The sequence below is a fragment of the Scyliorhinus canicula genome, chromosome 19 (genome assembly GCF_902713615.1).
Source record: "Scyliorhinus canicula chromosome 19, sScyCan1.1, whole genome shotgun sequence".
NCBI lineage: Eukaryota > Metazoa > Chordata > Chondrichthyes > Carcharhiniformes > Scyliorhinidae > Scyliorhinus > Scyliorhinus canicula.
The window spans coordinates 87,037,235-87,109,323 of record NC_052164.1 but is presented as its reverse complement, the minus strand read 5'-3'; the positions used below and the strand labels follow the sequence as shown (position 1 = coordinate 87,109,323).

General features: G+C 43.7%; 1 protein-coding gene across 1 annotated transcript; it reads right to left on the bottom strand.

Annotated features, from left to right (window-relative positions):
* Positions 1-15,186: 15,186 nt before the first annotated feature.
* Positions 15,187-62,792, bottom strand: LOC119953979 (A disintegrin and metalloproteinase with thrombospondin motifs 15-like). The gene is made up of 9 exons (XM_038778755.1): positions 61,889-62,792; positions 54,645-55,033; positions 35,025-35,157; positions 33,941-34,108; positions 26,020-26,303; positions 22,810-22,987; positions 20,208-20,383; positions 18,911-19,086; positions 15,187-17,475 (listed from the first exon to the last, which is right to left on the bottom strand). The coding sequence occupies exons 1-9, from the start codon at positions 62,451-62,453 to the stop codon at positions 16,689-16,691; spliced, it is 2,856 nt and encodes a 951-aa protein (XP_038634683.1). The 5' UTR covers positions 62,454-62,792; the 3' UTR covers positions 15,187-16,688.
* Positions 62,793-72,089: the final 9,297 nt, after the last annotated feature.

Sequence of the window (72,089 nt, the reverse complement as noted above, 5' to 3'; positions counted from 1 at the left end):
CAAGGCCAATATCGCTAAGGCCGCGATGCACACGGTCAATGAGGCGCTCCCCTTCCAAGTCGAGATCGATGCATCAGATGTCACTCTGGCCGCCACCCTCAACCAGGCTGGCAGGCCAGTGGCATTCTTTTCATGCACCCTCCATACCTCTGAAATTCAGCACTCCGTCGAGAAGGAGGCCCAAGCCATCGTAGAAGCTGTGCAGCATTGGAGGCATTACCTGGCCGGCAGGAGATTCGCTCTCCTCACTGACCAATGGTCGGTTGCCTTCATGTTCAATAACACACAGCGGGGCAAGATCAAAAACGACAAGATCTTGAGGTGGAGGATCGAGCTCTCCACCTACAATTACGAGATTTTGTATCGCCCTGATAAGCTCAATCAGCCCCCCGATGCCCTATCCCGAGGTACATGGGCTAACGCACAAGTGGACCGACTCCGGACTCTACAAGGCGCTCTCTGACACCCAGGGGTCACCCGGTCCTTTCACTTCATAAAGGCCCGCAATCTGCCCTATTCCATTGAGGAGGTCAGGGCTATTACCAGAGACTGCCAGGCCTGCACGGAGTGTAAACCGCACTTCTACCGGCCAGACCATGCGCATCTAGTGAAGGCCTCCCGCCCCTTTAAACGCCTCAGCCTGGATTTCAAAGGGCCCCTTCCCTCCACCGACCGAAACACGTACTTCCTTAACGTAGTCAGCAAATACTCCAGATTCCCCTTCGCCGTCTCATGCCCCAATTTGACGTCTGCCACAATCATCAAAGCACTCAACACCATCTTCGCTCTGTTTGGTTTCCCCGCCTACAGTGACCGGGGATCCTCTTTTATGAGTGATGAGCTGCGTCAGTAACTGCTCAGCAAGGGCATCAACGACCAGGTGGATTGGCCATGCTAAATTGCCCCTTAATTGGAAAAAATGAATTGGGTACTCCAAATTTATTTTTTTGTAAAACGGACGGAAGCCAAAAATGCAGCCACTTCCAGTTCCACTCACTGTGAGTGCCCACATGTGTGAAATTCAGGCCAAAGCCCTTCCCCTCACCATAGATATAAGTGCATGCTACTTTCATTGATGCTGCATTGCAACATGTGGGATTATATCCATTACAAATGCATAATTGATTTCATTGGTACAGTGGTTATGTTTCTAGACGTGTTATCCTGAGGCTTGAGCTGATAATTTAACAGGGCCAGGATGGGAAAGTGGAATTCAGATAGAATAACAGCAGGCATCTTGGGAAGATAGGTGGTGCAGTGGTAATGTCACAAGTCTAGTAATCTAGAGGCCCAGGCTAATTCTCTAGGGATATGAGTTCAAATCCTGCCAAGGCAGCTGGTGAAATTTGAATTCCATTATTTAAAAAATTGATATATAAATCTAGGGCAAGATTCTCTGGCCTCCCTGCAACATGTTTCTCAATGGCGGGAGGTGGCCGACCATTGGCTGGAGGCGGGATAGAAACATAGAAAATAGGAAGAGGCCGTTTAGCCCTTTGAGCCTGCTCCACCATTCATTATGGTCATGGCTGATCATCCAACTCAATTGCCTGATCCCCCATACCCTTTGATCCCCTTCGCCCCAAAGTGCTGTGCTGGGGCAGCAGGGTAGCATGGTGGTTAGCATAAATGCTTCACAGCTCCAGGGTCCCAGGTTCGATTCCCGGCTGGGTCACTGTCTGTGTGGAGTCTGCACGTCCTCCCCGTGTGTGCGTGGGTTTCCTCCGGGTGCTCCGGTTTCCTCCCACAGTCCAAAGATGTGCGGGTTAGGTGGATTGGCCATGCTAAATTGCCCGTAGTGTCCTAATAAATGTAAGGTTAAGGGGGGGGTTGTTGGGTTACGGGTATAGGGTGGATACGTGGGTTTGAGTAGGGTGATCATGGCTCGGCACAACATTGAGGGCCGAAGGGCCTGTTCTGTGCTGTAATGTTCTATGTTCTATAACTCCTTGTTGAAAACATACAATTTCTGGCCTCAACTACTTTCTGTGGTAACAAATTCCACAGGCTCTCCACTCTCTGTGTGAAGAAATTTCTCCACATCTCTGTCCGAATACCCCGTATCCTCAGATGGTGAGCATCTTCTAGTCCCGCTGTTGTCAATGGGATTTTCCATTGAATCCACTCCACACCACCGGGAAACCTGTGGCGCGATACACTGCTGGCCGGACCGGAAGATAATCCCGGCGAGAACAGCCGGAAGATCTCGCCTGCTTGTCTCAGTAATGATCATCACAAGATGACCATCACATGTTGTAAAAACCCATCTGGTCCACTTACGTCAATGAAGGCAGAAAATCTGCCATACTTACCTGGTCTGGCCTACATTTGTGACTCCAGACTCACAGAAATGTGTTTGATACTCAACTGCTCTCCGAAATGCTCTTGCAAACCATTAAGGTCAAGGGAAATTATGGATGGGCAACAACTGAGGCTCACATGAAAGAACAAATGGGAAATAGAGTAGGCTCGTTAGGCCTACTTCTTCTCTGATTCCCTACATCATTTTAAATGATACTCTTTATTTTAACAACCAACAGCAATGCAACATTTATAAATTTGCATGACCTGTGCCTGAACAGAGTTCACGCTTATTTGCTCACGGCTTGAAACTGCCAGAGTCAGTGAAATACAGGCAGAAGGAACATACAGAAGTAGTGATGCATTGTACTTTTTCAATGTTATGCCTAATAATTCAGTCTGGTTCCGAGGCATCACAGTCAAAACATTAACTAATCTTGGTCATGTGAGAGTACCTTTAAGAAATAAGTGTTTAAGAAATGTACCTTTAAGAAATGGGTGTTTATCGGTGATTTCAGAGTGTGGGTGGGGCTGGGCTGTCTGTCAGCTTTTTACTTTTGTTTTAGGCTGTTCGCTGCAAGGTGTGTTTTAGTTTCATTTTCAGAGCTGGATAGCTGCTGTCACAGCCAGAAGGTGTTTGAGTCTCTCTCTCTGTAATCTAAAGACTGTAAATCAATCCTTTGGTGATTTAAAACTAATAACTGCTCTCAGTAGTGACTTTAAACTGATGTGCTTCCATTTAAAGGTATTTTCTAAGTCTTAGGGATGTTAAAAGAACAGCTTAAGGATTACTTAATATTGTATTCTTTGGGGGTTATATTTGAATTGATGGTTGCAAAGATGTTCACTGTATGTTTTAAAAAGGTTAACTTGGAGTTCATAGAATAAACATTCCTTTGCTTTAAAAAATAATTTTCCATTTCTGCTGTACCACACCTGTAGAGTGGGCCGTGTCCTCCCCAGACCACAATCTATTAAAAGTTGTGGGTCAGGTGATACACTTTGGGGTTCTCTAAACCCTGGCCCATAACATCTTTCTGCTGCAACTGACCTTCTGTGTGCACCATGCCTTTTTTCCCCCTTTTCTTTCGCCTCCAGTTTTTGACTTCTGTCATTTGTTTTTCTTTTTAGGGCTGGATCAAATCAAACATAAAAGTAGAATAATAAATACGTTGATATGAGCTGCAAAGGCAGTCCTCACTGTCAAAGGCAACTCTATGCAATGCCTGGCCATTGAGTTCAAATGAGACCCACTGTAAACGTGGAAGATGAAGCGTTATGGCAGATTCCAGACACGGGAATAAATTCTGCCGATGCTCTTGGATATTGGATTTCCAAGAAGAAAACTAATAGTTGGTGATCCTTGATAGCATGTGGTGATGTTTGTCTTATGGTTGGTGGTTATCTGTCTGTTTGCTTACTCAAGTCTACTTTTGGGACTGGCTTTCGTCCATTCCAAATCTCTCACTTCAGCTTTTTTAATACTTCCTCTACCAGTGTGAGTGGCTTTTTTGAGATGTTTCGTAGAACAAAGGCTCTTTATTATCTGGAGTGTTCTTTTACAAAAAATAAGTGATTGATATAGTTTCTTTAATAATAGATGTCCTTAAAACATTCATAAGCTATCTTTTAACAGTATGTGATAATGTTAACACACTTGAATGCTGCTGAAATCAGGCACTGATGGATTAAGTTCCTTCTTTGATCATCATCCATGACATATAAAGAAGCAACATGAAAATGCAGTGTGGATCGTCCTTGAGAATATGATTTACAAATTGAAGCAGCAGTAAACAAAGGCAGGCTGTATACTGAAAAGTTAATTTCTTTTCACCTAAAACCACTTTATTGGCAGGAAAAGTAACTTTAAATGATCGTTTTCCCTGTAAGTGGTTTGTTGTTGTTCCAGCTAAATTCAATAAGGCGTCCTGTTGGGCCTTCAAATCTCAATCAGGCCATTCCTGATGTATGTTTCCTCTATTTTCAGAATGTTTTCCCCTGTATATTTTCTGTGCACACAGATCTTTGCATACAGGGAGTTTGTTCTCTCTGCCGTGCACATCAGAAAAAGGGTGATTTCGGGCAGCACGGTAGCACAGTGGTTAGCATTGCTGCCTATGGTGCTCAGGACCTGGGTTCGAATCCCGGCCCTGGGTTACTGTCTGTGAGGAGTTTGCACATTCTCCCCGTGTCTGCGTGGGTTTCGCCCCCACAACCCAAAGATGTGCAGATTAGGTGGATTGGCCACGCTAAATTGCCCCTTAATTGGAAAAAATTATTGGGTACTCTAAATTTAAAAAAAAAAAGGGTGATTTAAAATTCAAACAACAAACTAAAGACCTTGGTTTTGCTGAGAAGGGCAAACTGTGGGGCATCTCGACAGTGTATGATCATCCCTGCCTGGACTTCCAGATATTCACAATTTATCTCTTACATAGAGTTACATATGTTACTAATCTGAATCACAGAATCCCTACAGTGCAGAAGGAGGCCATTCCGCCCATTGAGTCGGCACTGACCCTTCGAATGAGAACTCTACCGATGTCTGCTCCCCCCGTTCACCCACCCTATTCCCATAATCTAACCTGAACATCCCTGGACACTAAGGGACAATTTAATCTTGGCTAATATACCTAATCTGCACATTTTTGGACAATGGGAGGAAACCAGAGCACCCGGAGGAAACCCACGCAGACAAGGGGAAAATGTGCAGACTGCACACAGACAGTCACCCAAGGCCGGAATTCAACCTGGGTCGCTGGTGCTGTGAGGCAGCAGTGCTAACCACTGTGCCATTATGCCGCCCACATCAACTGCAGCTTACATTAAAACTATTGTCACATTAAAATCGTAATGCAACTCTACCCAAAAAATACTTCTGACACACACGGGCAACATGATACATGTTGATCTGTGGACACCTAGGAAAGGTTACAGGTTAGGCATATGTATGAGGTCCTGTAAATGTATCACTTCTTTGCAAGGTCAGATGATAGATAACACAAATTGTAGGAGGACTGAGAAATTACAAGGTGGTGAGTGCTCTTTCAGCACCTCACTCTAGGCATCTTTAAGAGCACTGAGCAAAAGACAAAACATTTTTCCTGAGATGATTGCTACTGCTATGTGATTGTTTTTTTGCTGTGTGATTTTCGCTCAGTGACAAATAACCATAGCAGTGATCACAATTGGGACATTGCAATGCAGCCTGTTTGAAGGTTCCTTTTGGATACAGCATTCTAACATATTATCGTCTTCTGTTACTCGAGTCGGTGTCGAAGAGCAACTTGTCAAAACTATCCGTGGACCATGGATAGTCCCTCATATTACCCTGTAGCAATCTCACCAATATTTCCAAACATCAGCACAGCCACACATACCTTGGGGGATGCAGAAAGCAAGCCTGAAGATGTAGCACTAAGAGAGACACAATACAGGCTCACAGAGATCAAGTAGAGGGAGCATTATGAAGAAGGCATACTGAATGCTTCCTGTCATTGGCCGGGGCATTGAGTATTAAAATTAGCAAGTCATGTTGCAGCTGTATAGAACCTTAGTTAGGCCACACTTGGAGTATAGTGTTCAATTCCGGTCGCCACACTACCAGAAGAATGTGGAGGCTTTAGAGAGGGTGCAGAAGAGATTTACCAGGATGTTGCCTGGTATGGAGGGCATTAGCTATGAGGAGAGGTTGAATAAACTTGCTTTGTTCTCACTGGAACGACGGAGGTTGAGGGGCGAACTGATCGAGGTCTACAAAATTATGAGGAGCATAGACAGGGTGGATAGTCAGAGACTTTTTCCCAGGGTAGAGGGGTCAATTACTAGGGGGCATAGGTTTAAGGTGTGAGGGGCAAGGTTTAGAGGAGATGTGTACAAGGCAAGTTTTTTACACAGAGGGTAGTGGGTGCCTGGAACTCGCTGCCGGAGGAGGTAGTGGAAGCAGGGACGATAGTGACATTTAAGGGGCATCTTGACAAATACATGAATAGGATGGGAATAGAGGGATAGGGACCCCGGAAGTATAGAAGATTTTAGTTTAGATGGGCAGCATGGTTGGCGCAGGCTTGGAGGGCCGAAGGGCCTGTTCCTGGGCTGTACTTTTCTTTGTTCTTTGTTCTTTGTTCATTGGTCCCAAAGGGGAAAGGTGGCTGTCAACAGTAACCTTCTGCAGTTTCCAATAATCCAATAGTACTGTGAAATTGGGAAACTGTGTCATGGTGCTGTTGCAAAAGGAGATAAAAGTGCTCAACAATGAACCAATTGTTTGTCTGAGGGCAGCACATTGGCTAATTCTGCAGATCACTTTCAGATGAGATTGAAAAGCAGAGAAGGCATAGAAGCTGGCTTTGACTCCCTATGGCAGAGATTGGCTGTGTGTTTCGATGTTGCAGTTGTTTTGTATCTGCCTGCTTTCAGAGAAGGATGCAGTCCCTTGGTTCTTTGTCATGTAACTTTCTATGATAGTATCTCTTGACCAATGGTAGCCATCTTTATCTGCCTAAATCCATTCTCTGGAATTACCTTCTTGTCATAATCCTTACGGGACTTACAGAATGGGAATGATTGTATTCGTCATGTTCCTTGTGGAGTATGAACTCCCTCGTTAAGGAGGCGGGGGAAACTCACTCAATCTATGTTGTATGTAAGGTTGACCAGTTCGGCACCGACCTGTTAAGACCTGGTTGGGATTTACCGCAAGCTGTGTATGATAGCCTTATAAATAAACCTAAGTTTCTTTGATACAACGCGGTGTGGATTCCGTGACATCATAAAACTTCTGAAGCCTTCCCACCTTGAATTTGTTCATGTCAAATGCCCCTGCCCTCATTAGTTACCCATCCTAAATATTTATCACCTGCTTTTCCTTGCTTTGTGGTAAAGTACCTTGGAACGTTTTCTGGGTTCAAGTTACAATATTGTTAGAAATGGATGGAAAATTCTGCCCTGTTCTGTGCTGTGACTGGGGACATGATCTCCCAACGTTTACCTTCATATCTTGCGTTGAAGCACATTGGAACAGCAGTTAGCTGGGGCAAGGGTTTTGCTAATCTACACTCAGTCAATTTATTCCACCTTTTCAATGTCAAACTGCTAACAGTGATACCAGTGAGTAATTGTTTAATCTGGCAACAGCTCCAACCAGCAATTAAGGAAAATGTTCAGTGACTGGGTTATTTCCTTGATTCTGTGGGGGAGATGCAGACCCGATTTTGAACAGTATGGTTGCTCTGAAATATAATGCTCTGTGCCATTAGAAAATGGCATATTCTGCAGTAAGCCAGTTATCTACGTTAAATAACACCAGGCTCCAACAGACAAAATAAAGGGTTCGAAATACATTTTGCTATATTGTTTTTAAATAATGCAAAAAACAAAAAAAAACCAACTCAGAAATGTGGTACTGTACTGATAATTCTTCAACTGGAAAAGTGGTTCAAGCACTGAGAACAATGCAAATCAATTTTTAAAGTAAGGTTTTTGACTAGGGAAATTGCAACAATACAATTACCTCTATTTTCTTTGTAATTATATATTTTTCTTAAACTTTTAAACTTGTGGAGATAGAAGTAGATAACTAACATGTTCCTGTGTCGAATTAGGTTTTAGGGCCTTATAGGAGGACAGGAAGTTGTAGAATTGCCCCAACTAGAATTCGAGAGGCTCAGACAGCAAATTTCATATTTTATGACAGTGGCAGCAAATGGCAGAGTTGCCAATGTTGAGGGAAGGATTAGGGGGTGGGGTGTTGGAGTGGTTGGGTGTGTGGGGGGTGGGGGGGGGGTGTTGGAGTGGGTGAATGGGGGCCCAGTTGAGGGAGTGGGATGCATAAAAATCCAGAGTTAGAGGAGGTGTAAGCTGGAGGTAGGCTGTAAGGCTGGAGGAAGTTACAGAGATAAGAACGACTTAAACGTGGGGATCCAGGCGTTTATATTCGAGGCGTGGTGGCACCATTGTGAGCACTGCAGCAGCACCAGGTTCGATTCCGACCTTGGATGATTGTCTGTGCAGAGTTTGCATATTCTCCTCGTGTCTGCGTGGGTTTCCTCCGTGTGCTCCAGTTTCCTCCCACAGTCCAAAGATGTGCATGTTAGTTGGATTGGCCGTGCTAAATTGCCCCTTAGTGTCCAAAGATGTGCAGGGATAAGTCGGGGGATTGGACCTAGGTAGGGTGCTCTTTCAGAGGGTTGGTGCAAACCTGATGGGCAGAATGGCCTCCTTCTGCACTATAGGGATTCCAAGGATTCTATAGACTAGTAGCCAATGTTGATCAGTAAGGACTGGAGTGAAAGTCCACCAACATATGGACAGCAGCATTTAAGATGAGTTGATGTTTACAGGATGCAGGATAGAAGTCTGGCCAGGGGAGTATTAGAACATAGAACATAGAACAGTACAGCACAGAACAGGCCCTTCGGCCCTCAATGTTGTGCCGAGCCATGATCACCCTACTCAAACCCACATATCCACCCTATACCCGTAACCCAACAACCCCCCCCCCCCTTAACCTTACTTTTATTAGGACTCTACGGGCAATTTAGCATGGCCAATCCACCTAACCCACACATCTTTGGACTGTGGGAGGAAACCGGAGCACCCGGAGGAAACCCACGCACACAGGGGGAGGACGTGCAGACTCCACACAGACAGTGACCCAGCCGGGAATCGAACCTGGGACCCTGGAGCTGTGAAGCATTTATGCTAACCACCATGCTACCCTGCTGCCCCAGACTGTCACAACTATTGTGATAGTTAAACTTGACTCAATATGAGAATGGGTTTCAATTGCAGATGAGGTGTGCAAGAGTCTAAGGTGGATGATGTTAATGAAGTGGAAATAGAAAAAGTGCATGCTGGGTTCAAAGCTTGGTGTCAAATATTCTGGTTCAGCCTGAAACATTGGCTGGAGAGGTGGGTGGAATTGGTGACAACTGTATGGTGGTTCCAGCAGGGACTAATGGTAATGACTTCTGTCTTGTATAGCTGAAGAAAGTTATGGTTCCTCCAAGACTAAATGCTCCTGTGAAGGGTCCTGGTCCATTTTCCTATGTTAAAGCTGCTTTATGAATTCAAGTTGTTGCTAGCTATGGAGAGGCAGAGCTGGGTATTATCAATGTACATGTGGAACCTGACATCAGGGGCTGAATTTTCAGCTACCACAGCTAAAAATAGCACCTTCAGCCCGCTTGCCAGTTTTGCTGGCTCAGTCCCAGCTCAAGACCATTTCCTAGAGGTAGGATGTGGGTAGCAGCGATACCCGCTGACAATTGGCACGTCGCTGATTAAACAAATCCAAGGCCAATTGAAGCCTATTAAAGGAGGCTGCCTGGGATTTTCCAGTCAGTCCCAGGACCCCCAGGGGTAGCAGAGGCCGGTTTAGCTGCATGAAGGTAGGTAGAATTTCAGGGAAGCTGAGCAGTCCTCCTTGCCCGACTGGGGGCAGCAGCAGCTGCAGGCTACCGTGACGAGAGGCTCCTTCCCTCACTCCTCCTCCTCCCCCTGCTTTGGTCTCCACAATATTCTGCAGATCATGGGAAACTTCCTGCAATGTGTTGCAGATATTGATGGTGGAGCCCTTCCACTTATCCACCATCTCAACCATTTGCATGAAAACTGTCATCACTGCCATCACATGGGAACAATGCTCCTAGATCATTTTCTCTACTGAAGCTCAGTTTCCAGAAACCTGGGACTCTAGGCTCTTCAGCTGATGTTTCATTTGTTTCACCCCATCCCTATGAAAATGGCACAACCTCTCTAATTGCACTCTGAGTCTTAATCCTGACTAGAGTTCAGTGAATCAACCAGTTATAACCTTCCAAATACCTTAACTAATTCCTAACGTTTGAGTCCCTCCTATGCAGATTCTAGGGCAAGTAAGAGGCTAGGATAGAGTAGATAACACCTGATTTGGAAGTGTCCAGTAGGTCATCAGCACAGCTGGCCTTGTCCTCCAAGACCCTTCCTATGAGCTGAAATGGTAGCCATGATGTGGAGATGCCAGCGTTGGACTGGGGTGAGCACAGTAAGAAGTCTTACAACACCAGGTTAAAGTCCAACAGGTTTGTTTCAAACACGAGCTTTCGGAGCACGGCTCCTTCTTCAGGTGAATCACCTGAAGAAGGAGCCGTGCTCCGAAAGCTCGTGTTTGAAACAAACCTGTTGGACTTTAACCTGGTGTTGTAAGACTTCTTACTATGAGCTGAAAGACAGAGCGCTTCTTTAGGTTAGACACAGTGACGCTTGCTCAGTGAGTAAATAGCAGCATACCTGAAATTACTTAAAAGGAGCTTGCCTGGCCCTTACTGTCTCTTGCCAGCTTATCTCCAGCTGATACAGCTTAGTCTACTTAACATCTCCTCTTCCTGTATACTCAGTAAGATGGTGGTCTTCCGTCTGTTGCCCTTCTGTGTATCGTTTATTCCTTTGAAGGGATAGTAGGTAATGTTATCGATATGTAATTGTATGGAGACCTTCCCCCTAAGAGAGGATGTATACTATAATATGAGAGGCAAAAGTGTCTTCTCTCTTCAAAGGAACTGTTTTTGAAAACTAACAGAAGCCCTTGTGTTGGACATAAGCTCTGACTGAAAACGGGCGTCTAGCTCGCCAACTGCACAGCTGAGATTTTTATCCAGATTAGCAGGCACTCTGAGAAAGAAAATGAGTGGGCAGGGGTGCCCCAATGTTGGCATGGGGAGAGTGCCCGATGTTGGCATTGGGCGATGCCCCAATGTTTGGCTTGTGGGTGGGTGCAGCATCAGTCGAATATCGGCAAGGCTGGCTCCACACAGATCCGGGCATCACCAGTAAAGGGCACCATGATCAGCAGAAAAAGTAAATAGCCCCCCCCAGAGTTCTCACCACACGGACACAGTGAAACCCCTTCACAGCATCGGGGACTCACCCCACCCACCACCACAGCACAAGCAATGGGGAATACCACCCCACCCCCAACAACATCAATATTGGGGCACACCCCCCCAATGCCAACATTAGGGCACCCCCACAAGACCAATATCAGGGCACCCCCCCCCCATGTCAACATTGGGCACTCTCCCCAATGCCAATATCAGGGTAACCCCCATGCTAACATCGCCACCCCCCCCCCCCCTCCCCCTCCCCCAGCACTGTTGTCTCGGGTGCAATCTCTCCTTGACTGGTTCACATTTTAAATATTGTTGTAAATCTTTTTTTTTTATAAATTTAGATTACCCAATTATTTTTTCCAATTAAGGGGCAATTTAGCGTGGCCAATCCACCTACTCTGCACATTTTTGGGTTGTGGGGGCAAAACCCACGCAGACACAGGGAGAATGTGCAATCTCCACACAGACAGTGACCCAGAGCCGGGATCGCACCTGGGACCTCAGCGTCGTGAGGCGGTTGTGCTAACCACTTGGCCACCATGCTGCCTGTTGTAAATCTCTTGACATGACACCGTGGGCCCGATTTAACAAAAAAAGAGTCCTATTTTGGGTAGGTCATTTAGGCCGCTTTTAGCTCTGGGAACTGCCCTGCTATCAAAGGGTCTCTGTTATATTTTTCTGGACTTACTGAGGCTGCATTTTCATTTCCTGCACTGAGGAACTCCGCTCACCATTTAAAATTGGCGCCCCAATCCCGACACAACCCCAGACACGACCAACGCCCCAACCCACCTGCTGGAGGGTCCTCCAGCCCCCTGCACCCCACCTCATACAGACTATGAACCCCTGGGCTCGATCCCCAGAATGGGCAAAATGCCACCTGGGCACCTTAACGCTGTCAGACTGGCACCCTGGCCATGTCCCTGCCAGGCTGGAAGTGCCACCTGAGCATCCTGGTGGCATTAAGTCGTAGACAATACCTATCAGCAGCAGAGCTTTGACCATCCATAGAGGTCAGTGAACATCTTTCAACATTTTACCCAGCTATTGGGGTGCCGGAAGTGCATTGTCTGCCACGCACCTTTTACTAATCTTCCAAGGGGCCTCCTGCCCTCGGTGCTGATCAGATAGGCCATACTCACCGTCACTTCTGCCAATAACATCTCAATGGGCTCATCAAGAAATCTGGGATCCCTTTCATGAGGCTGTTGCTGCTTCTGCTGTCCTGCTGAGAAGTAATGTTTCCCTTTAAATGGTTACAGTCTTTTTAAGGCCTCACCAGATCAATGTTCTGTCCCCTTCCAGCCAATCCAGTCACCTGGATTTAAAACTGCCCTGCATAGCGAATCAACATTCTGGCTACAAACTGTGATAGTCTCTTGTTGGCGGGTGTTGAGACCCATACCTGGGATGGTGGGATTATCTTGTGAGGAGAGATTGAGGGGACTGGGCTTGTAATTCTCTAGTGCTTAAGAGAATGAAAAGACTGGAAGCATACAAATTTCTTGCAGGGCTCAACAAGGTAGATGCAGGAAGATATTTCCCCCTAGCTGGGGGCATCTAGAATTAGACTTAGAATCAGAGGTAGGTCATTCAGGACTGGGATGAGGAGGCTTTACTCAGTTGGTAAATCTTTGCAATTCTCTACACCCGAGGGCTGTGGAAGCTCAGTTAGTGGTTATATTTAAGACCGAGGTAGATAGATTTCTGGATAGTAAAGACATCAAGAAATATGGGATAATGCAGGAAAATGGCATTGAGGTAGAATATCATCCATAATCTTATTGAATGATTGAGTAGGCTCGAGGAGTCAAAGGCCAACTCCTGCTGCCATTTCCTATGTTCCTACGACCTTCTCAACCACAAACTTGTCAACAAGGGAAGAACTTACTCTACCATTTTATCTGGGATAGCAGGAGCTACCATGTCAAAGGTCAAGCCATTGTGTTTGTGTCCTACTTCAAGAAGATTGTTCTTTTACTAAAATAAACTTCAGTCCTGCCTTGTATTCCTTTTTAAAGTTTGTCTGACTTGTGACACAAGGTCAACCATTGGGCAAGGCAAGAGATTGATGGGGGAAGACATGTCTCCTCAAATTAGCTTCTGTTTGATTTGTACCCCTCTTTCCCTGCCTCACTCTCAAGCCCAGGGCTACAGCCTCTTTACAGTTAGTTATATCTTTGGCTAGCTGCATATTTTCTTTGGAAATGATAACACAAAATTATCATAAGATGTTGTCAGAGAACATTGGTAATGATCAGCAATGTGGATGTGAAGTTTTTCTTTATGTGGGTTTTCATCATTTCTAATATTACCCCTGCATCATATCTTTCCATGTTTAAACCTTTTGGAGGCGTTTAGATTTTAATCGTTTTTGATTTGGAGGAACAATGTTCCACCTGATCATTCGTTCATTATAATTTGATAATGACCAGGACATAACCATCTGAAAAAGTGTTCATCACAAAGATAAACAAGTATTCAAAGGTTGGTATGGTGATGTACCAGAGCATTGTCAGGGCACCAGTAAATCAGTAAAGATCTTCCTTGATAGAGGCAAGGAGATATCATAGATCACAGAATCCTTGGTACTCTTGCTTCTGAATCACAAGGTTCTGGGTTCAAGTTCCACTCCAGAGTCTGAGCATGAAAGTCCAGGCAAACACTCCAGTGCAAGACCGAGGGCGTGCTGCACTGACAGAGTTGCTCTTTTTCTGATAAGATGATAAACCAGCTGCCAACATGTGGAGATGTAAAATATCCCATGGCACTATTTTGAAAAGGAGCAGAGAATTCATAGAATCATAAAATTTGCAGTGCAGAAGGAGGCCATTCAGCCCATCGAGTCTGCACCAGCCCTTGGAAAGGGCACCCTACTTAAGCCCACGCCTCCACCCTATCCCCGTAAACCAGTAACCCCAGCTAATCTTTTGGACACTAAAGGGGCAATTTAGCATGGCTAATCTACCTAACTTGCACATCTATGGACCGTGGGAGGAAACGGGAGCACCCGGAGGAAACCCATGCAGACACAGGGAGAATGTTCAAACTCCACACAGACAGTCACCCGAGGCTGGAATTGAAGCTAAGACTCTGGACCTGTGAGGCAGTAGTGCTAACAACTGTGCCACCTTGCAGCCCCAGTATCCTGACCAATATTCATCCCTCTATCAATTCAGTAAAACCTGATTATCTGGTCATTTATCACATTGCTAGTGAGAGTTTACCGTGTGCAAATTGGCTGCCACGTTTGCTACATCACAACAGTGACTACAAAAGTACTTCATTGGCTGTAAAGCACCTTGAGACATCTGGTGATTGTGGGAACTGCTGTATAAATGCAAGTATTTCTTTTTTATAATCTTTCTTTTTGTAATGTGCTCCGTAACCAATTCTAACTTTTAGGTACATCGGAACAGGAGGAGGCAATTTGACCCCTCGCCCCCATTCTGCCATTCAAAGAGGTCAGGGCTGATTTGCGATCATTACTCCATAAAACCACCTCTGCAAATATCCCTTAATATCTTTAGTTAATAAGTATCTGTCAGCCTCAGATCTAAAGTTTAAAATTGAGTTTGCATTATTTGCTGTTTGTAGAAGAAAGATCCAAATTTCCAGACTTCGTATGAAACATCTAGAAAATGCTACCAAACGTTTGGAAGTCATCAACATGTAGGTGCGATTTGATGACAGCAATCTCGGGGTTAAAGTGACGTGAACTTGTTTATAACTGTCATCTGATTCCTCAGTCAGCTTGTGGAATCACCAATTAAGCCTTTCCGATAAATTATGTGATTTTCAACAGTTTTTACTTATTTTGAAGGGGTTTTTTCTGATATTCATTTTCATAAGAGACGTTTTCAACCACTGCATTTGCCATTGAAGATACCCACAATCCATCGCGCCAGTCAAACATTTATAGCTACTAGCGAATATCGCAATTGATAATTACTTCTGTGCAACATCAACTGAACTGCTACCATAGGTATGTACCAATAAACAATAAGACTACTAATTCATAGATATTTACAATTTTATTTGTGCACAATTAAACAAATGTATACATAGTATACATAACAGCCAATAAACGGTATTTATGCCTTCTGCAATTAAAAAATGCAAAAGAGTAAAATAAATCCCACTAACATATGAACCATCTTTTAGATGGAAGAACAGTAACTGAAGTCCCTCCCAACCAGAACACAAGTGAAAGGGTTACAGAGTTTGGCATATATGATGTTTTGTTTTAAAAAGAAGCACTCCCACAATATGAAGGGGGGAAATGGAACAAACCATTTTTATGAGGTGGCCTTGCATTTTAACGTATCGTTCAGGATAGTTAAGGATTCAGGTTTTCTTCTGATAGTAACAGGAAGGATCGAACAATTCCACACTTTTTTTGTAGAAAGAAATTGAACATTTTCCAAAATTATCACAAATGTTTACAGGCAAGGTTATAAAATGTGCAAATGTGGACAAAACAAATAGCACCATAGTTACAATCTTACCACAAAAATAAAAGAATAATTAAGTTGTCAGTTTGGTTTTGCATTGATGCTCTTGGAACCCAGTATACGCAATAAATAATGTTACCAGCATACAGAAAATATGACTTATGCACCATGGAATATTGTCCCTCTCAGAATAAATTATTACATATTAAAAAATGGTAGTTTACTAAGAGATACTTGGAAAAGATCATTTTACAAACAGGCTCAGCTACCAACACTGTAACGCATGAGTTTCGGATAACATCCAAATGTGTGTATATTTATACAGAACTGTACCACAAACCTAATGTTCTACATTTTCTTTCATAAATACAGTTTTGTTGGAACATAACACTTTGTAACTGATGACACCAGTTAAACTTGACGAAACGTCACTCCACATGCCTTACTATAGTATTACTGGGTAAAATATTCTAATACATTTCACAAAGAACAGGTTAGCTATCTAATATATTTCATAAAGTAGCACATAAGATTGCCCGTTTACAAATAAACTAACTTCCACATCTCTGAAATGAAGGATGGTCATACCTGTTTTTCATTGAACCATCAATATATCATATTAGGTCATATATCCCTGCATAATATTGCAGCTGTACCTACACTGGTCCCTGTATTATTTTGTGGTCAATGGCAAATAAAACACCATCAAGCCATTAAAATATTTGACTGCTTCCAACTCGGTGACAATCTGCATTGTGTAAGTGCTCAATAGGCAGTCATCACTTCTAACATTAGTACATGGTCAATGAAGTCACCAGAACAGTTTAATACCAACTTACAAATTTCAGAGGTATACTTCAACATGTAAATTTCAGTTAATTTCACTCACAATTATGTGTCACAGGTCTCCATTTTATTCCCAATGTGGAGTCGTTCTTTTTCTCAATATTCCATTTGGTTTCAGGTGTAACAGGTATAACTGTCACTAAAGGTTGCTGGAAACCAATGTTCAACAGCCATTTCTAAAGGCTACTCTATCTGAAATAATGCCTACTGAAGACTCTCAGCAGGGTCTCATTGTACAAAAATCTAGTTCTTGTGGCTTCTTCCTTATACTACAGTGTTCTCTGGGCAAAGCATGCCCAGTATCAGCTTTACATTTGATGATACGTCTCTTGAAGCCTTTACCACAACTCTTTGAGCATGGTGACCATCCGCCAATCTCCCACACTGGGCAAGGATCTCCACACTGCCGTATGACTTCTGGTTTCTGGGTGGTATCACAATCAAATGCTATTTTACCGTGATTGTCTTCACACTCAACAGATCTATGTTGCAATCCATTTCCACAAGAAACAGAACACTGAGACCATGTTCTCACCACCCACTTATAACTTGTTCTTTTATAATCTGGTTGCCTTGTATCAATTTTATTTAATTTGCTCAAACTGTCATTGTTCAGCAAGGTTCCTTTTGTGTCTTTTTTATTGGGGTTATGTGAAGATTTATCTTCTTTGTTGTCCTTCGGTAGATAAAAGGAATAACGAACACGAGGAGGAGTCATTTTTCCAACTGATAGAACTTCAATGACCAGTGGTTCTTGGATGGGTCGAAAAGCTTGAAGGCTTTCAACAGATGTTGCTGTTCCACTATACCTCAACAAACTTCCCTTTATGATAATGTCCCGCTCCACTGCAGAAACAATGTAGTGGCCGTTCAGTATATATTTGCCGTGCTCATTTTTAACTGCCAAATAGTTGTCATCATTGGTCATGCCTCTGTATCCTCTTTGCTTGACGTCAATGCTGGAGGCTCCGACTGGTATTGTCGCAATGTAATTATACCCATGTCTGTAAAAAGAAAATAATATTTATTCTATATTAAGAATGTTAAAATGTTTAATGAGCATCTTTCCCCTAATTCACCTACTCTCCCTTCTAACTTTGGTGACCTACACATGCACATTCTCTAAATATCTTGCATTGCTACCTCCCTCCCCTCTTACAGAAAGAAGCCTGCTGAGCTCTTCTCCACTCCTAAAAAAGGTGTCCATTTCCATCTGTGTGAAGGACCTCTGGACCTTTTATTGTGAGGTCCTTATGTAAATATAAATAACTGAATTCTCATTGTCATTTTCAAAGAACGTGACATTTGCGGCGAGTGGGAAACATTCAGTTGGTGGAAAGTGGCGAGAGGTCCAGGAAGTTGTATCATTTCTGCAAGGGCCATTACCAACAGACTGCTTTGCCCATCCTGTTCAACATTAAATACGTTAGAAACTCAACTACAGGTAAAGGAAATTTCTATCTGGTGATAGAAATAAAATAAAGGCAAGTGTAGGCCTCATTTCATTCAAAGTTTGCTGCATTTATTGACCTAATTTTGTGATAGCAATGACAGCAAAATGTTAGAGTTCACCTCCATCACTCCTCTGAAACTGTCAACTTTTAGAGTCCGCACATTTGTAGTTAAATGTGGAAATGCAGAAGTTTCTGTTGGTGATTCTACCCCTCCAGAGTGTATGACCTTGAGGTTCCCAGCCCCATTCCCTGGCAGACTACAATCAATTGGAAATCATTGAACCGGCAAGAATTTTCACTCTTTGTCTCTCAGCAAATACTCTTAAAAAGGTTACTCCTTCCCACACCACAATAAATGGAGCTTTTCAGAAATTATGTCATGTTTTTTGAAAATTCTGCAACTTCATTTCCTTTCCAATTACCTTAACTCATGGGACACTTTACCACTTGCGGCCAGAACAAATAGACAAGTTGGTCACAGGTCTCATACATCTTACTTTGACAAGACAGGTAAAATGTGCAAAAGCAACTCAGGAATAATCTGCCCCCTCTTCTGATGTTGGGCACCTGGTTCCACTCTGTGTTTCCCCTAGAATGATGTAGCTACACATTGGGGCTGTAATATTTTATATCATGACAACATGTATTTTGAGGAAGTGTTTGAATCTCTACACACAATTGCAGAGAGTAGAACTAAAATCACAGCAGGAACATAATTCTCATTGTTCTATTTTATCTTCAAACACACATAACTTTCCGGGGATTTGCCAAAGGATTAATGGACATCCTGTCACTATGAAAATTAATTTGCAAAGACTACATTATTCTTCCTGTATTGGGATTCTGTACCTAATGATGGAAATTACTATCGATATTTTGAAATCTGACATCCTATGAAACCGTGAAACTCTAATATAAGTTAATGGCATTTTTGTGGAAAGATAAGATAGTTAAGTTGAAACGCAAAGAAAAAAGAAAAACATACATGGGCTTGGTGAATAGGCCAGAAACCTTCTTGCAGCTTTTGTGATCACCGCCACATACTCCGCATTTGTCAAACTTCTTGTTGGAGCCAAGCCTTCCATCGCAGCCGGCTTTGATACACTTTCCTTGCACACAAACTGCTGAAGTATCTGGCATGCATGGAGTTCCATCTACCACCTGGGTGTTGAGAAAAACATGCTGAATTACGAACAGTCAGTGACTAGTCCCTTTGTATCCCCGATTTGGCTTCAGTTTTTCTAAGTTTGGTGTTGCCATATAGTCATGCACTGCTTCTTCTTTTGATCTGTGTTTGAAATAATTTCCCCTTTGGCAATTGCCTATGATTGTCCAGGTTGGCGTGATGATGGATGAGTGACATGAAATGTATGTTAAAGAGACACTTGTACAGGGATTTTTCTATCGCCGTTGGTGCTGGCACAATGGAAGTAGAGTGTGTATCTTACTGGACTAGTACTTCAGAGGCCTGGACTAATGATCTGGAGAGACGAGTACAAATCCCACCACGCAACTGGGGAATTGAAATTGAATTAAGTAAAATAATTTTCTTTATATTTGTTCTTGCAATATTTGCTTTATTGCCCTTGAACTTTGTTTTTAATTCTTCCATGGGATCTGGGCAGAACTGACACAGCCAGCATTTATTGCCCATCGCTAATGCCCATGAACTGATTGACTTGCTCGCTATTTCACAGAGTAATTAAGAGTGAACCATATTATTGTGTCTGCATTTCCAAAGATCAATTCTGGTAAAAACAACAGATTTCCTCCACTGCAGGTCATCGGTGAATTCGGTGGGTTTCTGTGACAATACAGTATTTTCATGATTAAGACTATCTTATTCCAGCTGCCTTAGCTGAGGAGCCTAATGCTGGGACTCTAGATTACTAGCCCAGTAATTCTACTATTGGGGGTAGAATGTTAATATCAGTAATAGTGACCAGTGACCATGAAACTATCAGATTCATCTGTTTCCCTTATGTTCTTCACCCGGGCGTGGGTGTTTTGAAGGCGGAACGAAGAATCCCGCCAGCGGCGAATCCAGCTCCATATTTTGTCAAGTCTGCCCGTCCTGTGCGTAAGGAAGTTGAGGCGAGAGTGGTGCCAGTGGGAATGGTGAAGGTGAGAGAGTGTGATAGTATTGTTGAGGCCTGGGAATCGAAGGCTGAAGGGAAGGTGTTGCAAACCAATAGCTGCAGAAATGCTATGGCACACAGAGGGTCAAAGGCTGGAGAGTTGACACTTTGAATATGTAGCATTGAAGTATTTCACATGCTTACCTTGGGTGCAAGAACATAGAAGTATCCGGTACCATTCGCTCTGCAGACAAGTTTGCATTTGTCTTTGGGTGATACCCCTGAATATTTGGGGACCCACACAACAGATGGTGCAAGTCTGTTTGTATTGACATTGTATCCATTGAAAGATTCACATTGCTCTTCTCTGAAGCTTTTGCCTGTGATTCAAATACAGATCAAACGCAACCATAAATAAACAGTCAGAAAGGGTTAAATAGAGGTGAACACAATTGTAGTCATAATATTCTTCCTTCCCACGTTGCCATTTGTTCACCTGCACACACTAGTGTTCAAAGTGCTCTCACGTAAACACCAACATCCATAAGCTAATGTGATCAATAATCAAAGCTGCTGTGTCCACCAAACCTTTGCCAAAATGATACGTGTATGATGCCAATGCCTGTACCATACCAGGGGCATTCTTTTCTGCAGGTGAATTCAACCCCATCACCCTATAAGAATAGATACCTACTCTAAGCCAATGTTAATGTAATTTAAAAATGAGGGCAGCACGGTGGCGCAGTGGGTAGCACTGCTGCCTCACGGCACCGAGGTCCCAGGTTCGATTCTGGGTCACTGGCCGTGTGGAGTTTGCACATTCTCACCGTGTTTGCATGGGTTTCGCCCCCCCAATCCAAAAGATGTGCAGGGTAGGTGGATTGGCCATGCTAAATTGCCCCTTAATTGGAAAAAAATAATTGGGTACTCTAAATTTTTTTATAAAGAAAAAGAAAAATGAACAATCAGGGTAAAAATAAAATAGGGATGGTGCTGTTCTGGTGGGAAATATATTAACAAATGCATTATTGCTATTTTTGTTAGCAGCACAAATCTATCATTGTATGACTGAAAGCTGGGTCTGAGTCACTCATTGCGCATAAACCCTTCCATTCAAACTATATTCAGATTTATAACTGAGATTATTTGTGTTATTAATATGCTTTACTTACACATGAAGAGCATTTATTTCAATTAATTGTACTATTTGACATTATGAAGACATGTAAACATACCAGACACTGTTGTGGTTATTATTTAAATTGAATATAAAAATGATTGAGGTTATCACAAAACTTTTGAGAATGATGTAGTCCATCAATAGTATTTCCCCTTAACAGTAAAAAGGTTTATCTTCTATTTTCATTGTATTTCCATTTTACAGTCACAGTATCTAATAAACACTTCAATGACTCAATATTATTTTGTGTTTCTACCCAGAGGGCGTTCCAGGCATGTGGCTATTATGTGCAAAGGTAATATTTTTCAGGGCAGCACAGTGGCGCAGTGGGTTCGATCCCGGCTCTGGGTCACTGTCCATGTGGAGTTTGCACATTCTCCCCGTGTTTGCGTGGGTTTCGCCCCACAACCCAAAGATGGATTGGCCACGCTAAATTGCCCCTTAATTGGAAAAAATTAATTGGGTACTCTAAAAAAATTTTTTAAAGATAATATTTTTCTTTTGTCGTCAAATGTCTTGGCCTTGGCTTATCAAAATCTTTCCAACAATAAGCTTTTCTGGTGACGCAACAAGAACTTGTACAAACTCATCAGCTTTAAAGACATCTATTAACTGTGATAAAGTAAAGGTTGGTGCAACTAAAAGAAGTTACAGACAGCAATGGAAAAACTTTTGGAGTTAATTGCATCACTGTAATCTCTTTAATAAGCTACAGTCTTCAATCAGATTCCCAACCATTATTCACTGCTTAATGTGAATAGGGATATTAGGGCTATGCTGCCAGGCATCTTCGACATTCCAAAAGATTATCCTTTCCATATTTTTTCCACAACTGAAATATTAACTACTTCACATTAAAAACTGCATCAGCATCAAGCACATCTTCTTCATCAGTTACACATGAAAGCTCTCTAACTTGGCGCCAGCAATGCATCTTAACTTAAACTTCAGAAGAGTACCATATATTTAATTGATATAACTTTATCTGATCCTGGATATCCTCAGGGCCTCTCTGTGTGAAATTCCCATGTGATGTTGAATTATGGAATACAATACAAGTTCATATCAACTGAAAATTAGGCGTTGAAATTGTCTAAACTGATTGAACTTTAGACTTTCCAGCGAACAAAGAGTATGTTTAAACCGGATTGGCCATGTTAAATTGCCCTTAGTGTCCAAAAAGGTTAAGTGGGGGTTACGGGGATAGGGTAGATACATGGGCTTGAGTTGGGTGCTCTTTCCAAGGGCCGGTGATGACTCGATGGGCCGAATAGCCTCCTTCTGCACTGTAAATTCTATGATTCTATGATAACCCATATCGATATATGAGCTGAAGCCACAATGGAGAAAGAACAGTGTATTTTTCTAATCTATTAAACCATCCTACCACCTGAAAAATGTCCACTGTCAATTCTGAAAAGAGAGGGACATAGACTTTGATCCAAGGGAAGAATTAAACTGTAGAACAAACTGAACAAAATGTTTTTGCCCACACTCCCATAAACTTAGTACGGTAGAATGTATAGAACAGAATGGCCCTTGTCTGCTAACATTATATGAAAAATGTAAAAGATATTAAAAGTTTGATTAAATAACAGCGCAATATGTCTTCAATAAATGTCTTACCATTATCAGGGCATGGATCCAAATTGCAGGATCGGTACTTGACACGGATTCCCTCACAATATCTTCCGCCATTGGCAGGAGTTGGTTTGTTACATTCTCTCTTGGCAAGCTGTGCACCACCTCCACATGTACGTGAACATGATCCATAAGGACCCCACTTTCCCCACCTCCCATCGACCTGCAATAAAAAGTAGTCAACAGTATTCATCTCAACCTTCATCCTAGTCCCACAAATCTTATAACTGATGCCAATGCTGTAAAATAATACAGACTGACACAATTATTAATTTTAAATGAAACCCAGATGTAAGTGAAGGGTTTTTTAAAAATCCAGTTTAAATTGGAGTTGATTGGGCTTGCTATTGCCAAACACGAATGCCAAAAATCGTGTGATGCTGTGATCAATTACTGATTACTTTCATACATTTACGCCCTAGATTAATAGACATCTAATATTACTGAAATTAGATTCTCAGGGCTGACCATTCAGATTTACTTTGATAGGGAACCAATTCTGAGGAATAATGATCATTACATTCAGCCAACTGCAGCATGTCACAGTCAATATTTCCATACTTCCACGTTGATGAGCAATTTGGAAGCATGTCTTCCATGACAAATTATTGTTTAATATCAATTCATTAGGAACATTGACCCCAGGGTCTCAGAAGCACACCAGCAAGAATGGTTCTGTAGTGTACATTAAGTTTGCCAGCAGGAGGCACTGTCTTAAAATTCTCATTATTCTCTTCCAAGTGTTGTCGACTAAACATTCACCAAACTTCCAAAAAAAATAGACTTATCTCGTCTGAACAAATAAATAGCTCAACTATTTATCAAAAAACAAAATTCCTTATTATTTGTTGGAAGTCTGTTTTTTGTGTATGTCATTTAGCGGGCCTCATGTCCATTCTACAATTAAGAAGCAGTGTTGGCAAAATCTCACAATCCGGCCTTTGGGATTCTCTGTTCCCACTTGCAGCGCACTCCTGTCCACGGGTTTCCCAGCGGCGTGGGGTGGCTTCAATGGGAAATCACATTGACAAGCGTCGGGGCTAGAGAATCCCACCACCAGTCAATGGCACATCGCAGAGAAACAGGCGGCTGGGGGATGGGAGAAACCAGCCCATCACGTCATGAAAAAGTGTAAAGATTAATGTCCATCACGGACCTCTGTGGAGTGACTAGAGGACTGATAGTTTGCTGAAACTATCAGATGCTATGCAAGATTTACAATTTATTACATTTCATTGGTGCCTATTTTATTGTTTGTCAACTCTTAGCAGGTTAGCTGTTTCATGAGATTAAAGATGTGCATTGGGACTACACATTGAAGCTTCCTAAAAATGAGTCAGCTCTGCTCCAGCTGGTAGTATGCCTGCCAGTCAGAAGGTTGTGGATTCAAAGCCCACTCCAGGATTTGAGGACAAATATCAAGAATGGCACTCCAGTTTAACAGTACCGCTGTGCTGCACTGTTAGGGATGTTGGGCTGGATTCTCTGCCCGTCGCACCACATTTCTGTTTCATCCCACCGGCCAGACGCTCCTTTACGCCGGCTGGAAATGGTTTCCTGTTGTGGGGCAGCCCCACATCATCGGGAAACCCTCGGGCTGCTGGCAAAATGGAGCAACCCGCCGGCGGAGAGTCCAGCCGCAGTCTTTTGAATGGGGCATTAAACCGAGGCCCAGTCTGTGCTCTCAGCTGGATGGAAAAGATCCCACAGTACCATTTAAAGCAGGACAGATTTCCCTCAATCACATCACAAAACACAGAGGGCGCGATTCTCCGCTCCCCACGCCGGGTGGGAGAATCGCGGGAGGGCCGGGCGACTAACGACACGCCCCCCTGGCACCCCCCCCGTGATTCTCCCACCCCCCCACTCCGAAGAATCGCTACTCGCCGTTTTTCACGGCGAACGGCGATTCTCCGGCCCGGAGGGGCCGAACTGCCTGGTCGCTGCCGTCGTGAACATGGCGCCAAAAGCTGGATTGAAGCTTGTGGGGGGCGGAGAGGGGTGAGCACACGGCCGTGCTCGGGAGAGGACTGGCCCACGATCGGTGCCGACCGATCGTCGGGCCAGCGTCTCAAAGGGACGCACTCTTTCCCCTCCGCCGCCCTGCAAGATCAAGCCGCTATGTCTTGCGGGGCAGCGGAGGGGAAGATGGCAACAGCGTATGCGCGGATTTGAGCTGTCAGCCGTCGTGATGTCAGCCGCGCATGCGCGGATTGGAGCCGGCCAACCTGCGCATGCGCGGCTGACGTCACTTAGGCGCCGCCGTCACGTCACTCTCGGCGCGCCGGCGTCAAGGCCCGGCGGCCGAGAGTTACGGAGCACCGCTCCTAGCCTCCCGGGTTGGGGTGAATAAGGTGAGAGGAGCAGCCTCCGAGGCCGTCGTGAAACTCGGCCGAGTTCACGATGGCCTCCCCGATTTTTCGCGGGAGCGGAGAATTCCGCCCAGATAATCTGGTCAAGATCACATTACTGTTGTAGGAGTTTGCCGTGGGTAAATTGGCTGCTCCGTTTCCTCCATTAAGATGACAGCACTTTCTGCTGTTGTGCAAGTCTCTATATAAATACAAGTCTTTCTTTTATTATTTTTAACTATGAAATCCAAATGTTCCATGTCCCCGATTTTCAAGTGTAATTGGACACAAATAGAAACTAACTAAACTAAATTGTAATTTTAATCAAGGCATATTTAATTATATAACAAGTTGCACCCAGAGGCAACTGTAACAAGGATAGATATCTGCTGAAATGGAAATTGAAACAAAAGTAATCTGAGCTCAGTGATGCAAGGTTATTGATTATGTTTCCCAGCAGATCATTAAGGAGCTCGATCTTGAATTTTGCATACATGTTACTCACTATGTTCTTGGTGAGTGGAGTGAAACATTGTAATTGAATATAATCAGTTTAGGCCGAACACCAAGATTATGTGCAAATTATAAAATGCCCAAGTTATGTGTGATTTTAACATAATTTTATTGCCCTTATATCAGCCACTCTTTAAACGTCCTCTGGAGAGGTGTTGTGATCTAATCTAAGCACAGCAGCAATTAGAGGTAATGACCCCATGAAGTATAAAATGAGCATATCTCACTGAAATGTCAGAATACAAATATCTAGTGTGAACTGAAAAAAAAGAGATCGAGTGTCACACAGACATAAAGAACTTTCATAACACAAATTATTCTGAGCTCTTACCTTGTATTTTGTCACATCATGGGTCATCACACAGACACCTTTCAGACAGAACTTGCCGTTGCCGCAGTCCGTTCCATCCGCCCAAGGGAAATGCCTTGTCTGGCACACCAGTTGCCCACGGGCTTTCCCAGTGCACCAGAGTTTTAGACAAGGCTGCATGTAAGGACACGGCTTGGAGTTAACCCCAAAAGCCAGTTCACACTGTCTGTTCAAATTGTAGCTTTCCCCCGGTAAGCTATCTGGTAATGTAATCGGCTTCATTGGCTCATCCAGGAGGCAGTCACCTGTGGGTGAAAGACATTAGCCGCTGACATTCCATAGCCATGCATTGTTGCAAGGAAATACAAAACTTGGTTTTCTCCACAGGAAATGTAATACCACACAAAAACAATTCATTTATTACCAATTTTCTGGTGGGTCGCAAGCCGTCCATATTGGCAGCACACCCTGTCAGCGCAAACGTCCTGGACACAGCTTCCTAATTGGTAAACTCAACGCACATCATCCAATTAAGGGTAGCATGCAGGCCAGGCCTTCGAGGCTGCAGACCCAATCAGAACTCCCAAAGCCAAGGAAGTCAAATGAGCATGAGTGCACTTCATTATGGTAACGCTCTCATATGCCCGCTTAGAGTTTATAAAATAAAGGGCCAAGCTCGTTTGGATATCAGGGTGGAGGGGAAGCTCCTCTGCTAGACTATTAACGAAGACGGCTGTGGCCTTTTCTGCCCATGGCATTGGCATTGAGACATGAAACTGCTGTCAAAACGCTGGTGCCATCGCAAATTGGCCCCTAAGTGGGATCTTAATTTGACTATTTGGCTGTCTACCTCTGTGGTAACCAATGCTGTTCCCAGCCTATCCCAGGAAATTATTTGAGAGGGGAAGAATGCAGGAGGATCCATCCTGATACAGTTCCCCCACTTTCCTGGTCCTCTCCATATCCAGCCTCATCTCCACATACAGAAAACATACAGAAATATACAGATATACAAAGTGGCGTACCTTTCGTAACAGATGCCCAAAACTACTTTTTAACTCATTCTGCTAATGGTTGGGGAAAGAGTATTCATTTAATAAATATCTTGATCTGCTACATCAATCTAATCGGTGAAATAGTAAGTAACATACAGTACTAATCCAGCACCAGTTGCATAGTTTTCATGGTATACATTGTATCAGATGTAATGTAAAATTATCTTCTAGTTAATTTTGAGGAGGTAACAAAAATGTAATCAATTGCAAATGTTGAATGGTTCTGTAAGTACTGGCTACCATTGAAGCAGCGAATCCAGAAGAATCTGACAATCTTTATGAGCTTCGCCCTCATATCCAGATTCAAATTATTCTCATAGTTTTCCCATTCTCTTGAGTTTTGTCCAAATCATATAATCGTTTGTGAACAGGAATTACCAACATTCATTAATCCTCGTGGTGACTTGCATCAGTCTCAAGTCTATAACTTGAACAATAATTGTCCAATGTCTTTGAAACTCTCAGTGATACTGCTCAAGTTTAAATAACATTCAAATTTAAGTCCAAATCAATGATCTGAATAATTCATACACCCAAGGTATGTAGAATCACAGCACAGCAAGCAGCCACTGAGCTCATAGTGCCTGTGCCAAGGTTTTGAACGAACAGTGCTGTTAGTTCCACCTCCCTGCTCTATCCCACAGCTCTGCAATGTTTGCCCTTTCAAGTATGTTTTAGGCAGTGTAGTCAAAGTACCGTAACTCGCTACATTAAAATAAAACCACCTCATCTTTCCTCTGGTCCTCTTTTCAATGATCTTAAATCTGTGTTCTCTTGTTACCAACCTATCTGCCGATGGAAACAGCTTCTCCTTATTTACTCGACCAATGCTTCTGATAATTTTGAACACCTCGATTAAATATTTCCTGAACCTTCTCTGCTCCAAAGAGAGCAACTTCAGTCGAAGCCAAAGATCAGCCAGTGTGGTGATATGCCTATGGGCTATATTATAGCTGGAAGGTGTGTGACCTTCAACTAGCAGGTGGCGGAACTAGCAGAGGCGGCTCTAGACCAAGGTCATGTGACCTGTGACTCCGATATAAGGGGAGACACATCTGGCTACCTTCAGAAGAAGAGTCAGAGGGTAATAAGACATACATGTCAATGGTCAGTGCTCGGTGCAAGTTCTAGAGTAGTTAGCAGACTCCACGATAACGTGCTGTGCATCAGATTGCTATCTTACAAAACGAGACTCACTAAAAGATTCTGGTTTGGACAAGTCGAAGTGTTTGGTGAGTTCCTTTGTGAAGTACAAAGGACCAAACACAACAGGCATGACCATTTTGAATGTTGGAGCAGGCTCGTGGGCTTTTATCTACTCCTGCTTGTATCTCTTGTGTCCTTGTGTTTTATAGTCTTTCCGCATCACTGAATTTCCTCATCCCTGATATGGTGCTGGTAAAACTCCTCTGCACTCTCTCCATAGCCTCGACACCTTTCCTAAAATGTTGTGCCCAGAAGTGTGCATAATACTTCAGCGGAGGCCTCAATAAAGTAATTGTCATACAAATGGATACAGTCCATTATATCTGACCAGTCTAAGACCATGAAATTCTTTGTTGAGTCAATGTGGGGTAAATGTACAAAATTCATTGATCTCACACAAGAGCACTTGGTGAAATTGTGTTCCGTGTTTTCCCTTCTTAAGAATGGGGAACCTTCTTCAAAATGGTCCCTGTTGGATTCAGTATATTTTACCCCTTATTTTTCATTAAAAGTAAATCGCATCAATGTTTGACTTCAGTAAAGGTTTGCTTTCTTGGACTATTTACCATTTTATTAAAAATCCTGTTTTCTAATCCAAAGAGCTCAGCTGCACTAATCCTCACAAATGCGCAATTGCTCCATATGGGATCTCAAATCAATTAACTTTGAAACTATCTGGCCCATTTAGGCTTTTGAATTTAGACAGCTGCCCATGTCAAGTTATCTGAACAGAGCCGCTGAACTCTGCTTGCTTCATTCAGCCCTAAAACTACTTGCTCAGCGAACATTCCACGAGCAGTAACAGGATTAACAATATTGTGCCATGTGATTATTATCAGGTGCACATGAGTAACTGCTGCTACCCCACACTGGAGGCCATCAGTTGCTGTCAAACATCAGTGTATTTTCAGTTCTTACCGCGCTGGTGTTTGACCAGTTAGTGTTTGTTACCGATCATTCCATCGGTCTGTGACAGAGCCACTTGTGCCTGATACGCATGTGACGGTGAAAATTCCCATTCATCACTCAGAACGGGTTCACCTTCGGCAGGTTTGGAAGGTCCCACCAGCAGGAAGGGCCAGATGTTCCGCCCAATGGGTGGAATTTTATGGCTCTTCTCTCTAGTGGCATTTTCAAGTCCTGTCAATGTCGTTTTGAATGGCTCGCGGCATTTTTCGGCCCCACCACCACTACCACAACGGGGCCATGAAATTCTGCCCAATATTGCACTTCCACTTTGACTCTTCACTCAGGTTCCAAGGTGTTGCAAAATTATTTCGATAGATGGTCATACTTTTTAGTTTTCATATCAATGCATGTTTTCCAATCTGGCCAGTTCAATTCATTGTATGTCCAAAATCAGGGGGTAAATTCAGAATCATCCAATGCTCACTGGATGCTTAACATACTGCTCATTTTAAATGTCGTCCATTGCTTCCCTTTAAATATGGTTGATTCCTGCTTAAAATAACTATTACTAAAAAGTAAATACAATTGCCTGAATACCTAATGTATTTTGTATATACAGTGCTATTGCTTTTATTATTAATTCATGGCACCTGGACATCGCAGGCTGTGCCAGCATTTATTGTCCATCCTTAATTGCCCGTGAGGAGCACTTAAGAGTCACCCAGATTGTTGTGGCTCTGGAGTCACATAGGGGCCAGGCCAGGTAAGGATGGCAGATTTCCTTCCTTAAAGAATATTAGTGAACCAACTGGGTTTTACAATAATCGACAATGGTTTCATGGTCATCACTAGACTTTATAAATTCCAGATTTTTAAATTAAATTCATGTTTCACCATCTGCAATGGTGATGAGCCTGGGACCCCAGAGCAATACTCTGGGCCTCTGGATCACCTCCTCCCCTGAAAGATGGAATTCAGATAAATAAGCTTCCCCTAAAATAGAACCTCCATCGTATCATAAAGTTCATTGAGATCATAGAGTCATAGAATCACAGTGCAGAAGGAGGCCATTCAGCCCATTGAGTCTGCACCAACCCTCTGAAAGAGCACCCCACCTCTTCCCACTTTCTCGCCCTATCCCTGTAACCCGTGCATTGATCATGCCCACCTAACCTGCACCCCTTTGGACACTAAGGGGCACTTTAGCATGGCCAATCCACCTAACCTACACATCTTTGGTCCGTGGGAGAAAACCGAAGCACCCGGAGGAAACCCACGCAGACACAGGGAGTACATGCAAACTCCACACAGACAGTCACCCCCACGGCTGGAATTGAACCTGGGTCCTGGTGCTGTGAGGCAGCAGTGCTAATCACTATGCCGCCACCCTCATCTTTCAACAACATCTTATTATTCAATCCAATGAAATGTTAAGTGAGTCTTAGTGCCTTCTTAGAAACTTGGATAACATAATTACAACGTCATGCATTTTAGGCAAAACTTTGCACATGCACCGAGATTAAGGTGATTTAATTGAATTACTAATTGCATGGGAATGCCACCACCTGCAAGTTTCCCTCCAACACAAATAGCATACTGACTTGGAACTACATCACCGTTCCTTCTCTGTCACTGGGTCAAAATCCTGGACACACCATCTAAAAATCAGAGTCCATTTGCCAACCAATCCACACTATCTTCTCTGTAAATTATTGCACTGAATATTGTATATGAAGATGCCAAAGTAGCGTCAAATTGTGTACAATTTTCATAGAATTTACAAGCCCACACCTCAACGCTATCCCAGCAACCACACCCAACCTTTTTGGACACTAAGGGCAATTTAACATGGCCAGTCCACCTAACCTGCACATCTTTGGACTGTGGGAGGAAACCGGAGTACCCGGAGGAAACACACACAGACACGAGGAGAACATTCAGACTCCGCACAGACAGTGACCCAAGCTGGGAATCGAACCCAGGTCCCTGGTGCTGTGAAGCAACTGTGCTAACCACTGTGCTACCATGCCTCCCCAGTTTTGTGCTGCTTGAGCGAACAACTTATTTAAGACCACCCAAATTAGTTTCATAGAGGGGGCAAAATTCTCTAGCCGTTTGCGGACGGCGGGATTCTCTGGGTTTCCTGGTTGCATGGGGTGGCTTCAATGGGAATTCCCATTGACAGCGGCGGGAGCAGAAAATTATTCGAATTGTATCAGGGCTCCCACTGCCAGTGTTGGTACGAATGCCCTGTACTTTGATTATTTCCCTTAGGAATAGGGGCCCGAAGCAGGGCTGTCCACTGTGCCCACTCCTGTGTGTTCTGGCAATTGGGCCACTCGCTATAGTACTTAGGTCCTCTGTTAAGTGCAGAGGTTGAATTGGAGAGGGGTGGAGCACCGGGTGTCCCTTTACTCAGATGACCTACTTCTTTGTATTATGGACCCAGTATTCTCCGTGGACGACATAATGAAGTTTCTTACACTTTTGGCTCCTTCTCGAGACACATGTTCAACTTAGGCAAGGGTGAATGCTTTCCGGTTCACCCCCATGAGAGGAGAGCCCAACTGGGGGGTTACCTTTTTGCCTTGCCAAGACGAGCTTTTGTTGTCAGGGGGTCCAGGTGGCCCACAACTGGGCCTCACTTCATAACTTAAATTACTCGTCTGGTTAGTGGTATTAAGGTAGACTTGCAAATGGGGAACAACCTCCACCTATGGTTCAGACTATTAAAATGAACATACTCCTGAGATTTTAATTTCTCTTTCAATGTCTCCCCATTTTTCTATTTTTTATTAAGTTTAACAAATTGATATCTTCATTTGGGTGGGGAGGCTCCCAGAATCCATGGATTCTGCTTCAAAGGGACAGACAATTGGGGAGGCCTGGTCCTTCCCAATTTTTCGTGTTATTATTGGGCAGCATTATTCAGAAAATATTGTTGCAATTTAGCAATCCCAGGTCCAAATGGGGTAAATGGAAGCGCGTTCCTGCACTACCTATAGCCTTTGTCTAATAGTTACTGCACCAATAAGATTTTCCTTGAATCCAGTTGTGGTCTCCTCCCTGAGAATTTGGAAGCAGTTTAGGTAGCATTTCATGCTCCTTTCTCCGTCTTCGCTGCCCCCTTTACCTAGGAAAATGTAATAATCACCTTTTCCTACCAGCTGGTTCAGACTCGACGTTCAAATTTTGGGAAGGGATGGGAAGGGTCTGGAACGATTTGGAGACCTGTTTGTGGAGGGGAGATTTGCTAGTTTTAAGGAGTTAATTGAGAAATTACAGCTGCCCAGTTCCAAAGTTTCTAGTTATTTCCAAATTCGTGATTTTTCACATAAAGCTTTTTCCTCCTTTATGTTTGCGCCACCCTCTTCCCTGATGACGAAGATTCTGTCTTTGGCTAGGCCAGACAGGGATCCTATCTTGGACATATATGGTCACATCCTTTCTGCTCCGTTGAGGGGTGTTCGGGCAAATATGAGGATGCATTGGGCCCCATTCTTTATGGTAAGGTGTGGAGTGACACCCTCCACAGGGTCAACTCCACGTCTTCATATGCTCGGCTGAATCTGATTCAGTTTAAGGTTTTGCAGTGGACACTCAACCAGGGCTAGGATGAGCAGAGTTCTTCTCTGGGGTTGAGGGTAACTGTGAGTGCTGTTCTCATGGGTCAACTGGCCAGACACATATGTTCTGGTCCTGTCTCAAGTTGATAGGCTTCTGGGCTTCTTTCTTTAACATCATGCCGGAGATACTCCATGTAGATTCGGATCCATGTACGCTGGTGGCCATATTTGGGGCCTCAGATTTGCCAGTGATTCAGCCTGGGGTTAAAGCAGATATCCTCGCCTTTTCCTCGTTGATAATCTGGAGGCAAATACTATTTAGTTGGAGGTCTCCCACTCTAACAAGTCCTTTTGTTTGACTGGGTGGCCTAATGTCATCTCTGCATTTGAAGAAGGTCAAGTTCACCATCGGGGGTCAGTGGAGAGGTTCTACCTAAGATGGAAACCATTTATTTTATTTTTTTTAAGGGGGTTTAGATTGTTTATTGTATTTTAAGCTAATTAGGTGTTGTGTGTGTTTTTTGCCCTTTTAAAAATTTCCCTTCTGTTGTATTTTTCTGTTTGATTGTATCGTGTTGTTCTAATAATTATGAAAAATGTCTTTATTAAAATGTTCTTTAAAAAAGTGACGCTAATCTTGGAAGTAATAATCCATTTAAAAGAAGGGTCACAGTGTTACCCAGATAGTGAATTGAACCCCGTTAAGAAAAACAATATTTGTATTTTTACAACTAAGCTGAATTGGCCTACTATCAAGCGAGTGAGTTTGAAAGAGATATGTGATTGAACAGATTCTAGAGCGCATATTTTCTGCTTAGCAATATTCAACTATGAACCATTAATATGTTACATTATATTCTTCGCTGACCTTGTTTTAATAAAAGAAACACAGCTGTTAGCCGATTACAAGTTCAACAGCCCATCTTATACACCGAATCTCCACTCAATGGGAATGAATGGCATGTGGTATGATTAGAATGCAGTGTTTTCTGTTTTTTGTTTTGCCTCTGTCCAATGGATCTATTGTTTTAGTTGTGAATGACAGGATGGCAGGGGTAACAGCTCATTCCACAAGGAACAACATAGCAAATTAACTATATTATTCTCCCATGAAATCCTGTTGAGAAGAAACGTGGGTTATTCACATAAGCAAACACATTTATAATTCATATGGGCTTTTCATTGCAGTAATTAGTTCCCACTTACCATGTCCACTATCCAAAAAGTCAGTGATGATTGCTGCACTGCACACTGACCAAGGTTTAGAACGGTCAATGTGTATGAGGGTTGGAGACATCATATGATTGTCCTTCAGCTTCCCGAACACATTTTCACATGCCTTGACGTTATCATGTGGCATATTAAACACATGGCCTAAAACCCAATGACAAAAGAATTTCAAATAAAGATACATGCAATATGGATGCCATTAATTATTCAAGAACCTTCAGGATAAACCAAAGCAAATAATTAGTTTTCAATGAAGAGACCCAGCAAATGTTTCTGAGGTAGTGTCCTTCAAAAAGTACAGCACTTAAATTGAACTAGCTCAATGTCAGACTCACCATCACTGGATTGTCAACTGGGTTATCGATAATATTTAATAATAAACTTTTAATAGCAAAAAAGCAGATAATCAGCATGCGCAACCCTCCCAACCAAAGTCATGAAGATATCTGTCTGAAAGGTTTGTAAAGAAGCCAATTTGTCCTGAAGGAAGGTCATTCAGCGTGGTCACTTCACATGGTCATTGCGATATCACTTGTAACAGCCTCCACTCATTCCAGCTGCAATAAAGATGTCATCTGGCACTTATCCAGGAACTTGAGGGAGTTGTGCCAACTGCAGTCTAACAGTGACTGAGTGTATTTGCCAGACCTAGATAGTTCAGTGACTAATCAGCAAAATCTCAATGACAATTTATTGTAATATCCAAGGCAAATAGCTAGCAAGCAGAACTGTTGCTGAATTATCAATTCTCCTTTGTTCAGTATGCTGATTGGAATATCGGTGCACACCAGTTACTGGACGAAGTTTCTTAAACTTGGACCCATTTTCCTCCCTAGATTTATTGACAAAAAAAATTGAATGGAGACTATATTTTGTTTGCATTCCAAAAAGTGGATTTCACTAAATTTACAAAATATACTGAGGTAATATTTTACCTGGATGGAATATCAGTCCAATTTCAAATATTGTTCTCCATTGTTCTAAGATTTAAAAAGTCGGGTGACAAACGCAGGACAGATTGTATGTTGCCAAGTCTTATGGCGTGAAATGTAATCTATACCTAGTTCGTGAGCAGTGGTAAAGGCTGACGGGAGTCCATCATCTTCAATGACAGAGCAGCTTCGCTTTGGGTCGCACATCGTCCCCACATCCGCCATCCCCAGTGTGTCACAAGTCTGCGCACCACATAAGTCCTAGAAATAAATTAAATGTACACTCATCGTAAAGCATGCTGGTAGCAATAGTGTTAACTGGAAATGGAAAGTGGCAGTATTAAAAATTAATTGTCATGCCATCAAATGTTTAACGCTCCACAGAACTGCACGCCTGTAAGGCAGATGATAATAACATCTAACAATGGTCTGACCATGTCAGCCTCACAGGGTTTGTCTTCAGCTTTTTATTTTTTAGGGTGGCACTGTGGTTAGCACTGCTGCCTCACAGTGCCCGGGACCGAGTTTCAATCACGACCTTGGGTGACTGTCTGTGTGGAGTTTGCACATTCTCCCCGTGTCTGCGTGGGTTAGGGTGGGGCAGTGGGCTTAGTGGGTTACTCTTTCAGAGAGTTGGTGCAGACTCGATATGCCCAATGTCCTCCTCTACATGGGAAGGATTCTCTGGATTTCTATGAAGAAGCAAAAGTGTGCATTCATTGTAGTTGTGAAATCACAAACCATTTTTAATTCGGTGTACAGTCCACCCAGATTTTAAACTCACATCTGCAAAGCTGGTTAAATCATTCAGCGCTGTGTTTATCATCGGCAGTAGATTGCATCTGTCTGTATTTTATTGTAAATGTCACAATCGGGAGACCAGCCAGCATCTTGTGTATTTTTTTCAGACTTTTATTTGTAAATAGTTTTGTTTAAAAAATTTACCAGCTAAGTATGAAAAATGGGACTCTGGTTAGAAACAATCTTGGAGCAGTAGTTTATTTGTAACTGTACAGATTTATAGCACTTGCATGCAATGGGTGAAAAAATAAGATTGAGTGCACACTGAAGAATTGAAATTGTTTGTTTTCATTTTTAGCAGTGAAATAGGCCCCTCTTACTTGACCACACTAAAGTGAAAGTTACGTTTGTGTTACTTTTCCTCTAAGATGTGAAAACAAAGTAGTTATTTTTTCCCTATCTGGTTCCATACTGGAAGAAATTTATAATCTTCCCACATTCCAGAGTAAATGACAAGGGATCTCAGCTTTAAGGCATGCAGAAACTTGGACCGCTTGTCTGCTCCCCTGTCAATTTCTGGAAGAATGCAGAATAAATTTCATCCTCGGTAAATCTTACTCAGCCTTTTCTCCAACTTTAGACAGTGGGAGAAATGTTTCCCACTACATTATCTCTTATTCTGTCTGGTCGCATTAAAACTGTATTTTGTTGTAACGTGGTAGTCAGCACACACACACGCACACACACACACACATCCTGCCCCCAACCCCACTCCTGTACCAAGTACATTACTCAGGAAGGCCAACATTTCTAAGAAGATTATTTCAAGTAACATGCGTCAAAAATTAGACCACACGACAGTTTCTCCAGATCATCACCAGCAATTATTCAAAACTTTTCAGATTGATACCGTGTGATACTCATCATGATTATGTCTTGCTATTAGTGTATCTTGGAAAGTATGTTTTGTGGACCCAGCCCCTGTAACCTAGATACCATAAGGTTATATACCCCTGCAAACAATTCTGACAAATGGCTTAGAACCATGGTCCCAACACACAGACAATGGTAATACTAGAAGAGGCCAAAAATGCAGCAAGATTTACCAGCTAAACAGTTTCCATCCCTGGTGATCTTTTTTAAACCACTAAAGTACAGTAAGTGATTCTTTTCAATGTTTTGATTTAAAACAGCTGTAAATTAAGGGGGTAAAAATTCACATTCACAGCTGAATCATCAACTGGGATTAAGGTAATACAGAAGATGGATTACTGACACAAGGATCTGATAGCTTGTACATTGCTGATTGCTTATGTCTGTTTTAAAGCATCAACTATATAGCATTATCCACTCATCCTAGTGCTGTGCAGAGGGAGATCAGGGCTGGTGAGTTAATCAGTGAGTAATATTAGGCCATGCCGATTTTGGTTCCAGTTCCTTTTTTCTCCATGCATGCGCAGGTTTTGTTATTGTTGTATATCACTTCCACAAAAGTAATTCTTCCTAGTTTTGTAAATAGTAGTTAGTGTTGGAACCAACAATTCTACGGACACGTGCTTGTAGGATTAGAATAGCGGTTTTAATATACTCACAACAGAGCCAGCCTATTAGCCATTGAACTTTCGGTGAACTGGCCGGCTGACCATGTGGCACTGATCTTTTATACAGCAGCTTCCGGGGGAGGAGTCCTGGGCAGAGCCAAGAGAGAAGCCCCTTACAACTCCAGCATTCCCAGAGCTACTCCCCCTGGAGGACAGGTAGTACAACTGCACTTACAATACAGACACATCTATATACAGATTATAATCCGGTGTGAATCACATTCACCACAGTTAGTTTGTAAATAAAATGGCAAACCTGTTTTGCAGGTTGTGCTAATACTGAGGCTACATTGCCCCTTTAGGTGCTCATGGGAAAAATAACGTCCAGGCTGATGAAGAGTCGCAGTACCTTGTTGCTTTTCAGGTGCTGACTAACCTGTTGCAGATTTCCAGGATTTATCCATTTTTATTTCAGATTTCCAGCAAAAGTGTTTTTTTCATTAAATCTGTGTAGCAAAATTAAAGGTGAACTTTCACGTAATTTATCATAGATCTGATTTATCTCCTGGTGCCCTCAGTTCTATTTATTCATTAATGGGATGTGGGTGCCACTGGCTAGGCCAGAATTTATTGCCCATCCCTAATTGCCCTTGAGAAGATGGTGGTGAGCTGCCTTCTTGAACTGCTGCAGTCCATGTGGTGTAGGGACAATGCCATCAGGGAGGGAGATCCAGGATTCTGACCGTTCAATGCCGTCAGGGAGGGAGTTCCAGGATCCTGACCCAGTGACAGTGAAGGAATGATGATATAGTTCCGAATCAGGATGGTGTTTGGCTTGGATGTGAATTTGCAGGTGATGGTGTTCATGTGCATCTGCTGCCCTTGTCCTTCTAGGTGGTAGTCATCTCAGGTTTGGAAGGTCCTGTTGAAGGAGCCATGATGAGTTGCTTTCCTTTATAGTACTGTAGGTAACATCAGAAGTGGCACTGCCTGAGCCCTCTGAAAATTTTATGTGAAAACCCTGCTGACAGGGACCATGATTTTTAGGTCCCATTGAAAATCAATGGACTTTTGGCTGGCTCTCCAAATTTTCAGTTCCCGCCCACGAGCGGTCTTGCCACAGGCAGGACCAGAGAATCCTTGATATCGTCCAAGAATTTGTGTAAAGTGGTATTAAAAATACAAATGGTTTTCTCCATCATGGATAGCAGAAATAAATATGGAACAACTTAAAACAAAAAAGGTGCTGCTGCAATTGGATAACAGGGATTCATCATGCATCAGAGCCAGAGAAAAGCACAGTGTTTTGATTTCAGTGTGTTAGGATATAATTGATTAGTTGAAAGCTGATGATATGCCTAAAAAGCAGATGTGAAAAAAGCAGGTCCTAGTGTACCAATACTCAAGCTGGTGGGAAACAGACCTGAAAATGACCTTTGACATCAGGGAGCTCCGCAGGTGATTAATTAGACATATCCAATACTGAAACCATTTGTCACAGAGCATAATGTGCCCACAGAGACCAGTGAAAGTTAAAAGGGAATGAGCTGAAAGATAAGACTAGAAGGTGGTGTCATGGTTCTCCTTACATGGTGGCTTTACTAGTATTTAAGATAATGTACTTAAGATAATGTGGTTCAAAACCATAAACCAAATTCAAATGCTCTCTAGATTGAGTCTGACCTGTTTTATGATCCCATTGTACATATGTTCACAAAGAATGTCCAACAGAAATGTAATTCGTAAGCAGTGGAACCTGAAAACCAACCCATGTCCAGAAACTGCGGCCTTTACCAGTAGCAGTGGCGGAGTCAATGGCGCACGGATGTTTTTGACTTTTTTGTTATTATTTTTCTGACACATCAAAAACATTCTTCGTGAACAAAGGTCAAGATATCAAAGGCCTGAGATACAAACTGATCCCACAATATTACAAAAAACACATCTGCCTACAATTATACCATGTTATGCTTATTACATTATCACCCTGATAAAAATGCACAGCAATATTGCGGGAGGAAAAAAATACATGAAAAACAAAGGGCAATGGGGATATCAGAACAACTGATGGGGTGTGCAGGAAGAACAAATTGAGAAACATTTTAAATCATTTTCTGGAGATTTGATATTCCCTGGGACACAAAGGGACTATGACTTACAAAGGGAGAGAATTCAGACCAATTTCTAGCATTTTATCTGCTCCAAATCTACCCTGCTCTATTCCTAATACATCCATAATACAAAGTTCAACAAGGCTAATGCCGGTGCTGCTGTGTACTATCCAAAGAAAGGATATGGGTGGGCGCTGGTGGATTTACTATTTGTAGTGAAGTTATAGATCCACCTGTTATAGACACAATTACAATTAACTAACTAACTAACTAACTAACGGAAGAGGTCTTCTCCCAAGATCAGAATAAATGTTTAAATCTAAATGTTTGAATTCTTACTTTTTCAGTTTCCACTATTTTTAACTGCTACAAACATCAGACTCGGGGGAAATGATCAAATTGCCTTTAGCTTAGGGCAGCACGGTGGCGCAGTGGGTTAGCACTGGCAGCCTCACAGCACTGAGGTCCCAGGTTCAATCCCGGCTCTGGGTCACTGTCCGTGTGGAGTTTGCACATTCTCCCCGTGTTTGCGTGGGTTTCGCCCCCACAACCCAAAGATGTGCAAGAGAAGTGGATTGGCCACACTAAATTACCCCTCAATTGGAAAAATGTATTGGGTACTCTAAATTAATAATTTTTTAAAATTGCCTTTAGTTTAAGAATTCTGTTCAATCTCCATTTATTCCAATCCATTAAACTCAGCCAGAAAGGAACTGTTAAAAATAAAAGCACCTTTAAATCAGTGGCACACTTCCAAGGAGAATTTGGTTCCAGTTCTAGTTTTTTCTTAAGTAGCGTGGGTTCAAATTCCTTATAATGGAGAATTTTGCTATTGTACGAGAAACTGAACCCTGAACTGATCAAGCCAGTTAAATTCAGACCAGCTCAGATTTCCACCTCGGATAAGTGCCCATCACTATGACCCATGAGATATTAACCTGCTCGGAAATTTGATGCTTCCTTTGGATCTCATCCCAGATTCAGGTCTTGTTGCCTGTCATCAGTAACTTATACTGCTAACATTAGCTGTAGCGAATTTTCACCAATGTGACTGAAATTTAAACCAGCAAATCAAAATTGTCAAACCAAATCTATTACTAAAGGTGCAATGTGATTTTGATCGTGACAATCTTTCTGATCTTCATGCCGGTTACTGTGAAACAAAAAAGCCATTTATAAACTCTTACACAAAATTAACTTTCACATTTATAGAGCACAACTTCAGGTCAAAATGTCCGCGCCTTTCCAAATGCTTAAGCTAATTAAATTACTTTTGGATTTTGGAGACTGTTATTTGAACAAACACCTACATGAGCTGTGGAATAAATGTCTGATAGCCAGCAATGATTCACAAAACAGACAAAAGATAAATGAGGTTCACATTTGAATATCAATAGTCAACGATACGCAAATAATAAACAGGTCTTCACATTTTTTTTCTTTTCTTCTGGTGTTTTTCCCAAACCTTTTTGAAGGTGTTGACTAATTCTGGATATTATTCAGCGGCCAATGACAACCCTCTTGCAGCAGATGTAAGTGGTGATTCTTTTTTTATAAATTTAGAGTACCCACTTCATTTTTTCCAATTAAGGGGCAATTTAGTGTGGCCAATCCACATCTTTGTGTTAATTGACCACTCAATTCAGAAGGTGAGTATCTGCAGATTAGAGAGCCCTGCCCCTATCTGATGCCCATTTATATATGCTTCCCATTATAGCCAACTAATTAGGAAATAACAGTGGGAGCTGGTCTTCCTTCTCCTCAGCAAACCACTCCAGCAAACTCAGCACAGACCCAGAAATGAGCCTGAGTTTGCCTTGATATGTATAGCTCTGTACCACACTAGTGATGTCCCCCGCCATCATATTAATAGATGAGCTTCAGATGGACATCATGGATCAGCTTATAGCTAGGGGCACGACTGGCCCGGAGGCAGAGGTCTTCAGCAGTTCATTCAGGATGTTGTTGAGGCCGAAACATTTGCTGCATCCAGTGTTTAGCTATTTCTTGATATCATATGGAGTGAATCGGATTAGCTGAAGACTGACACCTGTGGTGCTGGGGATCTCAGGAAGCTCCTCACCTCATTTATCTTTTATCTGTTTTGTGAATCATTGCTGGCTATCAGACATTTATTCCACAGCTCATGTAGGTGTTTGTTCAAATACAGTCTCCAAAATCCAAAAGTAATTAATTGTCTCAAGCATTTGGAAAGGCGCGGACATTTTGACCTGAAGTTGTGCTCCATAAATATAATTATTTCTTGATCATTCCAACATTTGTGAGGAATAGAGGCAAATGAGAGAGAAGGACAGCGAGAGACAGAGACAGAGACAGAAATAAACACAGGCACAAAGGCATCTCTTTCTTATTGGCAAAGCTATGCTGAATGCCGTACTATCACAATTTTATTCCCATATATGGTGGTAGAATCTTATCTGTAGCTGCTGTCTATACAAAGGAGACACAGAGTATCCAAGGGATGAATTGCAATTGTGCAGTGAGGCACTGTACAATATTCTTGTTTCTTGTGAAGGCTGGTGTTTGAACCAGGAGGGCTGCAACCTAAAACCCATCTGCTATCGCCAACTCATTCCAATCACTGACCATGATTAGTTGAGTTCAAGCCATTTTTTCAGAAAATTGTGTTCTGCTTTCATCTGTTTGTGTGACAAGACTACAAACAAAACATTTTACAAACCATGGCTATAGAGGTCAATTACTTTTCTTTCAGGTTGTTAACATTTCAAAATCCAGAAATAAGAACGATTAAACAATTGTGACAATTTAGCAAAATTGAATTAATTTTAGACAGGAAGAAACATACCTCCTGGTGAAACTTAGATAAAAGGTTACAGTTCATTACAGCGTTTTGAACGTAGAATGTGGAATTTACAGTGCAGAAGGTGGCCAATCGGCCTATTGGGTCTGCACCGGCCCTTGGAAAGGGCACCCCCACTTAAGCCCCACACCTCCACCCTATCCCGGTAATCCAGTAACCCCACCGAACCGTTTTTGGACACTAAGGGCAATTTAGCATAGCCAATCCACGTAACCTGCACATCTTTGGACTGTGGGAGGAAACTGGAGGAAACCCACGCAGACACAGGGCGAACGTGCAAACTCCGCACAGTGACCCAAGCCGGGAATCGAACCTAGGACCCTGGCGCTGTGAAGCCACCATGCTAATAATTACACTGTGCTACCGTGCTGCCCTACATCCATTCATCCATTACATCCATTCAACTCATGATACCCCTGTGTCAAGTATTTTGATCCGATCTATCTTCTTTTCTCTTTTTTTTTAAGCGGCAATTTAGCGTGGCCAATCCACCTACCCTGCACATCTTTGGGTTGTGGGGGTGAGACCCACGCAGACACGGGGAGAATGTGCAAACTCCACACAGACAGTAACCCAGGGCCGGATCGAACCCGGGGCAGCAGTGCTAAGCACTGCACCAGCGTGCCACGCTGATCTGATCTATTTAATAAAATCTTTCATTATGTTTGAATGTCAAAGTTCTTTCTGACAAACAAAACAATACATCGAAACCTATGAAAATATAGAATTTGTTATGATTAAAAAAACGTGATTAAGTAAAACTTGAAATGTACAAAATTCTTTGAAGGTTTAACAGGGTCTATGCTGGGAAATTATTTTGCCTGACTGGAAAGTCTAGAACAGGGGATCAAAGGCTCAGGAGAAGGGCAACTGATGTTAATGTTTAGCCATTATCTCATTGAATTGTCAGGCAGGTTCAAAGTGTCCTCTCCTGCTTCTATTTCATATGTTCTTATGCTAAGCACGGTGATCTCAATGTATCCATGTAATGAGATCCATTATGTTAAAGCCTTGCAGTTTGCACCACACGTTTAGCCAAAATTCCCCCCACAGAATGACTAAACTGTGCAAATAACACAAAAACTCTAATTGGTCGAGAGAATTAAACCTCAATATGTTAAAATGCAATTGAGGCTCAGACTGTTAAAGAACTGTACATGTTCTGGCAAAGTAGAAGGAATGCTTGACTTAAAAATGAACATTTGAAAGGATTGTAGGCAATCTGCTTTAACGTTATGAAGTTAAACTGGACCAAACAATTGTTTTTCTTTCCCCAACGTTAAAAATGCAATTAGCTCTCAGGGTCCAGTGAGTGGAGGAGGGCACAAGACAAAAAGTCAAGGTCAAAGCTGTTCGTTTTCACTACCTTCAACATTATGCAATATTAAGGAAGTAGGTGCTGTATAACAGCACCAAAAGTCAGCACTTAGTGGAACTGAGCTGAACTGGTGAAGTGATTTTAGAATATACTGTATATCAAATGTATGCAAAGGAATCCACAAACCTGCCTCCTGTTCTTTTCCACATCAGAATGTGAAAGAAAGTCAGATCCATAGAACTACTGGACATTTCTTCTTACCTATTTATACAATATTATGAATGATCTGACTTTAGAATGGGAGAATTCTATGCTTCTATTATTCTATGCTAAAGTGAGATCATTCATAATATTGTATAAATAAGAAAGGAGAAATGTATAGTCGTTGTGTAAATTACAGAAGAGAATCTTCATCTTTTAAATAATTTGTATACAAAAAGGATACAGCACTCAACAAATCAAGTATCAATTAATGTTTCTGATAAATTCTAATAGAATCCCAAGGAATTGATGTTAAAAACATAAATGAAAGGGTCTAATACTGCAACAACATCTTGTATTTACGTAGCACCTATAATGCAGAAAGCATCCCAAGGCACTTAATCGGAGCAATTATCAAACAAAACTTTTGACATCAAGCTGCAGAAGGAGATGTTGGCAGATGACCAAAACCTGGTTAAATAAATAGGCTGAAGAACATTTTAAAAAAGGAATGAGAAGTGGAGAGGCTTAAATTCCAGAGCTTAAGGGCCTGGCAGCTAAAGGCTCGGCCACAAATGGTACAGTGATTACCTTGGGGATGCTGAAGAAGCCATAATTGGAGAAGTACAGAGATCTCAGTGGGGTTGTGAGGCTGGAGGAGGTTAGAGAGCTAGGAAGGGGAAAGATCATAAATGGATTGGAAAACAAAGAGGAGAATCTGAAAATTAAGGTGATACTTAACTGGGAGCCAATGTAGGTCAATGATCACAATGGTGATGGGTAACCAGGGCTTGATGTGAGTTAGGACATGTGCAAGAGAGTTTTATGAACGTATTAGAGAAATTTTTCAAGAACTTAATTCATAAATAAAGTCATAGGGCGCTATTCTCCGCTCCCAGAAATTAGGGCCCGCTCCATCGTGAACACCGTTGCGTTTCATGACAGCGCGAACAGGTCCCGGGCATGACCTATTCTGGCCCCCACTCCAGCGTCCCTACGGGGCACCAAATGGGCACCGCACCAACCCGCGCATGTGCAGTTGAGGCAGCTCAATCCTACGCATGCGCAGTTGGGCTGTGCCATCCTGCGCATGCGCGGGGAACTTCTTACACGCGTCGGCCCCTCACCAATATGATACCGGTGTTCTGGGGCCAGCCACGGAAGGAGGTAGACCGGGGGAGGGGGGGGGGGGAGGCCGGCCCACCGATTGTGGGCCAGACCCCATCGGAGGACCCCCCCCCCCCAGTGAAGGAGCCCCCCCTCACAGGCCACCTCCCCAGCGTTCTCGCACAGTTCCTGCCGGCAGCGACCAGAGGTGGACGGCGCCAGCGGGAACCTGTCATGTCGGAGCGGCCGCTCGGCCCATCCGGGCCGGAGAATCGCTGCTCGCTGTTTGCAGCGATTCTCCGAGCGGCCTGGCGCGAGAATCGCGCCGTTGGTTTCGGGGGGGGTGGGAGAATCAAATCATGTGCGGGGGTCGGGGCAGCTTGGCACGATTCGCGCGGTGCCCCGGCGATTCTCCCACCCGGCGTGGGGGGGGGGGGGGGGGTGGGGGGGGGGAAATACCGCCCACAAACTTTGATCCATTTGCCAGCTCATTAACATTGGACTAAAAGTAAAGTGGATTCAAATTAGACGTATTATGTGTCTTGAAAGTGGATTTAATTTTTGAAGAATCATAAAATTTAAAGGGACTGAGTTCTACTGAGGTAAGGCAGTATTCCTCTGCAACTCAACACCATCAAAATAAACGGGTTGATTTTTCTTCTCATTGCTGACTGTGGGAAGATCCTACCTGGGGCAGTACAGTGGCACAGTGGTTAGCACTGCTACCTCACATCATCAGGGACCCAGGGTCAATTCTGGCCTTGGTGACTGTGGATTTTGCATATTGTGCCTGTGTCTGAATGAGTTTCCTCCAGGTGCTCCGGTTTCCTTCCACAGTCCAAAGTAGTTCAGATTAGGTAGATTGGCCATGCTAAATTGACCCTTGGTGTCCAAAGGTTAGGTCGGGTTATGGGGCTTACAGAATTAGGGCGGGGAGTGGACCGAGGTAAGGTGTCTTTCAAATGGCTGGTGTAGACTTGATGGGCCAAATGGCCTCCCTCTGCACTGTAGAGATTCTAATGCAGAATGGTTGCTGCACTTGCTTGCAAAATGATCACTTTACTTCAAAAATGACTATTTATATGAAATGCTTCGGGGTCTTGCAATGCTGTTATAAGTTAAAATAATGAAGAAATTCACTCACATCAAAGCTAGAATCAGGTTAGTTTGAAGATAAGTATATGTAAAATTTGCATCTTGAGCTGATGCAATGTTTTTTTCTTCATCTATTACCATGAAAAACTAGAATTTTGATGAAGACAATTTTTCTAATCTTCAACAATGGTTCAGTCGCTTTCTTGAAGTTATTTGTTCTTGTATTCATTTGAGGTGGAAAAACCAAGTTTGCAATTCCCACAAAAGACAGAAAACACTTAAAAAGGATTATCAAGCTAATATTTTGGAGTACTTAAATATAGCCAAATATACAACTACCTCAATGATTTGGAAAGTGACCATCACCGTGTTTGGACTAAGTTTGATACATGATTAAATGAATAATGTGTCAGTTTCAAGTCTATGTTTTCTTCGATGTACAATCATTCCAAATTAAATACAGCTATGTCCCATTTTGAGGAGGTCTTGTGGCGCAATGGCTCTGCCTCCGAGCTAGAAGCTCCACAATCACATTCCAACCCAGGACTCGTTGGCCAAGCAATGTGTGTTCATAATGTGGCCAACAGGTTGAGTATCAACCTGCAAAATCTTTCCTACACACCAATGACAGGCAGTAAGAGCGGCACAGATTCCTGGTCAGTCACACTTGGTGTGGAGTGGAGCCCCTCAAGCTATAAGCCTCTGGTGACAGGTTAGCAACTTGTTCAAGGTAAAACTTACTGTGGAAATAAGATGAAAATCTGCCTTATGCAACACTAGATATGGGATGCGAAACAATAACACTATCCCTTCTGAAGTAGTCACAAATAGAGTAGAATTGTTAATAAGTAGTTTAAAAATGTTATTCATTTTTACTTACCCAGTTACACAGCAGTTGGGAACATTATTTTGTAACCATCTGCATAGCTAGCGGTGGGGTGAATCTATGAAAGGAGCATTGACCTATTTTTGCGGTCTTTTGTTTTAGTTACCACATGGCCATTTGCACACACTTGACTCAAGAGGTTGACCAGGACCTCTCCCTGAGTTCCCCAGGGCCTACCGAAGTGCCCAATGGCCACAAGCATGCCGGTTAAGCAGAGCACCATGAAGAAAATGGCACCAACCAGCACCCCTACCACCAAGAATGTGGTCACTGGTTCGGCATAAAGATGGGGGCCAAGGCCGAGAAGTCCTCCAGGCAAGGGACAAACATCCGCAAGCAGGAGAAACATTAGCACAGGCAGCCAGGTCTTTTAAGGGATGAAATACGTTAATATGAGTAAAGATAGGGGAAAAACAACCTCACAAAAATATGCCAACTATATCTTGGGATGTACTTTGTAGCTTTATTTTAGAGCAATTAGGGGGGGGAAACTGCTCTCTTTGGTGCTTTGCCGCGTCATTGGGAATGCACAGAAACATTGTGTTTTGTTTATTTCAAGTTCAGCTTACATATTGAGGTTAAAAATCTTAGGTGGCAACACATCTGATAATTTCTACACATGAGAATAGTTGCTTCAATATAAGTGGTTTTGATTTAAGTAGTGGTGTCCAGCAAAGTATCAACTATTTATAACAGGATATTCCTGCATGGGAACCAATGTTATCTTTCTGACTCTCTAAATTGACTATGTGCCCATGATTCCTGAAACCTTTGCTCCTTTAATAACTTTCCATCGCTGCCCTTTTTGCTCTGCACCCCAGATTAAAGCTTCCTCTGCACAGCATCTCCTTAGTGGGTGGAGAACTCTGAGACCTGTGCAATAAATTCAGATCAAGGATATCCAAATTCACTTTGATGTGTGCACATTAGCAGAGTCAGAATAGCAGACATGCCGTCCCCCTTATGGCTTCTGGAGGTCAGAAAGTGTGTAAACGTCCCAATGATCACTCAAACACTCCCAGTGTGTCTGAATATCTTCCCATGAATAAGACAGACGGCTGATTGAATTTAGCTGCTCGGGTCAATTGCCTCTTTTCATTTTTTAAGAAATGATGCAATTTTAAAGTGTCGCAAACTGACAAATGAAACATATCATATGGCAAAACTGTTCATGAGTCCGAAATGCAACGTACACAAATTGTGCGCGTACATGTTGGCACGCGCTACTGTGCACAAGTCACAGTTTGCCACTTATGGTGTGGATAATGTGGTTCTGATGCTGTGCCACAGGAACCACAGTTCCTCAGGCCCTGTGCATTCTGCTGTAAAGCTCATAAAGCATTTACCTAAAATATATCCAGGAGCATTGGAAGATCAACAGCCGGAATGCTAGATACCAGCAGAAATTAAAAGACTGAAAGCTGCCCCTGATTCACTGCCTGTTTGATCCGAGCCACAAAGGGAGAGAGCTTCTATACCGTTTGAGCCTCAGAGCAGGCCACACAGTTAGTTGGCACATTTGGCTTTTTGTTTTATTTCTGCCCTCATCTGAAGTGCTCAGGAGTGGCAATGCCAAGCACCCAAGGACAGCTCGGTGCTCCAACAACATTGTGGAGTGATATCCATCACCTCAAGTGAAATACATGGCCTTAAACTAATCTGTGCACAGCCAGAGTGCAGACTTCCACTAATCATCACATCAGGTATGGAAGAGGCCTCAGATCCGCAGGCCCGATTATATGAGGTGCTGGTATCCAAATGCAGCAATGTTTCCATGCTTTACATGGCACTGTGAGCCTACAGATTTTTGGCCATGATCTTTCTTCATAATCAATGTGAAATATGCTGGATTGACGGGCAGGTTGACAGCTCAGTCATTCATTGACAGAATTAAATGGTAGCACCGGGATTCAGCCACAGCACAGATTGAGATTAGCCATCTTTAGTGCGCCACCTGCAGAATCTCTAAAAAGTCATAGCTGCCTCTAGAAACAAGATGGCAATATATACAAGGTATAAGTTGATAAATACACTTGGGGATTGGAAAAAAGTGCACCACTGTGTCAGTTCCACCAGTGTGACAAATGTAACATTCAATTCTTCTGCATCCTCTCGAAACAAAAAAATGAGGAGTTGTAATTAATGCAAGAGCTGCTAAATTAGGGGTGCTTTCCAGTAAGTGTACACTGGACAACAGAACCAATTTCAAAAGGAGTGATTGTCTATCAGGACACAATTTCACTTGACGAGGAAATTCCTTTAAAATTATTTTCATGGGATGTGGGTGTCGCTGGCAAGGCTGACATTTGTCGGCCATCCCTAATTGCCCTTGAACTGAATGGCTTGTTTGCCCATTTCAGAGGGCAGTTACAAGTCAACCGCATTGCTGTGGGTCTGGAGTCACACGTAGGCCAGACCAGGTAAAGGCAGCATATTTCTAATAGGCCTTAATGAACCAAATGGATTTTTACAACAATCAATGATAGTTTCATGGTCACCATTACTGAGACTAGCTTACAGCTCCAGATTTCTAAATTGAATTCAACTAGTTACGTTACAGTTGAGGGTAGAGTCACATTTGTGGGAGCTTCTTAAAAGCAAGCAACTGATCTGCAGGACATCAAACTGTTAATGAACATGAAAAGAGCCCTGACTGTGGAAGTGAAATTTAAGAGTTGTCACATATCATAGTTTCCAGGTTTCTACATTTGAATGGAAGCACTTAACACATTCCTTTGTCCAGTACTTTAAGAGGGGCATTAACTTTATAATATAAACCAGCGAACATATCTATTTAATGACAGAAGAATTTGATACTAATGTATTAACCATTTGTACGATATTGTCAGACAAGGTGAATTCAAGATTCCAGTCAGTGTGCAGACGGAAATTATACACTTTGTGAATGGATCTGCAACATGCAAACCACAGTACCTGACTCATTCTACATTGGAAAATTAATGCTCAGAGTTTCACCATTATGATTTGGTCTCCTTGAATATAACAGATGTGTAATTTTGTTTGATCACATATGAAGTGAATTGGGCGATTGCCATTTTTCATCGTAGGTTAAGTTCCACCTTGTCAGAATTCCTTGTAAACCTACTTTCCTGTATGTATTAACAAAAGCAGAGGTTTCTGGTTATCCTTAGGTCAATATTCTCATGCTTTAGCTTTTTCATTGTGCCCATCTGTTATGTGAAATTAACAAATGCGGAAAAGATAACAAATGCAGACAAAGTGTAGAAAAGCCCGACCTTTTGCCCACCATGGGTAAGAAGTGGGCAGGGCATCATGCCACCCGCCTGAAACCAAAATGAGGAGGCAGGGCCCTCGTTTGAATGTAGGTGGTGGGCACTCAATTGAAATGCATCAGCAGATCAAGCCTTGGTTGTGGGAGTTAATCCCTGAGGTAGAGGAGTTGTTAAAAAAAATGTATTTGGAATCCTATTGTGCAATAGTCAACAGGAACACTGATTTTACTGCTCACCATCAGGTTTCAATCATAGAATCTCTACAGTGCAGAAGGAGACCTTTTGACCCACCGAGTCTGCACTAACCCTCTGAAAGAGCCCCTACCTTGTCCCACTCCTCAGCCCTATCTCCATAACCCCACGTAACCTGCATATCTTTGGCCACTAAGGGCCGGTTTAGCACTGTCAGTCCACCAAACCTGCACATCTTTGGGCTGTGGGAGGAAACCGGAGCACCTAGAAGAACCCATGCATACTTGAGGAGACCACGCAAACTCCACACAGACAGTCACCCAAGCTGGTCTTGAATCTGGGTCCCTGGCGCGGTGAGGCAGCAGTGCTAACCACTGTGCCACCGTGCCGCCCAAAGAACAGAGCATGGATGGATCACACTCCACTCATGTGTACTTCAAATTGCAATTGGGTCCTACAACAGTGTAGGTCCTTGATAATAATAATCTTTATTGTCACAAATAGGCTTACATTAACACATCAATGAAGTTACTGTGAAAAGCCTCTAGTTTCCACATTCCGGCACCTGTTTGGGTGGAGAGAGAATTCAGAATGTCCAATTCACCTAACAGCACGTCTTTCAGGACTTGTGGGAGGAAACCGGAGCACCGGAGGAAACGCTTGCAAAATTAGGGAGAGAGTGCAGACTCCACGTAGAAAGTGACCCAAGCCGGGAATCGAACCTGGGACCCTGGAGCTGTGAAGCAACAGTGCTACCATGCTGCCTTGATTTAAGCCTCCCATTAGAAATGGGCAGACATGCTTTTGCCCAAATAGTGGCCCACCAAAACATTGCACTGGTTGGGCATTGGGTGAACAAGAAGTGACTGAAGTTCCTCCTCGCACCTAATTTTCAACTTTCACTGGCTCATTTTACAAGGAAGAAATGGGCAATCAGCAATTTCAAGACACTCCCAGTGATGCAGAAACTGGACAGCTCAAGAATGAGCCTGCTTTTGGATACACTGATCACAGTGTGGATGGGCCAAATGGTCTCCTTCTGTGCTGTACTGCTCTATGATTCTCCACTACAAGAATATAACAGTTTTGAGAAGATGTTGCAAACTCCATCCCAAGTTTCGCATAAAGCTCCAACCCCTCTAAACAATTTCAGCACAATGTATTATTGCTTATATTGTGCTGAGGTTAGCAAATGGCCATGTATATTGCTCAAACAAGCTGCATGGTTCAAAATCAAGTAAATTGATTAAAATAGATGGTCCCATCTGCAAATACCAGAGATTTCCAGGGAGATTCTGTCGACTACAATGTCGTAATGACAAGGTTAATAAATATTGCTTATGCTTTTGGATGTTACATTCAAATTACATCACATAACTAGTTCCAAGGTTTGGTTCAAATATAAGCAAGACATAGGCCTCAACATCAGCTAAACAGATGGCAACATTTGTTTTAGTTCACATGTTCTTTGAAGGATTATAGTTGGAGAATCTTCTCTCTTAGGTTTTGCAAATTGGGGCTGTTTTAAACCAGAGAGCAAAACCAGGAAGACAAGGAAACAACAATTACAGAAAGGAAAGTGACCATGGTGCACACCAAAACAGAGCATGAGAGGGTAACTGATGAGTGGCCTCAGACACAAATGCCAAAAACAGGTTAACGAATTGTGTTTTTTGATAGTAATCAGGAAGTACAGAAATATAGGATGCGATTTAGCAGCCTAGTCGCACCCGACTTGGTGTCGGGACGAGGTCATTGAATCTGACAAGAAGGCTCGTGAGAGGCCATTGAATTTCACGAAATGTTGCAATCTGGATCTCACCCTCACTGGGCAAGATCCAGATCTGCATATTGAAATATGCTACTGGGCTCATTTCAATATGCGTTTGTGAAATTCTCCCAGCACCCGGGACCTAACGGCCAGTCTGGGTGGCCTGGCCAGGCTGCCGTTTAGTATCGGTTTCCACAAACGTGGGCCAGTCATGATTCCATAATAATAATCTTTATTATTGTCACAACTAGGCTTACATTAACTTTGCAACGATGTTACTGTGAAAATCCCCAAGTTGCCACTCTCCGGTGCCTGTTCGGGTACCAGCCTCCCCGGACAGGCGCCGGAATGTGGCGACTAGGGGCTTTTCACAGTAACTTCATTGAAGCCTACTCGTGACAATAAGCAATTTTCATTTTTCATTCTGAGGGAGAATTCAGAATGTCCAATTCACCTAACAGCACGTCTTTCGGGACTTGCGGGAGGAAACTCGAACACCTGGAGCAAACCCATACAGACACGGGGAGAATGTGCCAACTCCACACAGACAGTGACCCAAGCCGGGAATCGAACCCGGGTCCCTGGCGCTGTGAAGTAACAGCGCTAACCACTATGCTACGGTGTGGCAAAAATCCCCGAGTGGTCGGGACAGGGCAAGGTGGAATCCTGGCACTCCCTATGACTCATGGACGCATTGGCACTGCCAGGCTTGAATCCTGATAGTGCCACTCGTGCTCCCTGGCACTGCCACACTGACACTGCCAGTATGTCACAATGGCACTGCCAGGCTGGCGGGGAACTGTCAGGGTAACAGGCTGGCAGTCCCAGAATGCCCAGTTGGCACTGCCAGGGATCGGACCCAGTGGATGGGGGGTAGGGGTCCTTTCCAGGTGGAATGGGAGGGTGAGGGGGTGTTCCTGTCTTCCTGGGGGTGGCCCTGAGGTTGGGGGAGGGGTGCTCTAAAATGGGGAGGGGGGAAAAGGGGGGATCGGCAACAGGAAATGACTCAAGTGTGGCCTCAGTGGAGAGAAATTCCCTGAAGCAAAGAAAAGGGCAAAGTGCTGTTGAATAGCAGCCGTCGGGAAGCACCCCGTTAAACAATCCCAAAACCATCAGATTTGTTTTTTCCATTGAATCGCTCCCATAAATAGGAGGCTATCTGAAGCTGAAGGGAAGCAGAACTTGTGCACTCCTCACCCAAAACTAAATGTGTAGGGATACATTCAGATAGCAAAATGCAGTCTTGTGGTGATTGGAATCATTAAATACTTGGTCCACCCTATTGCAGGTTATAAGGTCGGAATGCATTAGTGAATCAATCATTCTGAACCATACTAAGATGAGGAACGCACCTGCAAACATCTATGGTCATATAGTGCAGGCAAACAAAGCTCTGTAGTTCTGTGAAACAAATAACACTTATCACAGCAAAAAAGCCAATAAAAGCGGTCATGGTGCGACAATTGGCCTCAGTGCCCTTGGGCTTGGGTTAGAATATCAAACTCAGGCAGGGTGTCACTCTTATGCGCTGTCTAATGATCAGGCTGCATGCATCGATGGGTATTGAGGAAGAACAGAATTGAGCTCTATTTGTATACTCCATAGATGGATAGTCATTTTGTGGCCCATTTAAGAATGACTGCAGTGGGAAGGTACAAGAGAGATGTTTGTACAAGAGTCAAACAAGAGTCAGATGTGATGGGGAGAAAAAAACAAAGCAAAAAAGGAGCTGTTTGATTTAGACTGATTGCTGACTCAAAGAATGATCAATATTATTCCACTTCATTTGGCTGGGTCATTTCACACAAGCCCTTGTTGCAGTATTTAATCATTACCTGATTGGATCAGGTCAAGTGAAAGGCTGATTTAGCATTGTAATTTTAGTTTGACCTGGTGTATATTTAATTGAGTAAGTATCTAAACTAAACATGTCCCATTAATAACCAAGCCATCAAGAAACTGATCTTGTAAAGCTGAGGAGACTTTAGTCATTAACGATTGACAGAATAAAACACACAAGCTGTCCAAATGAAGAGGAGCAGACACAAGTTTCAGGGTCAATGATCCAGTGGTCCAGAAATAGAGCTGTTCTGGCACATTAAATTTTGACCTGTTCAAACAAAGATGCCTAAGTCTGCATATGAATAGGACATGCCAATTAAAGAGCCAGTTTAGTCCTGCCTTTTGCTACATTTTTGTATGTGGTACATATCCTGAATAACAATTAAAGAAATACAAGGTTAAAATACGGCTAGGAGTTGCACGAGGATCTGTGATACATTTTCCGCAGAAACATTGGAAACACATTGTATAAAATGAGAGCTTTTACACATTTCTTCTGTTGATGAAAGAACCTCACGGCATGACATATTCAGCATTAACTGGTTACGCAGTTCATTACAACCTGTAACATGGCATAAAGATTAAACTTGTCACATTTTAAGGAAATGTCAAATTCCTGGAACAAGATGTAAGAAATAGAGCAGAAGCAGAGTGTTATCTGAGTTGTCAACATGGAACTGACAATACATCCATGTCATCGGCAGTAGAATCATTCTATATTCTAGTGAGGAAAGGCAATGAGCCGACACGGATAGAACACCACAACACCACAGACTGACTTCTCAGTACTGTTAATAAGTACTGACCTGCCATCAATCACAATAGAAAAAGAGATAACGGGACATACCTGCTTTGTGAAAAGGACTGCTGTGTCATAGTACTCAGGATTCTTATCGTTGGCCTTGTTAAACTTTTTCTGCCACGCACAAAAGTTTCTCAGAGTTAGGGCTGCATTGCTGGAGATTTTTGGGCCCTTGTCTTCATGATTGATGACGATAAATTTTACCACCACAATGCTGACAGGGTTCAATATGCTGGGATGTTTGTATAACCTGGCTGCCACAGCCATTAACATCAGGACATAGTGTTTAAGGTCATCACCGTGGAAGGTGGCCATGGACTCATCTGCCACTACTAAGGTTTCCACAAAACGGGGTATTGATGCAAAACGTTTGGATCGACTGGTCTTTTTACTCACACGTTTCCCTTCCAGTGAAGGATCCATGGTATGGGATGCTTAAAAGCAGAAAATTTAAATGTTAGTCAGCATCTGACACTGGTTATGTAAAGTACAGAAGGACAATTTGCTATCTTCATTAACTAGACATTTGTTTTAAAAGTGCATCTCACAAATAAATACTTTCATCTTCGATGATTAAACTTCAGGTGAATGGAATACTTAGCTGATGATATGGGTACCCAATTACGGGCATAATCATATTATAAAATGGCTTTTTAAGATTGGATTTATTAGCATACCGGTACAACCAGATTAAAAATGACCATTGGTTAAGCGGATAGCAATGCCCAAGGTGAAGCTTCCAGATTATGGGCAGCACGGTAGCACAGTGGTTAGCATTGCTGCTTCACAGTGCGAGGCACCCAGGCTCGATTCCTAGCTTAGGTCATTGTCTGAGCTGAGTCTGAATGTTCTCCCCGCGTCTGTGCGGGTTTCCTCCGGGTGCTCCTGTTTCCTCCCACAAGTCCTGAAAGACGTGCTTGTTAGGTGAATTGGGACATTCTGGATTCTCCCTCTGTGTACCCGAACAAGTGCCGGAATGTGGCGCCTAGGGGATTTTCACAGTAACTTCATTGCAGTGTTAATGTAAGCCTACTTCTGATACAAATAAAGATTATTATTATTAATAATAAACCAGGTGAATTTGTTAAAATTAGATTTCCAATTGGCAGGATACACTGTTGACAAGTGTATCAGGAGCCAACAACATTGCCATTCCCCTAAACAAAATAAATACAGAGTTTAAACATCCAAGTGCATAATTACACCGTTATCCATAATACCAAAAAGCAGCTGGGTCAATTAGTTGTCTATCTGGAGTCAGACTTGCCAAATCCCATTCATCAAAAATATCATTAATTATGAGTAGGCATGAATTATCATTCTGGATTCAAGAAGCAATCTTAATGCAGAGGAGAGAATGAAGGATATGCTGGGAATGTGTATTGAAGATGGTCTACTTAAATGGGTCAGACTTGCTCGGACTAATGGCCCTTGATATCTTTTCCATGTACCATCGCATCCATGGAGATAAAACATTATTGCCTTACAACAACAATAATGTTACTGATCTATTGATTAATAGATCGGCATGGTGGCACAGTGGTTAACACTGCTGCCTCACAGCTCCAGGATCCGGGGTTCAATTCCAGCCTCGGGTGACTGTGTGGAGTTTTCACTTTCTCCCCATGTCTGCATGGATTTCCTTTAGGTGCTCCGGTCCTCCCACAGTCCATAGATGTGCAGGATAGGTGGATTGGCCATGCTAAATTGCCCCTTAGTGTCCAAAACATTAGGTGGGGTTACTGGGTTACAGGGCTGGGTGGAGTCGTGGGCTTAAGTAGGGTGCTCTTTCCAAGCGCTGGTGCAGACTTGATGGGCCGAACGGCCTCCTTCTGCACTGTAAATTCTATGATTCTATGATAATAGACTTTCACTCTAATTTTATAACCACATCAAATAATTAAATCCCATGTTCAGTCAATGAGTCTGCAAGGATAGTAATTAGATGAGTGACAACTATAACTATAGTGTGTGTTAACTTTGCTGGTTCCAGTGATCGCAAAGCATGTGGAAAACTGTTGATACGTGCTTCATTATCATGTTTAGCACACTGAAACATGAAATCAATATGAACTACAATATGGCCCCTTATGTTGCTCTTGTATCTCTAGTTCCTTGTGGTTAGTAAATCTCACAGGTCTGAAAGTATTCCACTTTAAAAATGCTAAATTGAGCTCCATTTCTCTTAGGATTGTGGGTCCAGTAGCATTGGATAAGTGTGTGGAACATTATATGTTTCATGTGTGGATGCAAAGAATGTGTCATAACTGTTTGGTCTCCAGAGATCTGAATGGTTAGCCTTGCTGGAAGCAGTGCTGCCACTATCCCCCCTCTCCCACTCCCCACCATGGATAACTCTTGTCCTTTTATAAACTGCTTATAATGATTTGATTCGAGTAATGCTGTCGGCTGGGATTGGTGCATGAGGTAGGGCTACCTCTTAAAAAGGGAAATAAATATTACAGAAAATAATTATTGAAAAGCAGAAACATATGGGAACACTTTATTAGTAAAATGGATGATTGAAATAAAATGCTCAGCTATGTGAACACCTTGTTTGTTTAATAAGGAACTGCAACAATGCATTTAAGATCACGGACAAGATTTATCCATCAAATTTAATTATATAATTCCGCTTAATAGAATTATAATGGTTACTCTACTGTTCTTTATACTTGGATTGGATTGGATTGGATTTGTTTATTGTCAGGTGTACCGAGGTACAGTGAAAAGTATTTTTCTGCAAGCAGCTCAACAGGTCATTCAGTACATGGAAGAAAAGGGAATTAAACAAAATTCAAGAAAATACATGAGAATACATAATAGGGCAACACAAGATATACAATGTAACTACATAAGCATTGGCATCGGTTGAAGCATACAGGGTGTAGTGTTAATGAGGTCAGTCAATAAGAGGGTCATTTAGGAGTCTGGTGACAGTGGGGAAGAAGCTGTTTTTGAGTTTGTTTGTGCGTGTTCTCAGACTTCTGAATCTCCTGCCCGATGGAAGAAGTTGGAAAAGTGAGTAAGCCGGGTGGGAGGGATCCTTGATTATGCTGCCCACTTTACTTGATAGAGAATTACTTGATAGAGAATGGAGGTTATTATTTCACCCTCCTCTTCACTTAAAGGTGCCAACTCTTACTGAAATAAAGTTTGTCTGGGCCTGACAGCTCTGTGTATCTTAGCAAAGCAACTTTCTCTATGGGCGAAGTTAGACAATAATTGCTGGCAGACTATTCAAGCAGCCATAGGCATTACACTGATTTCAATCCCTCCACCTATGTCTTGCTGAGGATACTACACAGTAACCAGGATAGGAATACCAGCTGATTTTTAATATCATCCTCTGCCTGGGACTGAAGCTAATTGTTGCTCTACCAGGCAACATCAGTTCACTCAACATTGTTCAGGAATCAAACATGAGGACATGGAACCATAATGGGTTAATATCAGCAGCAAACAGTGCATTTCCCCATGAAGGTATTGAAGAAACTGCTAATATAGTGATGCAGAAAAGCAAATAAACTCCTAAACCACAATTGGTTCGTAAACCAGGTAGAATTCTGTGATTGAATTGCACCATTTAATTATTTGTCATTTAGTCATTAATTTGAATTTCTCCAAAGGAAAGGTGACAAAAGTATTCTTATGAAAGTCAAAAGGCACACAAGAGTCATTTTTTCAAAGCTACAGAAGGACCTTTATTAAGTTAGATGCCTCATTCTGATTGCTCTGCATTCGCTGTGATCCATAAGCCATGCATTGAGAGTTTGGTCACTGAGAAGATTGGATCAATTTGATTATTTTTGCCCAGGTATCACGAAGAGAGGAGGAGAGCTTCAATGTGGTGTTAAGATGTACTGAGATCATCAGAATGGTCATTACCCAGCCAGGAGATAAGTTCAATAGCTTTCTGTAATAAAGATGCATCTCGGATTTAATTGCTTTCTCGTTATGTGAGAATGAAGGATGGGGGACGGGAGGAGTTTGGAGGGATGTTTGGGGACACAGAGTGAAATGACAATAAAGCCAACCATTATAACCTGCGTAACAACAACAGCTTGCATTTATATAGCATCTTTAACATAGGAAAATGTCTCAAGGCATTTTACAGGAGTGTAATAGTATAGCGTTTTTACAACACAGAAAGAGACCCTTCAGCCCATCATGTCTGAGTGGGCCATCGAGCCCCTATCTACTCTAATCCCATTTTCCAGCACTTGGCTCGTAGCCTTATATGCTCTGGCATTTCAAGTGCTCATCTATATATTTCTTAAATGTTGTGACAGTTCCCACCTCTATCACCCTTTCAGACAGGGAGTTCCAGATTACAACCACCCTCTGGGTGAAAAAGGGTTTTCCTCACATCCCCTCAAATCTCCTGCTCCTTACCTTAAATCTATGCCCCCTGGTTATTGACCCCTCCGCTAAGGGAAAAGTTCCTTCCTCTCCACCCTATCTATCCCCTCCTAATTTTATGTATCTCAATCAGGTTACCTCTCAGTTTTCTCTGCTCCAGGGAAAACAACCCGAGCCTATCCAGTTTCTCATCACTCTAATCCAGGTGACAGTCCAAAGGTGTGCAGGTTAGGTGGATTGGCAATGATAAATTGCCCTTAGTGTCCAAAATTGCCCTTAGTGTTGGGTGGAGTTACTGGGTTATGGGGATAGGGTGGAGGTGTTGACCTTGGGTAGGGTGCTCTTTCCAAGAGCCGGTGCAGACTCGATGGGCCGAATGGCCTCCTTCTGCACTGTAAATTCTATGATAATCTATGATCCTGGCGAGTCTTCTCTGTGCCCTCTCTTATGATATCCCTTCCTTCCTATAGTGTGGCAACCAGAACTGCACACAGTATTCAGCTGTGGTCTAACCAATGTTTTATACAACACCATCATAACCTCCCTGCTCTTATATTCTAAGACAGCAAGCAATTGGCACAGAGCCAAGGAATTTATGACTAGGGCAGCTGACTAAACATTTAGGTTTCAAAAGAGGATGGGGAAGTAGTGAGGCAGATATGTTTAGTGAGGACTGGATTCTCCGATTCCCCCAGCCACGTGTTTCTTGGATTCTCTACTCCCGCAACTTGCCAATGGGATTTCCCATTGAAGCCACCCCATGCTGCTGGGAAACCCGCGGGGGAGGGGTGTGCTGCCAGAGGGAACTGGGAATCCCAAACACTGGAAAATTCTCTGCACTTGTGGCTTAGAAAAAGGAGTAGACATCGTGGGTTTCCTCCGGGTGCTCCGGTTTCCTCCCACAGTCCAAAGATGTGCGGGTTAGGTGGATTGGCCATGATAAATTGCCCGTAGTGTCCTAATAAAAGTAAGGTTAAGGGGGGGGTTGTTGGGTTACGGGTATAGGGTGGATACGTGGGTTTGAGTAGGGTGATCATGGCTCAGCACAACATTGAGGGCCGAAGGGCCTGTTCTGTGCTGTACTGTTCTATGTTCTAATGGTGGGTTAAGGGGAGGGCGGAATGGACAAGAGGTGAGAGATGGAGGTATGCAGAAATCCATGAGGGTTGTTGGGCTGGAGAAGCCATTTAGTGCTGTTGTTGGGGGGCGGGGAGAAGATCCATTGGTGGATCAGGAGCCAATGGACTTCAGTGAGCACAGGCGTGAAGGGTGACTTGGACTTTGCGTGGGTTGGAACACAGGCTGCAACTGTGTGGAAAGTGGAGTGTCGGAGGCTGGATAGAACAGCAATGGAACAAAACTGTGGACAAGGATTTCAACAGGAAATAAGCTGCGGTGAATGAGGAGGGGTACAATGTTAGGCAGCCTGATACTGACCTGGGAGAGCCATGAAATGAACACAATTGGAATCTTTCCACAGGGGCTGTCAGACCTGCTGAGATTGTACAGCATTTTCCTGTTTCAGATTCCAGCATCCGCAGTAATTTGCTTTGAACAAATGGGTGGAATTGGCGCCCAATGATTTCGATCTCCCCTGTGTTAGACTGGAGAAAATTGCAGCTCGTCCAGGGCTGGGTACCAGACAGACAAGCAATCTGACAGGGCAGAGGCAGTGTGGGCGGGCAGGTCATCTTACTGCAAACTAGATGTTTTACATTGAAGTTAACTGGAGCGAGATGGGGGTGTGATGCAGAGTGTCATTAGACAGAATTGGCACTGCAGGCTGCAAAGGGTTAACAGCCAAACAGGGGGAAACTGTTGCTCTGTTAAAATATTCAGCTGCAAGAGGTTTGAGGCACCGTGGCTGTGAAGGCGGACCGGGGGTGGCGAGAGTCTGCAAAGCATTAGAAAGCTGCCGCTCTGCCCGGGGAGTGTCAACAGATGTGGGCACAATACACAGCTGCAATGCGGGCGAATGACACATGACAAGTTTGACCACGTGAAGCGCAGATCTCACCCCCTCCAGTCCCACATACAGCAAGTGCTGACTGTTATCCTGACAGTAACGCGCTATGGGCGGGGTCCCAACTCCACCGTGGCCCAGATAGAGAAGGATTCAGGGGGAGGGGGACTGAAAGGCATATGTTTTACTGGATATTTATGAATACGGTCAGAAAATCATCTGGAAATCTCGCCTCCCCCCCGTTAGAGCCGCAGTCACAATGTGCAAATATTCCAACAAACTGCCTCCGGGGAGAGCAAGGAGGAGGGCGGGGCGCAGTCATGTTTTATTCATTCAGTTGAAAGTGTTTCTTTTAAATTGTGCTCCATTCCCGTGGTGACAAAGCCAATGCGCAGAACTCCAAAAAAAAGCAATTCAAAATGGATCCAATCACCCCCACCCCCACCACCCCCAAAAAGAGCTACATTGACCCAAGCTGAGAACAGGCATTGCACCTGACCTCCGGTTCGATCACACGCCGGATCTTAACCAAAATGGGGCAGAGGTTGTGGGGCGTCGATGCCTGAGATCCTGTTAAAAACGCTTTGAAGGTGCAGATGTGCATCATTGACACAACTTCACTAATGCACCTGACTTGACACCAACTGAAGCCACCTTCAATTCAAACTCAAAGCAATTAAAACAAGTCACACGAATGTTGCTATTTCCAACAGTAGTGGATTTTGACACCAATTGGATGTCTCTAAGGGACATATTTTGTTGCTGCGTCCTGATAACTTTAGATCAATCTGTCGTTTGCAAATAAATCCTGCCACAGAGAGAGAAATCTGTCGTTTGCAAATAAATCCTGCCACACAGAGAGAGAAATCTGTCGTTTGCAAATAAATCCTGCCACAGAGAGAGAAATCTGTCGTTTGCAAATAAATCCTGCCACACAGAGAGAGAGCAAATAAAATCAGATCACCTTTAAATTTCTCCAGGACCTGGATATTTGCAAAGGTCCCGCTCACTCCGCACCTGGAGGTGGTGTTAAGCTGCGGGCTGGAGGCGCTCCTGCGGTGGATCAGGTGAGTGGTGCGGGCTCCTGCCCCTGCCGGAGCCCCGCTCTCCTCCCCGGACGGCTGGATCAGATACTCCGAGCCGTTGGTGCCGAAAGCGCCGTGCATGCCACCGCACAGGCTGACCGCGGCGAAGGAGGCGGGCTCGGCGTTCACGGTGCCCGAGTAGAAGCAGTGGCCCAGGGCGCTGCCCAAAGCCGCTCGGGGGGAGGCGGACAGAGTCTGCACCGTGAAAGCCGGCGCCAGGAAGCTGGAGTCGGGAGCCAGGCTCAGGTAAAACTCCTGGTCGAAGGCTGCGATATTATAAGCCACCGGCTGCAGGTCTCCGCCATCCGGCAGACCCCTCCTCAGGAAGTGCATTTGACCATCCAGCGGGACAGGGGTGACTAGCTGACTGTCCAGCGAGTGGCTGGAGCTGGGGAAAGCGACAATCAAAGCCAAGATCACCATCGCTCTCCTTCCCGCTAACATTGTTACTGTGGATCCTTTAGAAAGTGAAATTCCTCAGCACACACACACTCACTACCCCAACACACACACACACACACTGAGGTTCAACACGGATCCTTCATGGAAGAGAAACAGGGGCGGATGAGTTGCTGCTTGTTTTGTTCATTTAGAAATTAAATCCAGAGATGTTTTCTCAGCAACCTCTGATGCAAAATCCAGCGCAGGGATACGATTGCTCCATTACCTCTGCTATCGGTGTGCTGGAGTGTGGTGAGAGCCTCTCTGCTTTATATACATACTGTCATGTGTGAAAAGGCCGTGCAAATCAGGGCTGTGACCTCCTGGAAAATGCTTATTGGATGTGGCTGCCTTTCTCAATTCACACACACACACATATATATATATATATAATGCAGCGTCTCCGCCACTAAGAGGCTGTTAGTCCATCCCCCCCACCCCCCACCCAAATATTATCATGCACAGCCCCTCAGTGAGAACGCACATCCCACCCAGAAAAGGTTCTGCCCCTCTGCCGGGATGGAGGCTTTTATTATTTTGACTTTGAGGGTATCTCTGGCATGGTCAGGAGCTGAATGTTGCACCGTGACAATCCCCCCCCCCCCCCCCCTCCTCCTTCAAACTCGTTTCACTGCCAAGATTTAATGGCTACGGTTTAGAATCACTCTTACTACCACTTGTGTGGAATCGAATAAAGATCGGAGGGAGGGAGAGAAATCGCTTTCGCTGCTTCGGGCTGGGGTGGCTTCCCCACCAACACTCTTAAAGTGAAGACGCGCACACACACACATCTGGCAGACCACTGACACTTCCAGATGTTGTGCGCAGAGACGCGTTGCCCCTATAATTGAAAATATTATTTGCACTAGGAGCTGAAACCAGTTGTTGTCTAACCTGGGATTGCAGCGATGATTCTGAGCTCCCTACATTCTGCCACACATTCCCCTCACTGAGTATCTTTTATTTTATGGGGATGAAATTGAAGACAGGGATAAGATGACAATTGCGAGGAAGTTTGCAGTGGGGGGGGGGGGGGAGTACGGGTTGCAGACAGCTGTGAGCGCCCCATCCTGTAACCCCCAAACTCTCCGGAGCACAAGGTGTGCAGAATGAAGCAAGCCTGTGTGTTCACTCATTGCAGTGACTGGCGGTCTGTGCAGAGGAAGAGGCACCGCGATTCTGTACCGCGCTGAGATTTGACCGCTCGGCAATGCAGCGTCCAAGATAAGGCGCAGGAGGCAGGGGCGGAGGAGCCACTGCAAGAATGTCAGAGCTTCTCTTTAAGGAACCGTATTCCCCTCTTGTTCTGCAGCAGTGAACCTGGATTGATCCCTAATGTACACATCGCTTGTTACTGCTACACTTCCCTAGACTCTCTGTAACTTGCAGTGAAAACATGTCAGTGTGTGCAGTGGATATTATAAACAAAGACGATAACCAGTCGGACAGACCTGTGCCTTTAACTGAACACAGATGTTTACACCCACATTCTCCTGTTGATAAAACACAATAATCTGCTGATTCCTAAAGATTTCATGTTGTAACTGGTCAATTAGGATATGGGGGAATTAAACAAGGCTGCAGCAACAATGACTTTAGTAAAGTTATTTTTTTAATGAGTGGAAATAATGAGTTATTTACATTTGGGGGAGCAATGAGTATTTCTTGCTTTGGGGTATTTATTTAAAAATATATACAATGGTGCGCTGTGGCCATTTGCAGGACAACAGCGCCAACTCTGAGCTGTCTCTTAACCCGGGTACTGCAGGCGGTGCCTGGGCTGACTCACTTGCCTGCGAGATCTTCAACCCCCATTCCCGGCACCTTCACCCCTCAACCCCCTCCACCTCCAGGCACCTCCATCTCCCCTTAGCCTCCACTCACTTTATATCATCGGTCAGACCTGAAGAGAGACATAGACACATTTCCTAATGAGCATCTCGCTCTCTATAACCACCATATCACCCGAAAGATAACAGAAAGCATTAAAGAACGACCAGAAGGATGATTGAGAGAAGGACAGAGGGAGAGGCACCAGAGACTGAGTTGAAATGTCTCTGACCCACAGTGTGGGTCAGGTCAGTGTAAAAGTGATCAGTGAGAATTCTGCCCTGTCTGCATATTTGATGCTGTTCGTTCATCATAATAGAGACGTGAATTTAAAAAAAGATTCAGCGGTGGTTGCAATCTGCCTGCAGTGTCGGCTACGACGACCTGCTCTCTCTCTCTCTGATATTTATTTGGTAATGAAGCTGCTGCGGGTTGTGACGGAGCCTCCAGCAACATTCACTCTCCAAAGCTCTTCCTCACTCACCTCCGACCTCCACAAATGCATTGTTCGATTGCGAGATGCCGCTCAGCTCCTTATCATCTCCTCATTGCCTACAGAGAGAGTTGGCTTTCAGCGCGGGGTTTGTTTTGGAGCTGGGCTCGGCTCCGGGGAGCAGCTCAGTAAACAGGTGGCTCTCACTTTGGGCTGGATTTTGTTCAAGGCCCGGCACCGCCACCTAACGGTGACAAGTGGCCTTGCCCTTAACTTCAACCAGCGACAAGTTGGTGGTGGTGGGAAGTGGAAAAGTTACTCCACTCCTTCTGCCCCGTTGGGCCCGCCCCTGTAATCTTTGACCTCTACAACCTTTAGCGTTGCCAACTTGAGCAATGTTGGTCTTTCTGATAATGTTCTTATCATATTCTGAATATAGTACTTATGTCAACGTGTGTGAGGTAACAAAATATTGACATGATCCAATATTAACACGTGATTATTACAATGAATAGGGTTAAAGGTCCTGATTTGCACTTCACCACCTTCCAGTATAAATTATAACTCAATATTAGCATTCAGGATCCCAAAGAGCTATTGGCTGTGGACAGTGTTGTCTGCATCCTAGTACTGGAAATGCGTCCGGCAAAACCATACAGCATTCAATGCTACCAAAAATTAAATATACCGAGCATTATCCTCAGCACCCTCTTGTTATGGGTCAGAATCATGGATTTGTTTCAGTATTAATCAGTGATTACTGGAGTGCATCCACCAACCCCATATTCAATCTATTATGAACATCAAGTGGCAGGGCTACATCACAAACAATGAAGTCCTCAACAAAGCCAATCTGTGCAACTTGGTGTTCATTTTCTCGCGATGCCAAGTGCACTGGACAGGGCATGAAACATGTATGGAGGATTCCAGAATGGTCAAAAGCAGTGCTTCATGGTCAGTGAAGCTTAAGGTACACCTCACAAAAGCTTCAAAGACCAGCTGAAAAGATAGCTCACCCCGGCTGGCATTGGCCAATGGATGTGGGAGCAGGAGGTTGTTCACAGAGACAGCTGGTGCACAACAAGATGGAAAGCAACCTACCAACCTGAAAACAGAAGCAAAGAAAGGTGCAGGCAATGGAAGGAATCTCACACCAGAGTCCCTCCAGGTCAGGAGATTCTGTGCCCAAACCTCAGATCAGGGATGGGCTTCTTCATCACCAACAATCATGTCAACTAACACAGAGACACGTCTTCCTGTGATCTTCAACGATGAAGAATCTGCAGTCGTGGTCATCATTCAGGATTCCAGTCTATCAACGCAGCGCTCAAAGAGATCTCATTTGTTCCACCTTCAAAACAGCCTCAAAATAAGGTTAGTAATCTTCCCTTACCATTCGTTACAATCCATGATATCACAGGTTTCATCTTGAAAAGGAATATATCCGAGTGTCCAAAGCATTCACCTCTTTCAGGTGATCACAGAATCACGGAATTGTTACAGTTAGAGGGAGGCACATGTCAGTGTTAACCCTTCGAATGAACAATGCACCTAGTGCTATTCAACAGCCTTCTCCCCATAGACCTGCCCTTCTTCATATAGAATCAGGGTCCTGTAATGTTATTGGGACCCTGAATGCTATTTTTGGTCAGAACTGGTCAGTCAATCCTACTGACAATAGACTGAGGAGGTCCTCAAACAGGTGAGCACCCAATTATTTTTGTGCAGAGTTCCTCGGGAGCTGGCAAACAGAATTGAGGCCATTGCCAACCCTAGGCGACCCACCCTCCATGATTGAAGGCACCACCCCAACACACCTCCTTTGTGGGAGGTTGCTCGGCCTGGTCTTCAGGGCCCAATTGAGCTACTTGCGCTGAGACAATCTGCAGCTCACCTGCAACTAGTCTGCAGGATTAAAATTCCAAATCAAACCCGCACTCTGAAATCTAACTGACCGAAATCACTAAATGAGATGACCATGTTCCAATAGAAAACCAATCAGACTCCAGGAAGTACCACTCACAATTGGAACATTAAACCAAATCTCCCCTTCCTCATCATCTGGTGGTTCGGGTTTATGTCAAAGACATCATGATATCTTTCTGATCAGGGCAGAGATTTAGCCCAGTGAACTGGCCAACACTTCTCCATCAAACACGATGATCAGATATTTGCATAACAATGACCATCTTCAATCAGAAAAACCCTAGTCACTTCTCTTTGACATTTAAAAGCACCACCATTTTCAAGGCCCGCCCCACACACACACATACACACATACACACACACCTCCCACACCCCACCATCAGCATCGTGGGGTCACCATTGATTATTGCTGAACTGGATCAGCTATATCAACATCATGGCTAAAACAGCAGGACAGAGGTATGATATTCTGTAATGACTGGCCCAACGTCTGAAACCTCAATGATACACAAATAAAGCAGGGAAAACAAGGGGCAGCAGGGTAGCATGGTGGTTAGCATAAATGCTTCACAGCTCCAGGGTCCCAGGTTCGATTCCCGGCTGGGTCACTGTCTGTGTGGAGTCTGCACGTCCTCCCCCTGTGTGCGTGGGTTTCCTCCGGGTGCTCCGGTTTCCTCCCACAGTCCAAAGATGTGCGGGTTAGGTGGTTTGGCCATGCTAAATTGCCCATAGTGTCCTAATAAAAAGTAAGGTTAAGGGGGGGGTTGTTGGGTTACGGGTATAGGGTGGATACGTGGGTTTGAGTAGGGTGATCATGGCTCGGCACAACATTGAGGGCCGAAGGGCCTGTTCTGTGCTGTACTGTTCTATGTTCTAAAGTTAAAAACAATCATATCGGTGATACTGGGTTAGCTTTCATTGAGGTAGAATGCCCCACCATTGTGAAAATCAAATAGGATAGCTACAATTTACAAAGGATAGTTATGCCCTGTGTGTGGAGCATTCAGTGCTTTTGAACATGGACTCTGTGGGCAGCACGGTAGCATTGTGGATAGCACAATTGCTTCACAGCTCCAGGGTTCCAGGTTCGATTCCGGCTTGGGTCACTGTCTGTGCGGAGTCTGCACATCCTCCCCGTGTGTGCGTGGGTTTCCTCCGGGTGTTCCGGTTTCCTCCCACAGTCCAAAGATGTGCAGGTTAGGTAGATTGGCCATGATAAATTGCCCTTAGTGTCCAAAATTACCCTTCGTGTTGGGTGGGGTTACTGGGTTATGGGGATAGCTGCAGACTCGATGGGCCGAATGGCCTCCTTCTGCACTGTAAATTCTATGATAATCTGTAAATTCTATGATAAAATGTGAAGAAATGTGAATAAAATTTGAGAAATATATGGTGGAGAGAACTCTGGTTAAAGTGAGCACTTCCATGTGCTAAATTCTGGTTTCTTTGCTATTTTGTAAAGACTAACATCCCACCCTTGTAGCAACATTGGGACAAGATAAACCGTTGTGGTCTCAGGGGTGACTTCAGTATGAACAGTGCACCTATTTGTAATGAAAATCATGATGAATTGATCACACCCACCACAGTGTTGCAGTTAGTACAGGATTCCAAAGTGTTGGTTATTATAACGCCATGGTGGGATTAACATGCCCTCTGCTGTCTGTGTTATAATTACATTTGATGCTGTGTCAAGGGTCAGGGTCTCCAGACAGCAATGTTTGTCTTTCCCATTAAATGTCCCCACATGACATTCATCATGTCAGAACAATACTCTGGGGGAAGTATGTTTAATCTCAAATAACCAGTGCCATGAGCAATGTTTAGAAAAAAAAGGTGTTTGCAATTCCCCCTACTGGGTAGAAATGTTCACCTTTCAGAGCAGCAAGATACCTGGCTGTGTGTTTGCCATGTTGGGTCAGGTCTGCAGTATCGCAGCTCTGTCTTCAGCTACCTTTCATGATGCTGAGCCAGGATCAATGTCCCTGAAGCAAATCATTATGCTTCAATGTGATTGAATATTCAGCGTTGGCTGAGACTTCATTTAAGGAAGCATTCACTGCAGGCATCTCTCAGTTCGGCCTTTCCAGCCTGGTTTCTGTACCAGAGGCTCCCACAATGGCACTAAATCTCAGGAGAATGAGTGTGATTGTTCCATCAATTCATATTCCCAAACTTTTAATAAGTAAAACAAAAAATCAGTAATTGCTGAATATTTAAGAATGTGCACCGTTTAAATGTCATTTCAGCAATTTGATTCCATTAATTACAGAGAAACAGATATTCTCATCTTTATGTTGTGGTGATGCCGGCGTTTGACTGGGGTGAGCACAGTAAGAATTCTTACAACACCAGGTTAAAGTCCAACAGGTTTGTTTTGAATCAGTAGCTTCCAAAGTGCAGCTCCTTCCTCAGTTGAATCTTTATATTAATCGAGTAGTTTCACCCTCACATTATTTCTGGACCATTGTTCTGTTTGGAGGAATAATAACCACTGATTCAAAAGTGAAAATGTGAAGAACGTTTCCTATCCAGTGATAACAGGGGGAGGTCTTGTGGCGCAGTGGGTAGCGTCCCTTCCTCTGAGCCAGAAGCTCTGGGCTTGAGTTCCATCCAAGGACAAGGAAGGTGCATTCATAACACAGCCAACATGCTGATAGTCAATCTGCAAAATCCTTCCAACGCATACCATTGGCAGGTGGTAAGAGTGGGAGGGACTCCTGATCAGCTATGCTTGATAGGGAGTGGCGCCCCTCAAACTATAAGCTTCTGACAACAGGCTAACAACCTGTTTCATGAAAAACCTTGCTATGGGAGCAGTCAAATGACTGCCTAGTGCCCCACTATGTGCGTGAAGAGAAACAGCCACCGGTGATAACAGTGAACTACAGGCTGTACGCTGTTGGTCACCTGTTAATACCGCAATAATAAAACCAAGCAGCGTTCTTTTACCCACCACTTTTACCCACAATTATCAGCAGAAGCACCCGGGCTGCCCAACACAGTAATGGACAGCAGATCTGTTCTCAGTCATTACAAATTTTATCTCCAGATGGTTCTGTAGCAAAACCAGAATTGTCCCACATTCACTTCCCCAGCCAATGACTAGGAAAGGGAACTGACCTGTAAGAGATAGCGCTTGTGTTTACACAGTATCTTTCATGGGGCAGCACCCTGGCTTGCACTGCTGCCTCACCACACCAGGGATCTGGGTTCAATCCCAGCGTTGGGTGACTGTCTGTATGGAGTCTGTACTTTCACCCCGTGTCTGCGTGCGTTTCCTCGGCGCGCTCCGGTTTCCTCCCACAGTCCAAACAAGTGCAGGTTGGGTGGATTGGCCATGCTGAATTGCCCCTAAGTGTCCAAAGGTTAGTTGGGGTTACTGGGTTATGGGGATAGGCTTAAGCTTAAGTAGGGTGCGCTTCCCAAGGGCTGGTGCAGACTTGATGGACCGAATGGCCTCCTTCTACACTGTAATTTCTATGACTTCAGAATCTCTAGAAACATTTTATGAACTTACACACTTAGAGCCCATGAAACACTTTTGAAGCATAATTACTGTCGTAATGTAGGAAGTGCAGGAGCCATTCATGTTCAACAAACTGTCTCAAACAGTAATGGCACAAAAGATAATCGGTTTCAGTCCTGTTAGTCAAGGGGTAAATATTGGCTCTCGGACACAGAGAAGATAAAAGGGAAACCGATTTCCTCTTGTTGAAGTATTACCTGAGAGAGCAGACAATGCTTTGGTCTAATGCCTCATGTGAAAGATGCCACTTGTAATAGTGTAGCACTCCCTCAGTGTTGCCTGGAGCCTGGGTCGTAAGCTTGCATCTCTGATGTGAAACGTGAACCTACACCGTCTCAAAGCAGAAGTGAGAGTGTTATCCACAGCTCCGCACCTCACAGTACTTGCAATAAATAGTATGAACAACGTGTCTGAAAATGGACTCCATTAGACAGTGTGGATTAAATGTTGGAGTAATCAGTATAAAAGGTACAGTCCCTCAGTTCCGAACATTTACAACCTTCTTTGTTACTGGCAGAATCTCTGTTCCCATTTCCAGGTGAGTGTGGAGGCCAGAATGCCCCACAACAATTAACTATCTTTACAACTGATGGGCATTAACTAAATGAATTGAAATTCCTCAAGAATAACTCAGCCTACCTATAACCAAACACCACATTCCCTTACCAGCAATAGTCAGCCTCCAGCAATAGTCAGCCTCCAGGAATTCACATTCAAAAAGAGATATTGATTATCTTATGTACAAATCACAGATATCTATGTGTGATTGCCATGCAAACTGTGAGACCTTTTCATTTAACTGGATTTCTGGTGCAATTCACTCTGGAATTAACTTGCAAAATCGTAACAGCATAGTGCAAGAAACGGGATTTTCTTTTATAAAACTCTTAAATGTGTGATTGTTGTTTGTCTGACAATCCAACCTCAGAATCGATTCAATTATACCTCCACCTGGACTTGGTGTTTACTCAATTTATTGAAGCCGAATTCAAATTATACAATGGGGGCGAGATTCTCCCATTCGGCGGCAGTGTTCACGCCGTCGGAGGCGTTTCACGACGGCGTGAACGGGCCGCTGGGAGTATCGATTCTGGCCCCGATAGGGGGCCAGCACAGTGCTGGATCAGTTCACGCTGCTCCAGCCTCCCATCCCGGCATGAACTGTGTGCAGCGGGATCCGTGCATGCGCAGTGGCGCCGGCGCCAACTCGCGCATGCGCTGTGTCCTCCCTCAACGCACCAGCCCCGACGGAACATGGCGCGGGAGTTCAGTGGCCGGCGTGGAAGAAAGTAGGCCCGGGGAGCGAGAGGCCGCCTGCCGATTGGTGAGCCCCGATCGCGGGCCAGACCCCATCGGAGGCCTCCCACCAGGTCGGAGCACCCTCCCCCCTCCCACAGGCCTCCCCCCGACCCTGCGCGCAGAGTTGCCACCGGTTGCGACCAGGTGTGGACGGCGCCGACAGGACTCTACCTTTTTAGAGCGGCTGTTTGGCCCATCCGAGCCGGAGAATCGGCGGCCCAGCTGCGCACAGTGGCCTGCGACCAGCGCCACGCCAATGGCGCCGAATCTCCGCTCCGCGGAGAATCATGACCCGGCGTCGGGGCAGCGTGGCCCAGTTGCGGGGGTTCTCCGGCCCAGCCCCGGGCTAGCAGGATCCCGCCTGTTATTTTTTAAACATTTGGGGTTCTGGCTGCGTATTTGTACTTTGAATCAACCGGTCTATTGGCTTTTTAATCTTTTATACCCCAACCCCCAACAAAACAGAGGTGATGCCACCTGGTGGGTAATTGAAGTAACTACACCAGCAGCAAGTGCCAAATCAATATTAACACTAGAAACAGGAATCAGTGCTGGAAACAGCATTTCAGCAGGTCAGGCAGCATCTGTGAAGAGAATCAGAGTTTCAGGTTAATGAACTTTT

Bases quoted from the DNA above. Each gene is read 5' to 3' on its own strand.
- LOC119953979 (XM_038778755.1), bottom strand. From the start codon at position 62,453: ATGTTAGCGGGAAGGAGAGCGATGGTGATCTTGGCTTTGATTGTCGCT. The intron at 34,109-35,024 runs GTATAGATTACA...ATTGGGTTTTAG, and splicing joins TACCACTGCTCACGAACTAG to GCCATGTGTTTAATATGCCA. The intron at 20,384-22,809 runs GTAAGACATTTA...TTTGAATCACAG, and splicing joins GGATCCATGCCCTGATAATG to GCAAAAGCTTCAGAGAAGAG.